Genomic DNA, 72,089 nt, shown 5'->3' on the forward strand with positions numbered 1-72,089 from the left:
TCCATCAATTAATATTACTTAGGTTTGAATTAAATTGGACAGTTGAACAATATGGATGATGATATCCTACTTAGTCTCAACTTCACTAGAAATTTGAACTTTAGCATAGCTGAAACCAACTCACTCAAACCAAATCATGATACTAGAATTTGAACTACCTGCAAGGCCTAGTGAAGTAATACAATGTGTAGAATGTGTAACAAAAACAATACTAAGGGTGGTCAACATGAAATCCTAATGTACCCTCTCTAAAATGATGCTTGTGACAATTTCCAAATGCACATTAATACCTATACAAGAACTACTATTGAGTAATATTGGACCATATTGACCAAATTGGATGATGCAAGTTGGTGCCTCAACTGTACTTGATGTGAATGTGAGGAGAATATGACTAACAGACCATTTAAAAATATATATTACACAAGTTTGTTCACTGATGATGGAGATATATATATATATATATATATATATATATATATATATATATATCTATATATATATATATATATATATATATATATATATATATATATATATATATATATATATATATATATAATACACAAGCCCCAAGGGTTAGCTCAGTTGGTCAAAATTAATGCCTCGCCATTGGGAGGTCACAAGGTCCAATCTCCCCGAAGCCCTTGGGGTCAGGCCTTGCTAGTGGGCCGCGGGGCTAGATTCCCTTCGGGGTCGATCAACCCATATTTTTCCATGGACGTAGCGCCACCCGTTGACGAGGGTGTCTATGAACCACAACAATATATATATATATATATATATATATATATATATATATATATATATATATATATATATATATATATATATATATATATATATATATATATATATATATATATATATATATATATATATATATATATATATATATATATATATATAATACACAATACTTTTTTGAAGACTATAAGAATGCCATCACACATAGCATCCTTTATTGTTGATCACCCAAAGTTGAAGCTAGAGGATATTGTGGCTTATAGAGTCATGGTTATCAACAAAAATCAGAAGAGAGAGTATTTTGTGTGATGGACATATAGGGTTGGAATAAGGCTCGCTGATGGGGATTCCTGAAGTAAGGCCAATGCGACACGGTGACAACAAGCCTTATTTCCACCCCTATAGGATATTTATTACAGCTTAAGAGTATGAGAGACAGTACCCTGACAGTGGGTTTTGGCCTCCTCGATATGGGGACACCCATCTCCCCGGTTTCTTGGCAACAAATAACGCGATTATTTCCGGCCACTGCTCCATGACCATACAATACTGACGAGAATGCGCTTCATGGACATAGCATAAATGATAGTATGTAATCGAGTCTATCGACATTAATACTCATCTACCCATTTGATTTGAATTCAAATTTGAATTTCGAAGCATGTTATTTTATTTATTTCAATGGAGTTAAATGGATTTCAGCGATTCACCAGGTTCCATTGACAAACCTCACCATGTGTTGCCTCTTCATTACTCCTTCAGGCCTGTCGTTCTGGTATGGAAGGCAAGCCAAGGATGACAACCAACTAGCATACTTTGGAGACTACATAAGGCTCGCCCACAGAGCTTGAATCCGTGCCTTTGCTGGTTTGGAATTTGAAATTGAATCGATGATCCTCGACTAAACATGGTTGTGAACTAGTGCACAGTGACTCATTTACTAACGATGAAACCAGAAGCCTATATTTCATAGCTAATCTCCCTTGGGCCTTACCACCATTGGAATATGGAGAAAGACACTGACTCTCCTTATCTGGAGCTTCCACAGGTGAAGAGGTACAAGATAAAGTTCACGACCACATTCTCGCATAACCTGTGCCAAGTTTGTTTCGCTCTCACAATTTCGGTGAGTATTCTCAAAACTTCACTCTAATGATGGTTCGTAGATTTATCCTTCCTTTTACAATCATTAATCCTCACATCCTCCTCTTATATATCAATACACAGCTTAGACTCTAAAACAAAGGTTTCTGTATGGCTTATTACATGCATATCATGCACTATATCATTAGATTCAGATCCCGTTGTGTGTGCTGAAGGGAGTTTTCGACTACATGACAGAGACAAGAGACGCATAAAGCTTTTCATTCAATCATCTGTTGTTAGATATGTGCCAGGAGGTTTCTCCTTTCCCATGTGACATTTTGTGCCTTGTTGTAGCTGAGCATGAGCTTCATATATTGATTTATGAAATGGAAAATGAGCCGTATCCTCTGGGCTGCATCCATACATCCCTTTCTAGAGCCCTGCTGATGTAATCTAGCAATGAAAGCCAACAAAGGTGAATGCGAATACCATCGAATGAGTTTAACGACATCTCGACAAGAATGTTATATGGATCTGGCATTGTCTCTCCATTGTTCGAGGATTGGGGATGTTATTGCAAATATGTAACGACGCCATTCAACAATAGCTTTTTATTTATAAGTGAGCCCCAAATGGTGATTCACTAACAATGACTCTATCTTTCTTTTCCTCTCAAATTTTGTCTCTGTTAATGATTATAAATATGGAATTTTTTCCTTTTCTTCCCTAAGTTAAGGCCTTGGTTGTCCTTTCCAAAAACAATATTTGGTAATTTTTTAAATGTGACAATTAACAATCTTTAGTTAAATAAAACATTTTCTATATTTTAACAATAAATCCGATGGTCTACATTATATATCTATCAAACTTTATCATAATGAAATTTCCACTGAAATTTCAATGGTCTACATTATATATCTATTCGAGGAGTCTTTTCCAATTTATTTTTATTTATATTTTGAAAATCTTCTAATTAGCTTTTTAACTTATATAGTGCTACTTTTTTGAGAAGAAAATTACTTTTTTTTTCTAATATCAAAATTATATATTTTGAAACGAATATTGCATATAAAATATTTCAAAAATTTAAAGTTTGAGTAAAAATGTTTTCAAAACTTTGAAAAACCAAACATTTCTAATAAACATTAGAAATTTAATGGCATTTTATAAATAGCTTACATGTTTTAATTTAACAGTTTAATTGTGGTTTTTTTCATGTTAATAACTTAATCATTAATGAATACTTTTAAAAAATTATTAAAATTTTCTATTTTAAAAGAAAATATTTCAAAAATTCAAAGTGTGGTTAAAAATGTTTTCAAAATTCAAAATTTGGTTTAAAATATTTTTAAAAATTTCATAAAAAATAAACATTTTTGATAATATATTCAACATTTAGTGTTATTTTTATTTATAATATGTATTTGTTAATTTATCATGTTAGTTTTTCTTTTAATGAAAATTTTTATTAGTGTTAATGAATATATAGGTTATTCTTATTTTATATATTTAAATTATAAATATATTAAATAATTAATTTAAATTCTCTGACAAATAAGGAAAGAAAAGAAAAGATTATTCAAACCACCTTTGTATGGCATTCTATTTTTCATGGTCTCAAAGGACTTGTTATTGGACAATCAAATATCATTATTTAATTAAGTTTGAATTTTTTAAATAGTTTATTATTTTACTCAAGGACAAGTAACAAATATTCAATTACAAATTAATCAAGATAATGTGTATATTATTTATACAATAAAATGGAGATATATATAATTTAATGTATATGTACAAATATTGATGGCCCACATGTTATTATAGACATTGAAAAAATGTTTATTACCATTTTGTTTAATGGAAAATAATAAAATATGAGTGAAATATATATATGTGTGTACAAATACATAGTAGTATATGGTTTTTGTCCTTCTAATTATAATTTTACTATGATCAGCAAAAATTACATATATGAGATTTAATATTTATAAAAGAGACTGAATGACACTATCATTTTTTTTTAATTTTTATTTTTTTTTATTTTTTAATTTTGTTTTTTAATGAATACTTAATTCTAGTTTAATAGAACATGAAAAACTACAACCATTATATTCCTTATACAAACATATAGCTAATATATTATCTTATTATCCCAAACAAAAACGCTTATAGCCTTGACATAAACACTATCTAGATGCACATATACGGAAGTTACATATACTAAAGTTACACCTACATGGAGGTTATGCATATATACAGAGGTTGCACATACATGGAGGTTATGCGTATATACAGAAGTTGCTCATATACCTAGAAGATATGTGGAAGTAGAGAAGTTTCGCATATACGAAAGATATGCGCGTATCTTCCATCTATGTACAATTTCCGTATATGTGCAATTCCCATATATGAAAGTTGTGCATATACGGTCGATGCAAGATGTATGTGCATATACGAAAGATATGCACATATAAGAAAGTTGCGCATATCTTCAACTCTCAGACTGGATGGGTTGAATGTGTTAGTCATGCATGCATGTTAGTTGCATGTGTCTCTTACACTTACATACTTGTTGCACTAGATTGATGATGTACTAGGGTTGTAGTATGGTTATCATGGAGAATTTGATGTTGATTTCATGAAGAGTATTTGTCATGAGCATGTGATAGGTTACATATGGTTACATGTCACTTACATGTTGCTTTTATGTCGCCCACTTATATCCTTGTATGTTAGTTTACTTTTGAATATTTTGATTACATGTATCAGTCTTGTAGGTTGATTGCAAGAACTGATCAATTATGTTCAACTACATGCACTTATTCTTATTTGTAGTTGCTTAGGCATTTCTTATGCATACTGTTAGTTGCATGTAGTAATGTGTACAATTGAATAATGGTTATTGTCATGCATGAGGTCATAGCATATTGTTGATATGGCCTTGCATTAAAGTTTCACATACATGGAGGTTATGTGTATATACGGAAGTTGCACATATACCTAGAAGATATGTGCATATAGAAAAGTTTCGCATATATAGAAGATATGCGCATATCTTCCGTATATGCACAATTTCCGTATATGCAAAATTTCCATATGTGGAAGTTGTACATGTACAGTAGATGCACATACATAAAAGACGTACATATATGGGAGATATGTACATATAACAAATTTACCCATATACGGAAGATATACGCATATCTTCCGTATATGCACAATTTTTGTATATGGAAGTTGCGCATATACGGTAGATGCACATATATAAAAGACGTGCATATATGGAAGATATGCACATATAAGAAATTTACGCATATACGGAATATATGCACATATACGGAAGCTGTGTATATACAATAGATGCACATATACAAAATATGGACATATACAAAAAATATGCGCATATATTGCATATATGCACAATTTCCGTATATGCGCAATTTCTGTATATGGAATTTGCGCATATACAAAATTTATTTATAGATGGAAGATATGCACATATCTTCCGTATATGCACAATTTCCGTATATGTGCAATTTTTGTATATGGAATTTACGCATATACGATGAAGATACATAAACGACATGCATATACGGAAGATATGCACATATAGGAAAGTTAGGGATATACCGAAGATATGCGGATATCTTCCGTATATGCACAATTTCCGTATATGGAAATTGCGCATATACGGAAATTGTGCATATACGAAAGATATGTGCCTATCTTCCGTATATACATAATTTTCTTATATGTCCACATTTCCGTATATGCGCAATTTCTGTATATGGAAGTTGCGCATATACTGTAGATTCACATATATAAAAGACATGCATATACGGAAGATATACACATATAGAGAAAATGTGCATATATGGAAGTTGCACATAGAAGGTTGATGCACATATACAAAAGATGCACATATATGGAACTTATATATACTAAAGTTTCACATACATGGAGGTTATGTGTATATACGGAAGTTGCACATATACTTGGAAGATATGTTTATATAGAAACGTTTTGCATATACAGAAGATATGCGCATATCTTCCGTATATGCACAATTTCTGTATATGCAAAATTTCCATATATGGAAGTTGCACATGTACGGTAGATGCACATACATAAAAAACGTACATATATGGAAGATATTCACATATAAGAAAGTTACACATATACGAAAGATATGCCAATATCTTCCATATATGCACAATTTTTGTATATGGAAGTTGCACATATATGGTAGATGCACATATAAAAGACGTGCATATATGGAAGATATGGACATATAAGAAATTTACGCATATATGGAATATATGCGCATAAACGGAAGTTCCGCGTATATGGTAGATGCACATATACAAAAGATGGACATATATGAAAAATATGCGCATATATTGCGTATATGCACAATTTCCGTATATGAAATTTGCGTATATACGGTAGGTGCACATACATAAAATACGTGCATATACGGAAGATATGCACATATAAGAAAGTTATGTATATACGAAAGATATGCACATATAAGAAAGTTATGTATATATGGAAGATATGCACAATTTCCATATATGCACAATTTCTGTATATGGAATTTGCGCATATAGGAAATTTATGTATATACGAAAGATATGCACATATCTTCTGTATATGCACAATTTCTGTATATGTGCAATTTCTGTGTATGGAATTTGTGCATATACTTGGAAGATATGTGCATATAGAAAAATTTCGCATAGACAAAAGATATGCGCATATCTTCTGTATATGCACAATTTCCATATATGAAAAATTTCCACATATGGAAGTTGCACATGTACGATAGATGCACATACATAAAAAATGTGCATATATGGAAGATATGAATATATAATAAAGTTACGCATATACGAAAGATATGCACATATCTTCCATATATGCACAATTTCCATATATGCGCAATTTTTGTGTACGGAAGTTGCGCATATAGGGTAGATGCACATATATAAAAGACGTGCATACACGGAAGATATGCACGTATGATAAATTTACGCATATACGGAAGATATGCGCATATACGGAAGTTGTGCATATACGGTAGATGGACATATATAAAAGATGCACATATACGAAAGATATGCTCATATATTGTGTATATGCATAATTTCCGTATATGCGCAATTTTTGTATATGGGATTTGCGCATATACGAAATTTATGTATATACGAAAGAGATGCACATATCTTCCGTATATGCACAATTTTTTTATATGGAATTTACGCATATACGATGCAAATACATAAATGATGTGCATATACAGAAGATATGCACATATAAGAAAGTTATGGATATACCGATGATATGCGCATATCTTTCGTATATGCACAATTTCCATATATGCACAATTTATGTATATGGAATTTGCGCATATACAATGCAGATACATAAAAGATATGTATATACGGAAGATATGCACATATAAGAAAGTGACAGATATATAGAAGATATGCGCATATCTTCCATATATGCACAATTTCCATATATGCACAAAAAAGGAGTCTCTATATAGGCACAACCTCTGTATATACACATCTTCTATATATACGCAACTTCTGTACCCAAAAGCGTTATCTGCCAAAGAGCATATTATTGTCCACAAATTGCTGGTGTGTCGCCGAGAGTTCAGTTTCAGGGATCTTTTTCCTTTTATGTGACCCTCTCACTTTGCCTCTTGAAGAAAATGGACCAAGTCTTCTATTGTGATAATAAACAAGAATGGGGATAAGGAAGCGCCTTACCTCAAGCCTTGGATGGAGTGGAATTTCCTTGAGGGAGATCTGTTGAGAATAATAGAAAAGAAAGGGGTTATTACCATGGATCTAGTCCATCATATCTAGTCTTAAGAAAATGCAATGGTTGCCAGCATCTGAAAGAGGAATTGCCAATTTAAGTGATCATATGCGTTGGATATGTCCAATTTCATCAACATCCTTGGCCTACGTCGAGATTTCAAAGAGTGAGGTATTTCATGAGACGAGATAATGCCATCAAGGATCTGTTGCCCCACTGTAAAGTTTATTTTTTTCGACCTAATTATGATGGATGGATCTACAAAGCGGTTGTTTCTAGTTGGATCTACAAAGTGAATGTAACAACCCAGGTGAAAATTCCATGTAATAAATGTTAAAAACAATAGCCACGGATGAATGGGACACTTATTCCAAGCTAAATGTTGGGAAAGACATCCTATGGGTGTTCATTTCGTTGTTGATGGCTAGGGAAATTTCCAAAGGAAGTGACATGAGGAAACAATGGTTCATGGCGATTCTCAGATAAGTAAGATATCCCTACACTTAACTCTTTTGTTTACACCTGTAAGTTACATGTCAATGATATGTTTGATGAAATTCCTGTCATGGCTAGTAGGGGTATGGTCAAGGCCTTGATCAACTATTTACTTTTGCATCATTGTTTCCCTGTACTTTACTTAATTATGAGCTTTCATTCCATTTTAGGCAGTGGCCCGGGCTTTGGGACTGAAAAAGTGGCTCAAATCTCAAAGTCACTAGCACATAATTGGTAAGTTTCATCCAAAGTTGCTGGCATGTAGGCCTATGAGAGTGACTTTAGGTCTCTGTTCACTCCCTTACCCATAGCATGAGAGCGACTGGACCTTAAATTGTCAAGAACAACAGTGGGACACCGGAACAAGTTGTCTGAGTGGTTGACTTGTCTCCCGAGGGTTCTGTTGATGTTGTTGAATGGCTATGTGCGATATTATGTCGACTCCACTTCCTTAAGGTGAACTAGGAGATTGAATCTAGTCATAGTAGCCTCTCATCTCATGTTTACCCTGGATGGCACGATAACTTGGGTGGATGTGGGAGGAGGGTTTGTCATGAGCATGTGACAGGTTATTTCTAAGAGGCCTTCAAGAAATTTCTTGTGATGTTTCCATATTCATGGCATATCTTACACTTGAATGGGAATTAGTCATAGTCTACCTCTTAAATACAACTTCAATTGTTAAGACTAGGTTGGATTGTCTTTGATAAAAAAAATTCAAGGTCCACTTCTTCACATAGTCTTACACAAGAAAGCATCCCTTCTTTGAATTCTTCCTTATCAATGCATTTCCTTCAGGTATTTACAATGTTTTTTAAAGTTTCATCATTCAAACAATGAAGAAGGAGATGTAGGAGATTAACCCATATAGGAACAACAAAAGAAATATCATTTTCGAGGCCAAAAATAGGGATTCATTTATTCAAATAGAGCCCTTGGGCCCCTATGAAGTATCACTCCTGAAGATTAAGCCTTTATATCTTCCTTCTCTTCAAAGAGAAATGCAAAAGAAACTCTTCCATAATGATAGAGAGAGTTTACCTTTAATTATAGGTATCCAATTTTTATTAACCTAATTTCCTAATGGATAGGGAGAAGGCTATATAGTAGTAAATTATCCTATGAAGCCTTTCTCTACAAGGCTTAAAGCCATCAATTGAGACTAAACTACATGGAAAGTAACTTTGGTTATCCACTCCAAGTATTTGACAAATATGGATTTGACATTTTTTTTTCCATTTTTATCTAACGTGCAACCAAGGCTGCAAATGATGCAATGTTGAGAGGAGGTGGGGGAGGCAGTGTCGCAGGTGGAGGTAGAATTCCTCTTGAGGAGTGATCTATAGGGACAAGGGAGTGTGGGCTAGGGTTGTAAAAGGGAAGAGAGGAGATAAGTATTCAAAAGGCCATTTTTTGAACTATGTGACTATTATTATAAGTAAAATCAAATTTGATTATGTCCATTCCTAAATAAAAACAAATAATATATACCCAGTTTTTCATTTATATTTAATAAATCTGAATGCTACAAATTAATTTTGTTTAATATATGATGGACAACAAAAATAAATTCTCTTAATTATTTTGAAGATTAAAATAATTTATTGATAACACCTATGTGTTTATTACTAATTGAGAAGATATTTGGTTTCATAACACGAAGGTCAAATAAATTTTAGCAAATGGATTAAACCATATTAAAAAATATACATAAGTTCATTTAAAATCAATAAGAATTTAGTGGTAATTCATTACGAATAGTGCAAAACAATCAACAACTCAGACAACCATCATTAGAGAAATTTTGAAGTCAAAAATGGGCCTCAAAACAAAAATGTACAACAAAAATCAACTTTATAAGAACCAATAGGATTCATGATGATAATGTCAACCATGGAGGATGATTCACCATTTTTGGAGTAAAAAGGTAAAAACAAAAAAAAAAAACAAATTTTTTTTTTTTTCAACTTATCTCCCTATGATTTTACTCAAATTTCGAGTGGGATCACTTGTTGGATGAAAAAATTAATTCCTCATCCATGAAGTACCCATATTGCATAATTTTGATGGACCCTACTATAATAAAAATGAAAAATGTGATTGCAATCACATTTTTCATATATTTTTCATTTTTTGTGTAGCAAGGTCCATCGAAAGTATACAACATGGGTACTCGTTGGATGAAGAATTAAATTATGCATCCAATAAGTGATCCTGCTCAAAATTTGAGTAAAATCATAGGGAGATAAGTTTAAAATACAAGTTGAAAAAGTAGCTTTTTTATTTTTCCCTCTAAAATTTTGATGATGTAATCTAATCTTATTTTATTATTTCCATTATTATTTTATAACATTTCTTAGGAGGTCCATTTTAAACCTCAAAATTTCTCTAATGAACTCATCAAGTAGAACACCTCCATATTCAATAGTTTTATTTCTATGGGGGAACATGTTTAACATATCTCTTCTTCATATATGTTTGATACGAACACGGTTCATTATCACACATATTCAAAATATCTAAAATATGAGAATATCCATCATAGGATAAGTAATATTTATAAATCAATGCTTTGAGTACAAAAGTGATATGGTTGAATAAAATGATGGACCTCATATAAATATTAGATGGAAGTGCCCTTTCATAAAGAGTTTTATCTTTTGAGACATGCCCTTTCATAGTTAAGAATTATTATTATTATTATTATTTATATTATTTATTATTTGAATTATTCCATATTCATGTTCATAACATTTCCTTCCCGTTGAGAAATTCTTTGTCTTCAAACCTTACAGATGGAAAGGTGTGTTATCTTTTTCTTTTTCTTGTAACATATTTGCATATTTACAAATTCTTAGAGATTTCATCTTCGATGATAAAAGATAATATGAAATTCTAATCATGGTACATAATTTTCACACTATGAAATGGTATAACCATCCAAAATCAATCTTTTGTGCAACATTGCACTTATAGGCTTCCAAAGATGGATTGTCATCATAACACTTAATTGTGTTGACATTGCTATTCTTAGAAATGTAACTCAATTGTTTTTGTCTTGAGTGTTATGGATTTGTTGAATGGTTGAGATATTTTCTCTTTTTCTTGGGTGTCAATAAGGATTTCTTGTGTCCTGATTTTATTTTATTGTACTTGTGGAATTTTCCTTACTTTTTTGGCGTATGATCTTCTTTGTATATTTATGTTGTTAGTTTGATTACTAGATCTTCTCTTAGAATTTATGTAGTTTGAACTACAACATCCAAGTATGAATTGACTACAATTGGATTCAAATTTAGTTGAGATATGAAATTAATAACATCTATATTTGTTCCCTTTTCTTCAATTTGAATTTCCACATCTGAATATTTTGATACTTCCTTCTTGATAAATTGTTGTCCTTTGTTTTCCAAAAACTTAATTTTCATAAGTAATGTTTCACTGTGATCCTTGAAGCAAGAAATTTCTTTATTTTTCTCCACGATAATTTTTTCAACCTATTTTTGCACATTTTGCATTGATCTTTCATTTCTCAAAAAATTACTTTCGAGATATTTTATGTGTCTTCTATTGTTACTAAATCTAGCTCTAATGTAATGTCATGTAGTATTGTCCATGGGGGCTTAGATAGACGATGATAGAGTGCATTTTTAAGGCACTCCTAGATGTTAAATCATTGGTTCAATTCCCCGCCCTATTTGGGTGTTATTCTTGGACATGTCTATGATGTAGGCTCACCAATGCCAAACTTACAAAAAAAAATTGTCGTGTAGTGTTATTTTTTTCTTTTTGTAGAAAAATGTCAAAAAAATCTTCTTCATATTTAAGATGAAGGACTTTAGTAATTCCATCCAGGGTGAACAAAGAATAATGTCTCCTTGATCACTTCATAGGGATCTAATAGTGATTTTCAATATAAATTTATATCCCCAATGTTTAATTATAAATAAATTATGTTATATTGTTTTTTTTCCTAGTGATATAATTTTTCAATTCTATTTGACTCTGGAATCACCAATTGTTTAGCGAATATGGGGCTTCTATAATTATTATTTTTAACAAGATCCATAGAAATAATAATATATTTTCTTGCAAGAGTCACCTTAATTCTAAATAGCATTGAAGCATAGCAATATGAAGTTTTCGAAAATCTTCCTTGTAGACTCCAATTCATTTTATGTCAATAATTTACATCAAATGGTGCTCTAGATATGAAGTTTATGTATTCTTTCGTAATGAATGAATGTAAAAAGTGTGAAATACCTTCTTCTCCCATATTCCTTTTAATTTAAACTTAATTTATTCCAATATCACAATATAATGGTCTTATAATTTCACAAAAGGGTCTATTCAATTGGCATCTAATATTTCACAAAAAAATTATAGTGATTTTCTGAAACAATGATTATATTTATTGTGATGTTGGCAGGGCTAAATGCATTTCTTACAGTCTTAAGGGGATATCTCCAATATGAGGTCCCAATTATTCTTCACATCATTTCGGATGAGTCTCCTAAGGTTTCTTGGCCTTCCTGCCATCTTATGCTTTTGTGAATGTTCAAGTTTGGATAGATGAGATATGAAATGGAAACACAAACTAATTTCCTTGATGTAATGTAATAAAAATAAACTTTAATGATTATACTTTAAATGAATTTGTACAAATAATTCTACAACAAATTTATAATAAGTGTGAATTTTGAAGAAAGGGTGATGGAAACCTCTTATTAAGACACATGACAGCTAAAATATACTAAATATTAATTTTGAAACAATTTACAATCAAGAACCATCATAAACAAATACAAAAATCAACAAGAAGTTCTTGGAATATTAAGAGCTTACAACTAACGAAATAGTTCATGAACCAACCACAAATATACAACAATCATATATTATCAAACATAAATGAAGAAAAGTCTTATAGCAATACATAACACATGATAGAAAATAATTGTCCTGCCCCTTCAAGCTTCTAATTATTAGAGATGAACTTTCAATGCCATGTCACAAACTATCTTCAAGAATCCCAATAGTGGGAGTGCATAAAGTTGAAACTAGTCCTCAAGGTTATTACAAGCTTCTCCCTTTAAAGAAAAATTATGCAAAGAGTCTCAAAAACTAAGATCCCCATCTCCTTAATAGAGGTTTATATTTATATAAAATGAGGTGATTGTTCACGTTCCATGACTTCTCACCTTTCCTCCTGTCTAATTTCTAATTTACTTTATGTTCTATTTTTGTTTCATTAAAATTCCAAAATAATATTTTGAATGAAATAAAAACCTAACATGAGATCAACCCCAAAATTAACAAGGCTTATAATCCTTGGGTCATATGAGTGTGCCAAGCCTTATAATATACTGCAATATATAAAAAACAAATCTTGAAATTAAACCTTGATTGATGACTTTGTAGTCACATGTGTTAGGCACCATTGTCTTTAGGTCAGCTTAGATTCTATGTAAGAATGAAGTGAGAATTGTGTGCAGCTTAATGGGCTCCACCAGGTGTTATTCAAATGCCTCTTTGGTCAGCTTTGTATAATTTTCAATTAGTGTTGATCATTCTGTAAGAATCATTTCGTATATTTCTCGTTCTATATCTTGCTCACCTCTCCTTAGGATCTGATGGATACTAACTTGTGATATTTTATTAGCTTTCTCATCATGATGTGATATTGTTGGTAGTATTCATAGTTTTCATCACATCCTTTTCAAGCTTTTCTTGAGCTAGGATGGCAAGTGTGAGTTTAGCTCTTTCCTGACTTAGTTCATCTTTTCTTGACAATGCCTTTAGTGAATTAGGGTTTTTTTTAATCCATGCATGCATTATATAAATGGATAATAAAATTTCCTTGAGTTGCACACATTTTGAATCAAGATGAGTATGACAGCCATATTTTGGAGTTTCCCAAGCTCCTCATATAGTTTCTTCACAATGTCTTCTAATGATTTATTCACCTCCAACATTGTTCTCTTACAGTATTTGTTGTAAGAGATTGAGGTAGATAAATCTTGATTTTCTTTCCATAACTTTTTGATTTCATGATGTTCTTTATTCAAGGTCTTATCTTGTTATTTTACCTCTTCCATTAAATATTAAATATTTCTTTTTGTTGTTGAGGAAAAGGTTGTCCTAGCTAAGACTATGGCCAAGGAATTGTCTAAAGTGTTAGACACTATGTTTCTCTCCATGGTTATTGAGATGGATTTTTTTAGCTCTCGAGCTAAATACTTCTCCTTTCGTAGAAAATCCAATTGGTGTTCATGTCAAAGCATAAAATTACCAAGTTCATAACCTGATTATCATCACTTATAGTGATTTCCATCTCCCTAATCAACAAATGGCCTCCTATTAATGGCGTGTCATTTGAGGTTGTCAAATCAATATTCATTCTAGGTTGTCAAATCAATATTCATTCTAGGTAAACCAACAGTTCTTGTGCTTTGAGCCTATTATTCTTGTTGTTCTTTTAACCTTGCCTCATTTTGGGCTTGTTTTTCTAGTATTTCACTTTCAAAACACTCTTACTGCTTTTGTTTCTTTTCTTCTTCCTCCTTTTGTAATCTTTCTCTTTTTTCCCTTACCTTTTGTTTGCCTCCTCCTCTTTTTTATCTCTTTATTTATTTAACTTTAGATCTTCTTTTAACGTTTTTCCTTTTCTTTCTTAACAAATTCTTTTTTACTACCCTTTTTATGTATCTTTCTTATCCTCCACATCCTTTACTTTAGAAGATTCTCTTGTTGTAGGACTGGGTCCATTTATGTTTCTCAGGGATTCTACAACATTGTAGTAGTTTTTTATTCATTCTTTGTTTTTCTTGGTTTTTGACTAGTAATACCATTCACATTTACATTTGGAACAATGTGTTAATACCATTCCCCTTGGGTCATATCTATGGAAGTCCAGTCTCCAAACTTGAATAAATCTAGGTTAGTAGCTTATGCCTGTGATTCCTTATAGTTTTTATACTGTATATCCCTATGTAAAAGGGATATGTAGGCCATGGTTCCTTTTTCAATCATGTCAGCATACCATTGACACCTATAGCCATTTGACATGCAATTTCTTGTAAAATTATCTTGTCGATCATGAATAATGGGAGATGGTGTGGAGGTTTCGATAACCCAAAAACTCTAATATGCATCGACTCTGGTGGGGTGAACAATTCATAAACTTCATGTAATACTTCCTTAGCATAATCTCACATACATGGTGAATCATAATCAAATAGGATATGGACAGTGAGAATTTCAAGGATGGAAATTTAACTTGAAGTTTAAAAACTTTGGAAAATCTTACTAGTCCTTGATATATAAACTATAAAATGTTTGGAGATATTTTTGTAAAATAATTGAATTTCTAATGATTTTATATAGTCTCTATAAAAAAAATCTATTTTTTATAGTAGATTCCTATTTTATAATATAAGATTTGGGAAAAATAATATTTAAAAAAAATGGACATTGGTGAATCTTTTTTTTTTGAAAAAACATGGAAAATTAGCCCACGTGCCAATATTAGCCCCTAAAATTTTCCTAGATATGTAACAATGGTGAATGAAGCCTGCACCATATTTGTATATGATGTTGTATGCTAGCTATCCCATAACTCCTTGTAGTAAATATGTACAAGTCGAATGTCTGAAGTGAGAGCCCATCCCCACCCTATCACCTCAAACTCACAACTAACACATATGCCATCAAGTAGGTAGGAAGCTACGTGGAATTTTGGTTTCTTCCCTTCTTACTATATTTTGAACATTTATTACATTGGATTAGATGGATTTGGAAATAATCTCATCCTAATTGAAGTTGGCCCCATCATCTAAGCATGTATACACAAGTGGAACCAAGCTCTCCTCGAAGAAATTTGTTGTTGCCACACCATTTAGTCTACAACACATAACCATGATCATCTGATATGCTCTTCTAAGTGACTTTGTTTTACATATCATGTTTTGTCTACTTCTAAACTTGTTGGGGTATTACCACCAAATCCTTCAGATATCTTTGTTGTTTACATTAAACTTGTTGTAACTAGCTACTAAGAATGTGATTGGGTGTTTTGGAAACTTGTAGTATTCATCTATCCAAGGATAAGTAAGTGCAACAAATTCATTTCCATGACAACCTATGATGGTCATCTATTTCATATCAATGCACTTGCCTATGCACTCTATAGTATCACCACATGGAAACGTTGTTGGGTGAGAAGCCACTTTATATAAACATGATTTTTTGACATTTTGAGACACATTGATGTCCTCCTCCCCATTGGGATATTATCTCCTAGTAAACAGTTTATAGAATTCATACCATTCTAGAGAAATGGATTTATCAATATAGCACCTTTGTATCAGCATAAGTGGGCACTGATGTGATGGGACTTTCTTCGAAATCTACCTGAATAGGTTCTTTTATGGGTCTTCTCTTGGGAGTATTCATCTCTTCAGATGCTGATATAATGAAGAACTACAAATCAATTGAACCTAGAAGATCAAAGATATTCATTAGAACAGATGAACTAGAAAGCTCTGTTTTCTACGTTTTCTACAGCTCCGTGCTATGGCCCAAGAGTCCGCCTGCACTTCACCCAATTTCAGACTTGGTGTACAATGTAAAAAAGAAGTACAGTCCGAGGCTAAGAGATGTGTTTTTGCGATAATTAAGATTGCGATGTGATATGACTTAGTAATGCACCATAGTGTCGATGTATGGCAACTGAACTATGAAATACATCACAAAATAATATCACATGCAAAGCGAAACAATTTTGTCATAGAGAAACACTTAAGCCTAGACTAACAAACCAATATGTTATGTGATGCAGGGATGGATTATGGTGTGATTGTGTATCACATTGCAAAATTTCATGGCATGATGAGTAAAGGCTTTTCACTATAGCGCAATATTAAAAATTAGATTGATAAACAAAATTGTGATGCAACATGCAAAGAGGTGTGACACTTCAATATGAAACGTGATGTATGCTACACAAAATGGTAATGCAACAATGTGATGTGAAATCACAATGCGCCAACAAGGGTAAATAAAAAGTGGCTACGTGTTGGAGATTGTAATAATATTGATTTATATATGTATATATGTCGAAGGTGAAGGTTGGACATACGAATGATCACATGAAAATAGCGTAACACTTATGGTTTACTAACAAAACAGAAGCAAGAGAAGCATGTGCAATATCTACTTGCAACATGGCATGGGTGGGTACGATTGTTAAAACTCCAAGTGATGCAACAGAAGATGGAACGGCAAGGATATGCTACCAATCGACATGGTGCAAGAGAGAAAGGAAGGATTAAAATGACATAACATGGTGAAAATGAAATGGAAGGGGGTGATATAAGTTGTTATTCCACTATGGAAAGTGCATGGAAAGGGGTGGTCTACAAAATGAATTGCGACAAAAAATTGTGATGCATGATTGTGATGTGATGGAATGCACGATTGCGATGTGCCATTCAATTTTTCAATTTTTCTATGTTAACACCTTCCCATTTATTATAGCTCAAGGGTATGAAGAATGGTATTAGGGTCTAGGTTACATAAATTTCTCATATTTTTGGATGAGGCGACACTAAATTTTCCTCTTGTAAAAAAAAATATAGCCTGGTTGTTATAGCTACTACAACACCTTCTTGATGAATTTTTGTCCTTTGTTTCCAACAACTTATTTTCATTATTAATTTCCATGAGTAGTTTTTCACTGTGGTCCCTGAAGTAAGAAATATCTTTATTTTTGTCTGCGATAGTTTTTCCAACTTCTTTTTGCATATTTTGCATTAATTTTTTGTTTTCTTGAAGAGTTACTTTTGAGATATTTTTTATGTCCTCTAGTGTTATTGAAACTAGCTCTAATGTAATGTCCATGGGGCCTTCACTATGGGAGAAATACCATACCACATGCATTCATATTGGGGGATATATATTGAGGAAAAAATGACACAATATATTGGGGGATATATAAGGGTAAAGGATTTTTATATTACCAGGTATAAAAAAGGGAGCTCAAAGTTAATGAAAAGTTATAAAGGGGTATAAAAAATGTTAATGAAAAAATGGATACCTACAATATCTAGTGAAAATAGGGGATTTTTAGTTTTTGAAGGTGTATTGGTTTTGTAATGGTAGGGGGTTAAATAATGTGATTTCTAGAGGTATTTTCCAATATGTAGTCAATTTAGGGGTATTGCTTAGTATGCCACAAACGCACATGATATGTCAGAGGCTCATTTAGTGAAGCCCCCATGGTAATGTGTTGTAGTTTTATTTTATTTTTCTTTTTGTAGAAAAATCTAAAAAAACTTCTTCATATTTAAGATGGACTCTAGTGATTCCATTGAGGGTGAACCCAAAATAATGTCTCCCTGATTGTTTATAGGGATCTAATAGAAATTTGTGATAAAAATGTATAATGCCTAATGTTTAATTCAAATCAATTATCTCATATTGTTTTGTGTCCTAGTGATCTATTTTTTCAATTATATTTGACTTGGGAATCACCAATTATTTAGTGAATTCAAGGCTTATATAATTATTATTTTAACTTGGAACCAGAGAAATAATCATAGCTTTTCTGCAAGAATAACCTTAATTCTAAATAGCACAAAGGCATAACAATATGATGTTTTTGGAATTCTTCCTTTCTCCCCAATTATAGACTCCATTTTGTTTTTTGTTAATAATTTAGATCAAAAGATGCTCTAGATATGAATTTGATGTATTCTTTCGTAGTGAGTGAATATACAAAGTGTGAAAGACTCACTTCTTCAATATTCATTTTAATTTAAACTTAATGTATTCCAATATCTAATGTTTGACAAAAAATAATAATGATTTTCTAAAATTTGTTGTGATGTTGACAATGTTGGGTCCCTATAATACTAGTGATTACCCATTACTATTGTAGTTATACCCCTTATTTATATTTTTGTGCCCCTATTACCCCCATATTGTTATTTCTGTGCCCCATAGAATCCCTCTATTTTTATTTTTGTGGCTTTATATTATTATTGTTAGGTCGGCTGGATTATATTGTGACTTCTTAGACTCCTATATATAGAAAGGAGGTTTTGTCATTTGTATCATCCAAGAATTGTTCATTTATGTAATGTAAAGGAGGTTACCCCCTCGAAGAGGCTGAATTCTAAGGCGTTGATCTATCTTTTCTATCTTTTCTTGAGTTGGTTTCATAACATTTGGTATCAGAGCTTTGGATTCTAGGGTTTCGCTGCTCCAAATAGGTCATCGTGGAATTTTTGCTATAACTTTTTTCTGTGACGTTTCAAAAGTCGCAAATAAAACCCATTTGAGAAGATATCGCATTGAACCTTGGGTCCAAATTTCAGAGCTTTTAGCGTGATATTTGCGGAGATATGATCTGAGGAAGTTGGTCTTTTTGCAGACTCCTGAATTACATTCAAAACAGGTGACCTGGGGAAAATTGTCATAACTTTCTCTCTGGGAATCAGATTGAAATTTTGTAAGAAGGTACAGAAAGAGGACGAACTGTAGTTTCTTGTATATCTTTTTTAGAACCAAAGATCGAAAATTGTAGACATGGAACTTCATACAAGTTCGCTCTTCTGGAAAGGTCTATAATTAGGTCATCTTGGGAGATTGTGCATAACTCTTTCTTGGAGAATCCAATTTGGATCAGACTGGTGGCATTGGAAAGAGGACACAGATAGATGATTGGAAAGTACAGAGATACATCAAAGGCAATATCAAGATCCTACAAAGTGAAAAAAGGTGTGTAGATTTTTTTAAATTTTTGCTTAAGCTTGGTTTGAAAATTTATTTTGAAGGAATTCAAAGGGCATAGTAGAGAATTATTATCGGTAACTGATGCCCCGAGGAAAGAAAATGCAAACACCTAGTAAGGAACCTGAAAGCTCTAGCATGACTCATGAAGAAGAGGAAGAAATGCTACATGATATATCAAAATTACAAGAACAAGTGCAACAAATGTCACGCTCACAAAAGTTAACAGAAGCTAAGATAAATGGCATGGAAGCTAAGATGAATGGCATGGAAGCTAATATGGACAATTTGAAGATAGATTTGAACACAAATTTGAAGACAGCCATGGCAGATTTGAAGACAGATTTGACAAATTTTCTACAAGAAATACTTACTAATGGTGAAAAGGTAGTAAAGATAACTCATGATTAGAACAAAAGAAATGTTAATCATGATTCCATAGACGCTAATGTTGGATCGAAGAATCACCATATTCCAAAAATCGATATGAGGAAGTTTGATGGCAAGGATCCCGCCACATGGATATTACAGATGGAGCAATTCTTTGATCTCAATAATGTGCAAAACACACAAAAGGTACGTATGGCAACTGTATATTTGGAACCAAATCAGTTTGTATGGTATCAATGGCTTTGTTCTCGTAAACAATTTATCACTTGGGCAATTTTTACGGAAGAATTGATAGCACATTATGAGGATACAAAAAGCAACACTTTTTTTAGCCAATTGATAAGTCTCAAACAAAAGGGTTCAATAATGGAGCACATTGAGGAGTTCCAAAAATTGAACATAAGGGTAAAAGATATTCCAGAGGAGCATAGGATTGATGTGTTCATAGGGTCTTTAAAGGATAATATCCAACATGATGTTCGCCTTTGGGAACCTGATTCATTAGAGAAGGCATTCAGGTTAGCAAGAAAAATGGAAAGCAAAATTATGGCAACTAGGAAGCATACCATTCACAACTATAAAGACGGAAGTGTTGTTGCCCCTAGTCTTCCACAACCTACAAGGTTGACACCACAACAATTGGAAGAAAAAAGAGCAAAAGGGCTTTGTTACAATTGTGATAGCAAATACACAAAAGGTCATAAGTGTGCTGAGAAGAAATTATTCTACATAGATTGTGAAGAGGAAGAAGAAAAGGAGCAAGAAAGGTCAAAAGAAGAGGATATACTCCAGGAACAAAGCCTAGATGAAGAAAAAATAAATCCGACCATATCTTGTAATGCATTGGCGGGAATTACCACTCCTCAAACCATCAAGATAGAAGGACAAATCAAGAAGAAAAAGGTAATAGTGTTGATTGATTCAGGAAGCACCCACAATTTTATTCATTGTAGGGTAGCAAAAGAATTGAATTGCTTCCTATATCCAGCACCAGAGTGTCAAGTGATGATTGCAAATGGAGGAACAATAAATTGCTCTGGAAAGTGCCATAATATCAAGCTATCCATGGGAGAATATGTATTGACTAGCCCAATGCTTTCCATTCCAATGGGAGGTGCTGATGTTGTACTAGGAGTCCAATGGCTACAATCCTTGGGTACAATAGCTTTTAATTTTCAAGAACTTTTCATCAAATTTTCTACGGAAGGAAAGGAAGTTGAATTAAGGGGTATTGCAGGGAAACCAGGAAAGATAATCAGCTCTAATGGCATGACAAAGCTTCTAAAAAAGGAGCAAAGAGGTGTAATTGCACAATTATGTTCGCTAGATGTTTCCACATTGGAATCATCTATTTCTCTAGATCTCCAAAAAGTCCTGGACAATCAAGGTATTTGAGACTTCCAAAGGTCTCCCACCTATGTGTGATCATGATCATGCTATTCATCTGATTCCAGGAAGTGTTCCTCCAAACATCAGGCCGTACAGATATCCCTATGTCCAAAAAAGTGAAATTGAACGTATGGTTGCAGAAATGCTAGAGGCTGGTATAATTCAACCGAGTCAAAGTTCTTTCTCAGCTCCAGTAGTATTGGTGCACAAGAAGGATGGATCATGGCGCATGTGTCCGGATTATAGGGAGCTCAACAAGCTCACTATTAAAGATAAGTTCCCCATTCCTGTCATTGATGAATTACTGGATGAATTGCATGGATCAATTTACTTCACCAAGTTGGATCTTCGTTCGGGATATCATCAAATCAGAATGAAGATTGAAGACATTCCAAAAACGGCATTTAGAACTCATGAGGGTCATTATGAATTTTTGGTCATGCCTTTTGGCCTTACCAATGCACCTTCAACATTTCAAGGTTTGATGAATTCAATTTTCAAACCATTCCTTAGAAAATTTGTGTTAGTATTTTTTGATGATATACTAATCTACAGCAAGTCTTGGAAGGATCATGTTGAACATGTTGACAGGGTGCTACAACTATTGGAGGAGAAACAATTATATGCAAAAAGATCCAAATGTTTCTTTGGAGTCCAGGAGGTGGAATATTTGGGTCATATTGTATCTCATGAAGGAGTTAAGGTAGACCCTAGCAAAATTAAAGCCATTAAGGAATGGAAAATCCCCACATCCATAAAGCATCTGCGAGGATTTCTTGGGTTGACAGGGTATTATCGCAAGTTTGTTAAGAATTATGGGAGAATAGCAGCACCTCTAACAACATTATTGAAGAAAGATTCATTTTCATGGACTCGGGAAGCAACAAAGGCCTTTGAACATCTTAAAGAGGCAATGTGCCAAGCACCGGTCTTAGCTACACCGGACTTCACAAAAACCTTTATTGTGGAATGTGATGCTTCAGGAAATGGAATTGGTGCTGTTCTAATGCAAGATGAAAGACCCATTGCTTTTGAAAGTCGTCCAATCAAGGGAAAGTTTTTAAGCAAAGCTATTTATGAGAAGGAAATGTTGGCAATACTCCATGCACTTAAGAAATGGCGACCCTACCTAATGGGAAGACACTTCAAGGTAAAAATGGATCATGATAGCCTTAAATACTTTTTAGAACAAAGATTATCCTCTGAAGAGCAACAAAAGTGGGTCACAAAGATGTTGGGTTATGACTTTGAAATCATCTACAAAAAAGGGAAGCAAAATGTGGTGGCAGATGCACTCTCAAGAAAGGATGAGGATGTGGAAGCATTGTTGTGTGCCATTTCTATTATCCAACCAGATTGGATAAACGAAGCAAGGGAGGAATGGAAGAATGACGAAGAAGTGTGGGCACTTATTCGAAAGCTACAACAAGATTCCAGTACTTCTGATACATTTAGCTGGCAAAATGATTCGTTATGGTACAAAGATCGCTTATACCTCTGTAAGAATTCCCAACTAAAACAAAAGATTCTTATGGAATTGCACACTTCTCCCTTAGGAGGGCACTCAGGATTTTTAAAAACTTACCACAGGGTTAAGAAGGAATTTTTTTGGGATGGCCTTAAATCAGATATTCAAAAGTTTGTGGCAGAATGTTTGGTTTGCCAACAAAATAAAGTTGAAACAATTAAGACATCGGGTCTATTACAACCTTTATCCATTCCAAGCCAACGTTGGGAGGAGGTTTCAATGGATTTTATCACAGGTTTACCCAAGTCTGAGGGAAAGAGTGTCATCATGGTGGTAGTTGACAGACTTACCAAGTATGCACACTTTTGTGCATTATCACATCCATTTAAAGCCAGTACAGTTTCTACTGCATTTATGGAAACAGTTCAAAAGCTACATGGAAACCCAAAGATTATTGTAAGTGACAGAGATCCCATTTTCACTGGAAATTTTTGGACAAAATTATTTTCTTGTCTTGGTACTCAGTTAGCTCATAGCTCATCTTATCATCCTCAATCTGATGGGCAAACTGAGATAGTAAACAAATGTTTGGAAGGATATCTTGTTGCTTTGTATCTGATAAACAGACACAATGGGTCAAATGGTTGCCTCTGGCTGAATGGTGGTATAACACTTCCTTCCATACAGCAACAAAAATGACCCCATTTATGGCACTTTATGGGTATCAACCACCATCCATCACATCATATTTAAAAGAAAATTCTAAGGTTCAGGCAGTGGAACATCACATCGAACATCAACAACAAGTCCTCCAACTCTTAAAGGATAACCTCGTGTTGGCACAAAATAGAATGAAACAATAGGCAGATCAACATCGCAGTGAAAGAAGTTTTGATGTAGGTGATTGGGTATTCCTACGTCTACAACCATATAAGCAAATGTCCCTAAAGCAAGCTAAGAAGGATAATAAATTATCACCAAAGTATTATAGTCTATACAAGGTGTTGCAAAAGATTGGTACTATGGCATACAAATTGGAGCTTCCTGCAGCTTCTCGATTGCACCCAGTTTTCCATGTTTCATGCTTAAAGAAGGTTATAGGCGACAAGCTCCCAATTCAAACAATATTGCCAGAACTTGATGAGGAAGGAAAAATTATATTGGAACTGGAAGTAGTCACAGAAACAAAAACTCGACAGCTACGAAATCGATCAATTTCAGAGTATCTTATAGAGTGGAAGAACTTATCCGCTGAAGATTCCACATGGGAGGATGAGAATTTTATGCAGAAGTATCCAGAACTACTCAAGTGTTGAGGACAACACTTTTTTTGAAGGAGAGGGGCATGTTGGGTCCCTATAATACTAGTGATTACCCATTACTATTGTAGTTATACCCCTTTTTATATTGTTGTGCCCCTATTACCCCCATATTGTTATTTTTGTGCCCCATAGAATCCCTCTATTGTTATTTTTGTGGCTTTATATTATTATTATTATGTCGGCTGGATTATATTGTGACTCCTTAGACTCCTATATATAGAAAGGAGGTTTTTTCATTTGTATCATCCAAGAATTGATCATTTATGTAATGTAAAAGAGGTTGCCCCCTCGAAGAGGCTGAATTCTAAGGCATTGATCTATCTTTTCTATCTTTTCTTGAGCTGGTTTCATAATAGACAACTATCGTATTTTATAAGACCCCATATATATATATATATATATATATAGATATATATATATATATATATATATATATATATATATATATATATATATATATATATATAATTTCCTTGAGATTTTAAATATATATCCACTTACACATCTTTAATTCTTTGATAATTTCCTTCACATAAAATGTTAAAATTGATCTTTCACATAAAGAGAGATTTGTATTTCTTTTGCTTTTCTTTACCTTGTTAAGAGAAAAATAGAGGTAAATAATTTTACACTATTATTTTAAAAACAAATCATAATACACATTTTTAGTAATTTTTTATTAAACCTAAGTTTCATACTTACAATCATTAAACTTTCATAGAATTTAAAACATTCCTATGATCATCATATACTCATAAACACTTATCCTTCATAAAATCTAAAACATGCTCGAAAACAAATATTTCAAGTTTAGTTAATATTGAAGTTGAAAATGATGAGTTCTTATCCATTACTCATCTCTCGAAATTACATATAAACTTTGTTAAAGATACTTATTTGCATTTCTTTATCCACATAAAGAAGGGATTAGTTGTAAATCTAGCCTTTGAAATTTTCTATTTGTAAATATAGTCTATGAAATTTGCCAAAAGAGTATTTGTGGTGAGCACCTTGCAAAATGCCTCATATTGAATACCCTAATTTCTCACTAAAAGTGGGTTTGAAAATAAAGAAATAAATAATTGGGTTCTTTTTATTAACCCCTAAAGTAAGAGAATATTGAATCATTTAAGAAATTCCATATAAATTCTCATTATAAATACTAGATACCAATTGATCATTGGATTTCAAATATAATAATAACAATTATCGGATTTCAAATATAATAATAACAATTTAACAATTTATGAGAGTTTCACATGGATGATTTTTTTTTTGGAATACCCTTCATTTTGTCCTACTTATTTTGATTTCAAGAACCATACTTATCGTGAACAAAATACATAATCAAGGTAAAGTATATTGTGTTAGTATACACTAAAATAACAAAACAATTCCATTTTTTAGCACACAATTATTGAGTGCTATTATACAAGATTGTTTCAGGTGAGACATGATTGCATATTTATTTTGTAAAAGAAATTTAATGGAATTAAAGATGATATAGATAGGAATTTGCAATCTAGTTCATAAAGATTTAATTGTTTTGTTTAAAAATGTAATGTAATAAATTAAGTAATGTTTTTCGGTACAAATCACATAAGAGAAATTTTGGCTAACGGGTTTCCAACTAACAAGTGTGGTGGTTCATCATTTAGCAAGTGTGGTTCACCGTTCATCATTGATAAACCACACTTATTAGTTCGAAACGCGCCAAAAATTTCTCTTATGTAATTTCTGCCAAAAAACTCTACTTAATTCATTATGAATCACATAAACTTCAATACAAAAATATAATGTAAATTAAAATATTTTTTAATAGCAAATATTTATTAAAAATATATTTTTTTATTTTTAAATTAAAAAATGGTAAATAGTAATTATTAAAATTATATAATTAAATTATTACTTGCCTAATTTAAATTTAAATTTTATTTATAATTATGAGTGGATTGTGATTTTTTATCATTTAAAATATATTTTTCATTACATAAATAGATTTAATAATTTTTTTTAGAACACATGTATCATAAAAATTATGACTCAAACTTGTAATTAAAAAAATATTTTCTAGATTTCAAATACAATGGCTTAGGAAATATGCCAAAATTTTCCAAAATGTGAAAAATAGTTAGATGATCAGCTATTCGTATAAAAAATTACACTTTGATCGATAATTATACCCCATTTCAGTAATAATTATTCAAAAATCCAAAAAAAAAACCAATTATTTAAATCTAGACAACTTTTTTAAACGAAAATTACTAGATGTTCACACAATTTGGTACCAAGAGCCAATAAGGCATAATCAATTTATCTTTCCAGAAAAAGTATATGAGATCCATCCATTTCTAAATTTCCCAATCCGAACCCTTCACCAAAAAATAGAAGCGGGGCATTGGTAACTCTCAATTAAATTAACCCCAAAAAATACATCGAAAACTGTACTATCTTAAATGCGTCGAGCCTTCAAGTGAGTAGAACCGGCTCCAAAACGCATGCAAAAATCACAGGGCAGATACTAAAACGAGGCCGGTCTGTAAAACCCATTCTGTAGCTCTGCGGAGCATTCCAATATTCTCAAACAATACAATCAAATCCCTGCCTCAGCCGTGCCATAGCAAGATTCCAGGCAATCAAATCCCTACCTCAGTCGTGCCAGAGCAAGATTCCATGCAATCTTCCTGTTTGCTTGAAACCCACAAATCCGTCATTAAAATTATTTACAGTACTAGAATTAATAGCAGTTTCACGGTAGTCTTTGGGTAGTTTAATTGATTATGGCTATAAAAATGATATGATATGTAAGAGGAGATTCAAGATTCAAATTTCTATGGCTAAAAGTTTAAAGTTCAAATCTGATCAAATCTCTATAGCTATAAAAATAACACGTTATGTGCGAGAAGAGTTCAAATCTCATGGCTATAAAAATAATTTGTTATGTGCAAAGAAATTCAAAGCTCAAATCCCATATACATGTGCCTACTAAAAATACAATAACCACCTAAAAAAATACAATGGTAGCGACTGAAAAATATAAAACCAGCCCCAATCAATTCCTCTACATAAAGTCTCACTACTCAAACCTTATTCACCGTTCTTGATCCTGCCCAATAACAGGGAACCAATACTGAAACAGAAAAACAATACAAAAATTACAAAACCCGCTGTAAATTTTATTTTTTTAATCAAATAGAATTTTTTTATTAAAAAATAATTAATTCTATCAACTAAAATTTTGATTTTCTTGTAGGATATCAATATATATACATATATATAGTTGTGTAGTGATAAAATGGTATTTTCACCAGACAACAATCTGAAACAAGAGTGTGATTTTTTTTTGTTTAAAAAACATTTTTGGATGCTTAGACAGATTTAGTACTTGCTTAAAACACATTTTTGAATACATAAAGGGAGAAAGTACTATCAAAACCCCAAGGGCACTAGAATTCTACATATTAGACAAGTTCAACTCAAGTTTTTAAAATTCTCTACCAAATTATGAAAAAATTCATTTTGTTTATAAGTTAGACTACAACTATCCTTATGCTTGGCGACTTCAATGCTAGAACTGCTACCAACCAAGACACTCTACTAAGTAATAACACTAACCCTAATTCCTTGTTATTTATTCAGGATTATGACTTAGCTATAAATTCAAAAGATATAACCAATAACTTATTTGGTATCGAGTTAATCAATCTTTGCAACTCCCAAGACTTGATTATTTGTAACAAGATTAATAAGTGGCCCACATTTGGCCAAATGAATTATATTCATGGGCTTGGAAGCAATGTTATGGACTATGCAATATCTGATACATGGGTTCTCAACTTTGTTGTTAATTTTGACCTCCTAGATGACCATGAGCATGACTCTGACCACAAACCTTTATTCTTGACCCTAAATATTGATATGCACACCAACCACATGCAAAATAAAGGTGAGAGCGAAACGAACACTCATTTTGACAAAAGTAAAAAGGATCTATTCTTAAAATATTTAATAAGGGATTTAGGTCTCTTAACATATAGTGATAATATGATCACATCTACCACAATTTTACTACAACCCTCCCCACTACCATTAACAAATTCTCTATCGAGGTATCATATAAAAGAACGATAAAACTCCCAATCCTTGGTATGCTAAGGATTGTAAGTTTGTCAAGAAAGTGATTAGAGATGCTCCTAACAAGAGTATAGAACTTGAAAAAATAAGAGTGTAGAAAGCTCTTATGAAAAGGAAGAAAATGTGTTATATGAATAAGAGGCATGAGTGTCTTTTTCACCTCTCTAAAGTTGAGCCCATAAAGTTTTGGAGGAATATTCTTGTTCATAAATTGAAAGAAGATAACTCGATCCTCTTGAGGGATCGGAATATCTATATTAAGAATATTTATGACTCCTCGGACACCATGGGAAACATTACAAATACTCCTATAAAGGAAGATATTTTTTCTTTAGAAGATGTCAAGTTCAGGATTAAGAAGCTTGCTAATAGGAAATCTAGGAATATTAAAGGGTATTGATCTAGATGGATCCCTAATGGCACAAAAATAAAGGTTCTAATATTGCAATGAAATTAAGACTAGATTGGAAACTCATCGTAATTTTTCCAATACTACAAAAGCAGCGTCAATTTGGGTTCGTATGTAGAATTTATGTTCAACCAAAATTGCACTCCAACCAACTTAACAGCTAAAGTTGGCATAGTCTCGCTAAATGTGGTGAAGTTATTAGTTAGGGTTAAAGTTAGGAGCACTAGAAAATATCGTGGCACCTCGCTAAATTTAGTGGCATTAATTAGCTCAATAATAAGAAGCCATGTGGCCCAATCAGATGGTCCCACTTAGCACCCCGTTGGTGGCCTATTGGTCCAATCCAACCAAATAAACTTTGTGGCAGTTATGTACTTTGTGGATAGTTTTAAATTAAATGGCAAACAAATCTAACCAATGGCCCACAATTTAAATTAAATGGAAAATGTTATAACAAAACACATATACTTAAACTCGTTCAGTGGTTAGTTGTTTAGTGGTTAGCAATTGGCTTATTGGCTTAATACATATATATATTACAACATGAGTTTGAAATGATATATATATATATATATATATACTGCTTATACAAATGGTTGGCAATTAGATCAACAAAAAGTGACAAAATTTCGGCCAAAAATGGCACGACAATTTGACTAACTTAATATGGAAGTCTATCAATAGTTTTTATATGCGGTCACAATTATAGGAAATGATTACAATGAATGTCAACAACTGGTTTATGGTGTAATGATGATACAATGTAACCAAAAATAAATAGTTCGACGACAACAGAATGAAATTCGTAGTTCCAACCCAACTATAACAGTCAACGATTATATTTTGTTTTAACAAAATTTATTAATATAACACATGATTGTTAGCATTGCAATAGACATATGACATGTTGTAAAGGTCATTACAATAGACAATCCATCTGTATGTTGTTTGTGTTATAAATATGGGGTCGAAAAGGTTGGAAGCCCCGACCTCCCAACCAAACAATGACTTTATTTAACCATGTCAACCAATGTGCTATGTGGGGTGGATGTTAGAATATCCACTGACATAGTGGTATATAAACTTGTAATTTCATTAATCAACGGACCGATGGAGGGGTCACAGAGCGAAGCTATGAGCAGAGGCTAACAGGCAGAATTCAAAGGTAATGGAACCATGACTAGCTCGGTGGAACTTTGCCATGGCCACGCATGTTGAAAAATCATATTATGGTGGAATATTCACAAAAATATTCTTAGAATATTATTTTTAAATGCTATTGAGGAATCTTAAAGATTCTCAGTGGGGCCCGGGTATGACAATGGCAGAACATAGATGAGTTGATACTCATTTTAACTATAATTTCACAAGGATTTCAATGGAATGGTCTATTTTTGCATATGAGCAATGGATATCCAGATTCATGGCAGAAGCTCACTTTTTTTATTAATTCCTAGACATGACGTTCGAGACAATAATGCACCTTTCAAAAGTGGCTTATGTTTATAGTCAAAAGTCTTAAAAGGATGAGACATACTTGCTAGTGTTGTGATTATTATGTTTTTAGCAACGAAACTTCAAGTCAATCACAATATTGGAGGTATAATGATGTATTTTTCCATGTACTCATTTTAATTTTTGTTGAGCTGAATGAAGTGACCTCCCCTTGTATTGAAGTAGGGCTCGGAGATGAAGTCCACATTGGATGAACTCTATTGTCAAATTTATGTGTGTGTTGTCTTTATGGTATCCTTTATATTTCTTTTTATTTAAGTATTTTTGTACATGTCTTTTACATTATCTTGCATGCAATTCTGCTAAAATCAACCAAAGAAAATATCTTGGATCTTGCTGGTATCAGAGGCATACTAGATCAATTTTGGTATCAAAGTGATTTTCTTACTGATGTGAATTACGAGTATGAATAAGGCTAAGCTCAAAAAGGGTGAAGGAAAACTTATGAATAAGGCTAAGCTCAAAAAGGGTGAAGGAAAACTTAAGTCTTTTGACCCAAATATTGGACATGCAAAATGAATAAGGAAAATTGTAGATGATGATGCTTCTAGTGGGAATGAGAAAGATTTTGTAAATTCCTTCTACAACATGGAAAATAAGGTAGATAAGTTGTTTGTAGAATATGAGAAGAGAGTGGAAAAAAAAGGAAAAGAAGAAAGAGAAAGTAGAGGACAATGCTTCAGTAAATCAACGAAATGGAGGAGAACCTCTTGAGCCTCCATCTCCACCTTCAAGTGAATGTTCCACTTCTTCATCTTATTTCCACCACTCTACTAATCAGCATAGTGATTCTTATAAAAATCCTTTTTTATTAAGTTGGATGTAAAATTTGATTTCCCCATGTTTAATGAAGAACATAATGCAGAAAAGATAAACAATTGGATAAGACAGATTGAAGCATATTGCATAATACAATAGATTAAAGAGGATGAGGCAAAGATCCATTTTGTATCTCTTTGACTGGGAGGCACAACTCTTGTACTATCAGATTCCCCTCTATAAAGAAACATAACCAGTTTTTTTTCCAATTCATAACTTAATTTATTCGCATTAACATTCTAGACTAAATGAATTTATCTATATTAATAACTCCTTTATTGTCACAAATACACCCATCCTCTTCCAGAATTACTACAACTATATCAAGTTTGACCTATATGCCTTATGGAAGTAAGATCGACTCCAATTTATGTGTTTTTATAATTGGTTCCCAATTATCCTAATGTTGCTACCGCAATCTGACACCTACCATGATTACTCCTAGGTTCACACACCTCTTTGCTAAGGTTAGGTTTCAGCGTGGATATAATTCGATGGTTTCACATATTGCAATGTTTTTTTATGATATACACGTTATATTTTTTGGCTAACCCCTCAAACAATATATGGTCGTACTTAGGACCTCATTAATTAGCGCTAATGTTTATGTTTCTTAAAATATATGCCTACGCACCCCCTCCATTGACATTTCGCTTACTTGAGATACCTGGCACTCTTGGTTTACTTGTGGAGCCCTTTGTCCCACCTATAGATTATCAACCGAGCTATTAGGGATTTTTCGTGACACTCTCTTCATGTGATGAGGCAGGGCACCCATGTGATGCATCAGGGTTTTCTTGGTAATTGTTCAATGGTGGTGATGTGCTCCAATAACAATCAATGGTGTAGCTAAACTTGCAGACCTAATTCATTTTGTTACTGTAACCCTGCCTCACATTCCATCATTCTGCCATCACGTTTAGGGTGAGGAATTGCATAGCTACTCTACATAGTTTATGGAAAAACCCCAAACTGATACCCTTGTTTCGTTTGCCCTAGGCTACTAGATGGATGCCATTGTATCTCTCTCTATCATACTCAACCACTTATAGTAAATTTCCCTCCCTTTTCACTGGATATCTGATTACATGTACACACAATTTTCTTAGTAGGTTCCACAATGGCATAAAGTTGGGAACGACAAATATTATAGTTATTTCATTTTCCTTTGGTTTCTACCTTCTTTGCATTAAGCCCTTTAGATTTTTATAATGACAATTCTCTTTTCTGTTACATTCTTTGGGTTCTGGTTTCCATGGATGTGATTTACACAGTGTCTATAAATTGTAAGGGAATGCAACTACTAGCCCATGCTCATGTGGCTTCATCGCTGGTGCTTGCAAATGGGTCAAGAATTTCTTTACTCCAGGCACCCAGGCACCAATTTTTATTCTTTGGCTCCATAGTTTTCATATATGAATAGTTTCCTAGTGCATGGTTTTCATAATAACCCTTTCTTTTCTTATTTTTTGAATGTCCAAAGATGACTCCAAGTGTTATCTCCTCTTCTTGTATTTTCCAACAGGTAACGTGGCTACAAATTCTTATTTTAGTTACATTAATGATTTATTTGATTACTAGACCTTACCCCTTCTTCATTCGGGGACTTTACTCTTATTGTGTTTTTTTTGTATGCTCTCTGACACAAGTACCCATAACTCAATAGCCTATAATTTAAATTCACTATTAATAGGGCTCATTCCCCAGTTACGTATGTGTCATCCTGAATTCTTCTCCAGGTCGGTGGAACCTTCTTCATCTTGCTAGAATACTGGGACCACAAATTTCTATAAAAAGCTTTTTGTTTAACATTTATGTTGACAACCCTCATGGCTAGATGTGGCCACTTCCTATGCTGCTACCGAAAGTTTCCCAGTTTACACTTTTCTATTATATTCGCATGTCGGTTCATGACCAACCTTTTCTTGTAATTTGCAAATATGCTTCCATGACTAGTTCCACTCTATTTTTGGTAATTGAGTTTAGCTGATTGGTCAATTTTGTGAGGATTGAATGTAAGCCCTTTGGCGTATGTTAACTCAACAGAACTTTTTCATATGATGTTGTTAATGGGACTGCATTAACATCGACATAATATATTTCCTTCATGCTCTGCCCATATTTCTATGATGATATATTATTTATGTGATGATATATTATGTCTGTGGTGTCCTAATTATTCCAAAATAATTCAATTTATATTACATACTCATTCACTATTAGTTTCCCCCTCTTCCAGTTTTGCACATGGACAACTATTTTCTTCTTTTTCCTGAGTTAAAAAAAGTAAGGAAAATAAACAAATTATTTTCGTTCTTTTTATCATGATATAATGTTGGGGTTAACAACGTCCCTTAGATGTTAAATTACCACATCTATATTTTAAAACAATTTAAAATTCACGTCCTCAAGCATAAGTTATCTCTTGTATTCCTGTATTTTTTGCAAATTCCATTTGTCGATTGTTTTGAGAGGAGCATGACTCCTCAACCACCGGATCTAGTTGTTGTTTTTTCTCCTCTTCTCCAAAGTGGTTCGATTGATTGACTATGGCAGGTGCCTCAATCCCTCCTTTAGGCAACCAATGGACCTGTAATAATTTTATTATATTTTCCTCTATTACTACAGTCAATGCTCAGAAAAAGGGCATTTATACTAGTTTTCTAACCTCAATAGGGAACCTCAATTGAAATTATTGTCCCTTTTGATACGTTTCCATAACATGGTAAGGTCCATACCTCAAACCCTGTTAGGTCCCTATACTTATAGTGTAGACCCTTATTGTTATTAGTGCAACCCCCTTATTGTATTGTTGCTCCCATGTAGTCCCAATATTGTTATTATTGTGCCCCATAGAAGCCCACTATTGTTATTATTGTGCCCTTACAATATTATTGTTATGTCTACTCCGATTATATTGTGACCCCTTAGAATCCTATATATAGAAAGGAGGTATTCTCATTTGTATCATTGAATTATTATTCATTTGTGTAATGTAAAGGAGGTCTCACCCTCGAAGAGGCTTATTTTGAAGTCATTGATCTATGTTTTCTTCTATTTTGTGAGTTGGTTGCATAACATTTGGTATCAGAGCTTTGGATTCTAGGGTTTTGCTACTTCAAACAGGTCATCGTGGAATATTCGCTATCACATTCTTTCTACGAGGCATAATAATTTGAAATTAAAACCCATTTGAGATGAAATCATGATGAACCTCGTGACCGAATTTCATATCGTTTTGCACTATATTTTTGGGGATGTGAATTGAGGAAGTTAGGATTTTTGCAGGCTCTCAAATTCCATATCAAAGAGGTTACTGTGGAAGCATCAGGGTAGATTTCTCTCTGAGCATTAGATTCAAATTTTGTAAAAATTAACAAAAATAGAATGGACTATAGTTTGTTGGATATCATTTTTAGGGTCGAAGGTCAAAATAGTGACACGTGGTATGTCGTACAAGTTCGCTCTACTAAACTAGTCTATAATCAAGTCATTGTGGGAGATTGGGCATAAGTATTTCTTGGACAATCCAATCTTGATCAAACTTGAGGGGTTGGAAAGAAGACTCAGAGAGATATCAGAGGTAGAAATGTTAGAAATTGGAGATCTGAAATTATAGAGTTACTGTCGTTTAAATATCGAGCTCCTAAAAGAAAGAAAAAGAATGAACACATATTTCATTAAAATTGTTTTTTTTTTATTACAAGGATGTGACTAGAATTGAGTATTTATGTTATTTTGAAATTCTAGATCCACTATTTATTTCCAAATTAAATGAAATTTGTGTTAATGGCTCGAATCAAGAAAATAGAAACACCTAGTAAGCAAAATTGGATGAATGATTTGAAGAATGTAATCGAAGCTAAGATAAATAGTTTTATCTATGCCATGGAAGCTAATATCGATGATATGGAAGCATGTTTGAAGAAAGGCATGGAAGATTTGAAGAAAGACATGGAAGGTTTCAAGAAAGGTGGGACAAAGATGCTACAAGAAAGGCCTCCTAATGGCGAATAGGTAGTAGAGGAAACTCATGATCAGAAAAAAATAAATGTTAATCACAATTTAAGAGAATTTAACATTGGATTTAAGACCCACCATATTCCAAAGATCAATACGAGGATGTTTGATGGCAAGGATCCCGTAACATGGATACTACAGATGGAGAAATATTTGATCTCCAAAATGTGCAAAACACATAGAAGGTACATATTGCAAATTTATATGTAGAACCCAGTCAATGTTCATGGTATCGATTTCTTTTCTCTCATAAACAAATGGTCACTTGGTCCATTTTTATGGAGGAAATGGTAGCACATTATGTTATGAAACCAACTCAAGAAAAGATAGAAAAGATAGATCAATGCCTTATAATTCACCCTCTTTGAGGGGGAAACCTCCTTTACATTACATAAATGAACAATTCTTGGATGATTCAAATGACAAAACCTCCTTTCTATATATAGGAGTCTAAGGAGTCACAATATAACCTAGCCGACCTAACAATAATAATATAAAGCCACAAAATTAACAATAGAGGGATTCTATGGGGAACAATAATAACAATATGGGGATAACATGGGCACAACAATATTAATAAGGGATGCAACTACAATAGTAATGGGGTAATCACTAGTATTATAGGGACCCAACATGCCCCTCTTCTTCAAAGAAATTTTTTCCTCAACGCTTGAGTAGTTCTGGATGCTTCCGTATAAAATTCTCATCCTCCCATGTGGAATCTTCAGCGGATAAGTTCTTCCACTTGATAAGATACTCTGAAATTGATCAATTTCGTAGCTGTCGAGTTCTTGTTTCTATGACTGCTTCAAGTTCCAATATAATTTTTCCTTCCTCGTCAAGTTCTGGCAATATTGTTTGAACTGGGAACTTTTCGCCTATAACCTTCTTTAAACATGAAACATGGAAAACTGGGTGCAATCGAGAAGCTGCAGGAAGCTCCAATTTTTATGCCATAGTACCAATCTTTTGCAATACCTTGTACGGACCATAATACTTTGGTGATAATTTATTATCCTTCTTAGCTTGCTTGAGGGAAATTTTCTTATATGGTTGTAGCCGTAGGAATACCCAATCACCTACATCAAAACTTCTTTCGCTGCGATGTTGATCTACCTATCTTGATGGTTTGAGGAGTGGTAATTCAGGCCAATGCATTACAAGATATGGTCGGATTCATTTCTTCTTTATCTAGGTTTTGTTCCTGGAGTATATCCTCTTCTTTTTACCTTTCTTGCTCCTTTTCTTCTTCCTCTTCGCAATCTATGTAGAAAAATTTCTTCTCAGCGCATTTATGACCTTTAGTGTATTTGCTATCACAACTGTAACAAATCCCTTTTGCTCTTTTTTCTTCCAATTGTTGTGGTGTCAACCTTATAGGTTGTGGAAGACTAGGGGCAACAACACTTCCATCTTTATAGTTGTGAGTGGTATGCTTCCTGGTAGCCATAATTTTGCTTTCCATTTTTCTTGCTAACCTGAATGCGTTCTCTAATGAATCAGGTTCCCAAAGGCAAACATCAAGTTGGATATTATCCTTTAAAGTCCCTATGAAAACATCAATCCTATGCTCCTCTTGAATATTTTTTACCCTTATGTTCAATTTTTGGAACTCCTCAATGTGATCCATTATTGAGCCCTTTTGTTTGAGACTTATCAATTGGCTAAAAAGAGTGTTTCTTTTTGTGTCCTGATAATGTGCTGTCAATTCTTCCGTAAAAATTTCCCAAGTAATAATTTTTTTACGAGAGAAAAGCCATTAATACCATACAAGCTGATTTGGTTCCAAATATAAAGTTGCAATACGTACCTTTTGTGTGTTTTGCACATTATTGAGATCGAAAAATTTCTCCATCTGTAATATCCATGTTGCAGGATCCTTGCCATCAAACTTCCTCATATATATTTTTGGAATATGGTGGGTCTTCGATCCCACATTAAAGTCTATGAAATCATGATTAACATTTCTTTTGTTCACATCATTAGTTTCCTTTACTACCTTTTCACCATTAGTAAGTATTTCTTGTAGAAAATTTGTCAAATCTGTCTTCAAATCTACCATGTCTGTCTTCAAATATGTCTTCAAATCTGCCATGTCTCTCTTCAAATCTATCTTAAAATCATCCATCGTAGCTTCCACACCCTTTATCTTAGATTCCACACCATTTATCTTAGCTTCTGTTAGCTTTTGTGAGAGTGACATTTGTTGCGCTTGTTCTTGTAATTTTGATATATCATGTAGCATTTCTTCCTCTTCTTCATGAATCATGCTAAAGCTTTTAGGTTGCTTACTAGGTGTTTGCATTTTCTTTCCTCGGGGCATTAGTTACCAATAATAATGCTCTACTATGGCCTTTGAATTCCTTCAAAATAAATTTTCAAACCAATCTTAAGCAAAAATTTAAAAGAATCTACACACCTTTTTTCACTTTGTAGGAGCTTGATATTGCCTCTGATGTATCTCTGTACTTTCGAATCATCTAGTTCTAAAATTGCGACCTGCAGTAGCCCTCTGTATCATCTTTCCAATGCCACCATTTTAATCCAAATTTGATTCTCCAAGGAAGAGTTATGAGAAATCTCTGATAGTGACCTGATTATAGACTAGTTCAGTAGAGCGAACTTGTACGACATGCCACGAGTCACTGTTTCAACCTTTGGCTCTGAAAAATATATACAAGAAACTACAGTCCGTCCTCTTTCTATAACTTCTTACGAAATTTCAATCCAATGCTAAGAGAGAAAGTTATGATGATTTTCCCCGGGTCACCTGTTTGGAATGTAATTCAGGAGTCTGCAAAAAGACCAACTTCCTCAGATCATATCTCCACAAATATAGCGCGAAAAGTTCTGAAATTTAGACCCGAGGTTCAACATGATTTATTCTCAATTAGGTTTTTTTTTTAGCTTCTGAAACGTTGCAGAAAAAACGTTATAGAGAAAATGCCATGATGACCTATTTAGAGCAGCGAAACCCTAGAATCCAAAGCTCTAATACCAAATATTATGAAACCAGCTCAAGAAAAGATAGAAAAGATAGATCAATGCCTTAGAATTCAGCCTCTTCGAGGGGGAAACCTCCTTTACATTACATAAATGAATAATTCTTGGATGATTCAAATGACAAAACCTCCTTTCTATATATAGGAGTCTAAGGAGTCACAATATAACCCAGTCGACCTAACAATAATAATATAAAGCCAAAAATAATAATAGAGGGATTCTATGGAGTACAGTAATAACAATATGGGGATAATAGGGGCACAACAATATTAATAAGGGATGCAACTACAATAGTAATGGGCTAATCACTAGTATTATAGGGACCCAACACATTATGAGGATACAAAGAGCAACACCTTCTTTAGCCAATTGAAAAATCTCAAACAAAATGGTTCAATGGAAGAGAACATTGGGGACTTCCAAAACTTGAATATTAGGGTAACCGATATTCCATAGGAGCATATGGTTGATGTCTCATAGGGACTTTAGAAGATAACATCCAACGTGAGGTTCACCTTTGGGAACCTAATTCATTGGAGAAGGAATGAAAGGTGGCAAGAAAAGTCGAAAGAAAAATTATGGCAACAAGGAAGTCTACCACTCATCACTATAAATATGGAAGTATTGTTGATCCTAGTCTTCCAAAACCTACAAGGTTGACACCAAAAAAATTGGAAGAAAAAATAGCAAAAGGGCTTCGTTACAGTTATAATAGAAAATACACTAATGGCCATAAGTGTGCTGAGAAGAAATTAATTTACATAAATTGTTAAGAGGAGGAAGAAAAGGATCAATAAACATCAAATGAAGAGGATATACACCACGAACCAACCTCTGAGAAAGAAGAAATTATTCTGACCATATCTTGTAGTGCATTGGAAAGAATTACCACTCCTCAAACTCTCAAGATTGATGGACAAATAGAGATAGTGAACAAATGTTTGGAAGGATATCTTCATTGATTTGTATCTGATAAACAAACATAATGGGTCAAGTGGTTACCTCTGGTTGAATGGTTGTATAACGCTTCAAAAAAAATGACCCAATTTATGGCACTTTATGCATATCATACACCATCCATCACATCATCTTTAAGAGAAAATTCTAAGGTTTAAGCAATGGAAGATCACATTAAGAATCAACAAGTTCTCCAAGTCTTAAAGGATAACCTCATTTTCGCACATAATCAAATGAAACAACAGTTAGATCAACATCGCAGCGAAATAAGTTTTGATGTAGGTGACTAAGTATTTTTACGACTACAACCATACAAAAAAATTCCCCTCAAGCAAGCTAAGAAGGATAATAAATTTTCACCAAAGTAATATGGTCCTCAAAAGGTGTTGCAAAAGATTAGTACTATGGTATACAAATTGGAGCTTCCTACATCTTCCCGAGTGCACCCAGTTTTCCATGTTTCATGCTTAAAGAAGGTTATAGGTGACAAGATCCTAGTTCAAACAATATTGTTGGAACTTAATGAGGAAGGAAAAATCATATTGGAACCGGAAGAAGTCATGGAAATAAGAACCTAACGACTACAAAATCGATCAATTTCAGGGTATCTCATCAAGTGGAAGAACTTAACTGTTGAAAATTCTGCATGGGAGGATGATAATTTTATACAAAAGCATCCAGAACTACCCAAGCATTGAGGACAACACTTTTTGAAGGAGAGGGGTATGTTAGGTCCCTATAATGCTAGTGTAACCCGTTATTTTTATTAGTGCAACCCCCTTATTGTATTGTTGTACCCATGTAGTCCCCATATTGTTATTATTATGCCCCATATAAGCCCACTATTGTTATTATTGTGCCCTTAAAATATTATTTTTATGCTAGCTCTGATTATATTGCGACCCCTTAGACTCCTATATATAGAAAGGAGGTCTTGTCATTTGTATCATCCAAGAATTTTACATTTGTGTAATATAAAGGAGGTTTCCCCCTTGAAGAGGTTTATTTTGAAGGCATTGATCCATCTCTTCTTCTATTTTGTGAGTTGGTTGCATAATAGACCCAAAACCACTATGCGAAAAATGCCATTGTTACAGATACCTATGATTGTCATTCGAGTGTTATATTTCCTTTAAAAATTCTATTCTTAGTTAAATCTTCATTATAAAAGAGTGATATACTCCTATTTATTGTAATCCTGAAAAAACTGACCTCTTTCTTATATGCCAATCTTTTCTTTTCAGCTCTATGGTAAACTCATCATTATTTATTACTTTCAATTCCTAGTGTATCAGTCATTCTGTAATATATACCTTTGAGTTACTCTTTCCATTCTCATATTATATAATAATATTTATCCTAAGATCACGATTAATGAACATAGGGAAAAGGAGAATATTTGGAGGGATACAACAATATTCTGTTCCAGCATTCGAAAGTACCAACCATATAAAAATATTCACTCAATGAAATTTCAAACGTATTTTGTCTAGAGCTGTAAAATAATAATAATAATAATCCTTTTTGTTCTATTTCATAAATACTAACATAATAGAATACAAATTCTCAAATAAAATACAAATTCTTCTCACATCGTAATATCTTGCATGCCATGCTAAAATAACCATTGCACAAAAAATGAAATAACCTTTACCAATCTTGCAACCTTTAAGCAAGGCATTAACAATCTAACCAATAATATGCAGATAGGGAACAGTTGAAACTATAACATTGTTTTCCTCCCAACCGTAGAACTTCTCTTCTCAGCTCACTGCTGAGCAGAGATTCATTTGCCAAGTTATCAACAACCTTGTTGATCCTTGCAATAGGCATTTTATGCCTTCCTTCCATGTGGGATTTTTCCTCAAGCGACGATCTCCTTTTTTGGTTTTCTTTTCAACCAAAAGCTTGTTTTCACCCCCCAGTGGTGCTTTATGCCAAGCCCATCTTAGCATTTATCTCTAGCTAAGAACTTAATGGATTTTTCACTCCCATCCATTAAGTTATCCAAAATTCTTTCTAGAATTCTTATCATGGAAAGGTTACCATATATTGAATCTCATATGCAAGTGTTCAATTTTCAAGTGTTTCCAATTTATTACTCATCTATCAATAAAACATTTATATACATAATTATGTTATCATTTTTCGTGACTTTTATGTCATCATAGTTCAATTTTAGTAATAATAAAAATACTAATATTTCCAGTAAAGGACAATCATTACATGTATGGTGGGAGAGAAAACTTCAGAAAGGTACCAAGCATATGGGTAAAATCCTTTGTTCTTCATCCAAATTTGTTTCTACATTAAAATGATAATTTTATCCATTGGGATATCAATAAAAAGTCATGATAGAATGGAAACATTTGAAACAAGGCAAAGGTCAGAATATTCAAAGTTTCACAAAGGAATTTAGCAAGCAAGATTTGGCATTGGACATTCCTTTAGATTCACCCAAGACGTTGATGAAATATATTGGTCTTTACATAATTATCTTCAACATTCATTGTTTCTGTTTGAACTGACTATTCTTGATGTGGTTAGTGTGAAATTCATGCACCTTGAAAAGAGAGGAAAGTATAAAAAATACAACCAAGTAAAGAAGGAAGCAACAACAAGGAAAAAGGAACAAAATCCCTCTTGTACTCGTTGGAAGAAATAAGGGAAAGATGAGGAGAATTACTGGAAACTACATCTAAAATTAAAGCCAAAGAAATATGGCGGAAAAGGGAAGTAGAAAATAGTTGCTACAATGCAACAAGACCTTGGACATGATTCAAACGATGAGATAAAGATTACAACTATTGGGATTTCATGTGTTGTACCAATTGACCTAGGTTTTGCTTCAAGTGATGAGATGATGATCACAACTATTGGGATTGTAGGTGATGGACCAACTAACCTTGGTTTTGATTCAGGAGATGAGACAAATATTGCAGCTAGTGTTGCACCAAAGAAGAGAATAGAACCAAAGAATGCATGCCTCCAATAAATTGAGGAGATTGACCAAAGAATTCAAGTAAAGAATGTTGAATTTATAATATTTGTATAAGAAACATAAGAGGAGAAGTAAGGATTTCAAGTTCAGATACAAGCTACAGAAGAGGCCTTGAAAAGGTTCAAGTGTGGCAAAGGCTCAGTGAAGCCATAATCACGCACTTTAGAATCAACAACTAAGGTAAACAATGTCTATGGTTCTACAGTTTCATGTTTTCATTATGATGATGATTTTGGTGCATTTTAAAAGCACATTATAGGGATTAATTCAAATATAATGAAGAAGATGGGATATGAAGGAAAGGGCCTATGAGTTAATGTCCAGCTCATTGTGAATCCCATCCAAGTGGTGGAACTACCTTGTATGTCAGATTGGGCTATGTCAGAGTAGAAGGACACTCCAAACCCGTAGAGACAGGAGAGTCTTCAAGCGACAATTCTGATTTAGTGAAGGATGCTCAGAGAACATCAAAACATTCCAGTAATAGTGAGCATTTGAAAAGAAGAGCTAAGTCAAGCTATCTTCGTTAGTGTTACACCAAGGACAATCATTTAAGGAAGGATGTCACCCAGGAAAGAGACAAAAAACAAGGTCAAGAAAGTCTCAAAGAAATAAAACCATTACAAGCATTGCAATAAGATTGGACATCAAAGAACCACATGTTGGAAGCTCCATCTAGAGTTACATCTGAAGAAGGACCAAAAGCGTATGAAATCGCTTGTGATAGAACCGACCAATCAAGCAGTTCAAAAATGAAACCAACTATGGAAGAAATCACATTAGCATGGATACGTAAGAGATGGGTATCATTTTTAAGTAGTTGATTATGGTCACCATTGTAAATCACATGTTGCGAAAATATTTGTAAAAGTGATTAATTAATAACATCACTTGTATATGCAACACAATGATATTTTTGCATTTAGTTGGATTGTAAGGGATATGAGTTATATTGTGAAACTTGACCATGAGTGTGTTATTAACCCTTAACAAGTATGGTCTTGTTTGGAATTTTTCAAGTTGGACATGTATTGGTAGCTATATATTTTCACATAGATATAGGCATCGACTTCATCATTCCTTCTTATCTTTACTTTCCCTAAAAATATACAAAATTCACGATTCTGCCACCTTGTTCCCATCGAATTTTGACATGACCATCGAATATATTACAGAAAAAAAAGTATAAGTGGGACCAATGACAAGACCTTCATACTGATTGTTCTCTCTAATTTGTCTTCACCCCTTAATCACAACTCTTTCTCACCCCCAAATTCTACTGCAAGCATCACAACAGCAACATTTATTTATTTTTATTTATTTTCCACATTATCTCTCACTTTTTTTTCAAATGAAAAAATAGAAAAAAAAAATTGAATCCATTTCTTATCTCAATACCTTTTCATTTATAATTAATTACTAAATTATCTTAACAAAATATATTTGTACAAAATTTTTCCACTCTCCAATTTACATAATCAAGTAAACAAATTCAAAACAATCATAGAATTATGGTTATATATATATCTATATATATATATATATATATATATATATATATATATATATATATATATATATATATAATCAATTTATGTATTAAATAATACAAAAAACGTTTTAACTCTGAAATATCATTATATTACATTATAATATAGTGTAATATGTATATATGAATTATACAATCAAATTTACTTCATAATTTTAAATATATATATATATAGATATGGGGTTATCATTATTAGAGTTTCTATAGAGAAAAATATTAAAGTGATTGAAATAAAAAGGGTGTTGCTTATGATTTTGATAAAATAACAAATTAATTTATAATAAAATAATATGTTTTCAATTTAGAAGACAACAATAATGATAATTTTATTTCCGTTATCCATAGATTTATGATCTATATTGAATTTTTAAAATTATTGTCAATATTATTTTAAATATAGCATACTAATTTTATCTTAAAAGTTAAATAAACTATAATTTTTCTCCTTTATTAAAAATAATTAAATTTTTTATTTTTGTGGGAGACACTCACATATTCAATATATAAAAGAGAAATATTAATTAGTTTTAGTTTTTATATATGGATTATGGTGTAGTCTACTTTATATATGAAATGTTCTTTTCATTGGATGTTAGTCTCGGATAATATTGTAATTTTTTGTTGTTTAAAATACATTTTTGAATGCATAAATAGATTTAGTACCTTAAAAAACCTTTGAGCATTAGAATTTTATAGATCAAACAATTTCAACTCAAATTCCTAAAAATATCTACATTATTCTAAAAAACATCATTTCATCTGAGAGTTACACTATATATATATATATATATATATATATATATATATATATAAAAGGTGAATATAAGTTGTTTTTTATTATTATGTTACTTAATATAAACATTAAAATATCGTATTTATGATTTTGAGAGTGAAAGTGAATGAAGGAGGGCTGATACTATGAGTGAGATTATGGATGTTTTATAATATTTCTAATTAAAACTAATCAAATGTTTGTATTCATTTTTGTTTCTAAATGTATATATCTAGGTCATATATTAATTTTTTATAAGTAATGTAATAATAATTGCATGAAGAGACGCTTTATAGCTCAGTATAAGGGAGATGTTGTCATTGGGCCAAGATATGTTGTCATGTAATATTATATTTAAAATATAATAAAATAATACTTACATTAACAAATTAAAAAATAGTAATGAAAAAACAATGTCCACTAAAATACTTCAATTTTTGCTTTCATTTTTACATGAACCTTTTATAGAGAGATACAATAATTGATAGTAAAATAAATTATTTTAACTTTTAGTATGTAAGTGATATGTAATTTCTTCACTATTACATAGTATGAAGTTTGTATATGGCATAGAAAAATAATATTACCGATATTACATAGCGTGTAAATTGTTTAATGTGGATTGTAAGTCCAATATTTCAAAATGCATGTTAAAATATTTTAAGAGAGGAAGAGTAAAGAGTCTTTATTCCATCAACAAGTAATTAAACTTTTAATATAGAGTTCATATGTAATATTTAAAAAAATATTATAAACAAACAAACAACTCATATTTCAGAAAATATAATAACAAAAATAGTTCTCTAATATCCTATGAAGATATGTTTTCTTTTTTCAAATATGAGGGCACGTATTAAAATTTTATTGTGTAAAATTTATTTTAATTTTGGATCTACTAAGAATTGATAAGAATCAAATCTCTCCAAGTGCAAATCTTTTGTCAAGTTTCCAATCAATATTCTTATATTTGAAATATAATCGAGAATGAATATCAATAACCATTTTTGCTTCCATCAATATTCTTATATTTGAAATATAATCGAAAATGAATATCAATAACCATTTTTTATAGTTTTTATTTATTTGTATAAAATTTTCATTCTTCGAATCACATTCCAATTTAGAAATGTAATAGAAAGTGAATATAAATAACTAGTTATTTTTAATCATTTTTATTCATTTCCATATACAAGCTTTTAATTTTTCCCACTCATAAGCCTAGATGGAGATGCAATAGAAAGTGAACATAAATAATTGATTATTCCTATTCATTTGCATATATTGTTCATTTTTTCCATTCATGTTACCTATTGAAATGTAATGAAAAATAAATATAAGCAATCAATTATTTTTGTCATTTTTATTAATCTTTACAGAACTTTTTATTGAAATGTAATGTAATATTATCATATTAGAATGTAATAGAAAGTTATTAAATAACCAATTTTTTTATTATTATTCATATTTATTTGTACAAGTTTTTCATTTCTTTCTCTCATATTTTAATATTTAAATGTAATATAAAGTGAATATAAATAATCAATTATTTTATATCACTTCAATTTATCTTAAGAAGTTTTTCATTTTTCTAGTGATATTCCCACATTGAAATATTATATTTTCCATTCCTATGTATATTGAAATGTAATGGGAAGTAAAAAATCAAACAATTATTTTTATCATTTTTATCCATCTCCTTTTTCCCACTCATTCTCTGTTGAAATGTAATGAACAAGTTAACAATTATTTTATTTCTCATATCTTAATATTAAATATTGAATTATAGTAAATTTATATGTTAAATGTTATACAAAATGAGTATAGAAAATCATTTTTTTTATTGTTTTTATTCATTTTCAAATTTATTTTTTATAATGTAATTAAGTTAGTATTCAAATGCATGTGTTTAATATAATTTTATAGTTTTTTTAGTTTAAATTTAATCCAAATAAAGAAAGTGAAAATACTTTGTGATGTATGCTTCCCATTCCATTGATATTGAGAATACCTACTAAATTAATCATAATCATTACTTCCACCTTGCCATCACATTTCTTTGAGTCATTAGCTGCGTTGGAATTTGATGAGAAATATGCCTCTCATACAACATTTTCCCTATTAAATAAATTTAAAAATTTTGTCTTACCATTTCTCATGATGTGTCGTGACATTTATAAAATATAATTTATTTTTTTTGAAAACATTATTAATACGCTATAGCCATATTCCATCTTAGAATGGGGCCTATGAGTCACTATGTATTCCCATACATAGCCATTTATTTTTTAGAATTTATGGTATTTTCCCCACTTAAGTTCAAGCTCAAGATCTAACTCTGACATGCTGCACTACTCTGCCTTTCCCATACTCCACCTCATAGTTATCCAATGTAGTTGATGACATCAACCAATATGCATTCAATTCCACCACCTCCTAGTTGAGGAGTTCAAATTTAACAGTCACGCTTGCAAATTTTTGAAATGAAATGAAAACCATGGAGCACCTGCTAATCACTATTTCGATGGAAACAACAAAATAGAAGGGGGACATCTGCTTAGCTCAAGGGATTCAATTCAATCCAGATAGGGAGATGCATCATCTAATTGACTATAGATATCTTGAAAAATGATGTGTGCCCATGTTCTACCAAGCCAAAAGAGTCCATCAACATGAAGATTTTTCTTTTTCTTACAATCCAAAATAGATGTATCATGAATAAGTTAGCTCCATAGGACTTGATCAGGGAATGTTGTTCTGGACTTCTACTCACCCTAATGTAGATTAGCTCATTTACCATGGAATTTGGCAGAACTTGCAAGGTGGTCATCATGCCCCTATTATTTCAATGCTTATTATTTTTGTTGCAGCCTCTTGACTATTTAAATTAACTTCTAGTGGTAGGATATCGAATTCCACACTTGTGACTTTTGGACTATTACATATAACTTATTCAATCTCATTTGGGATCATTACCATACTCTTCACCTAAACTTAAACTTGGGACCAAAGCGATGAAACTTACTAACTTGTGATTATGATTCATGAACACATATCAGAGGAAAACTAAAGGTATGGCACTAGACATTTACTTCATAATAAATGTTATCACTCAAAATGTTTATTGTTGATTCAACTACTGGGAGTCTAACTAACTTATTTAGAGAGAAACCCCAATCCACTCATCAGCCTAAACATTCTTGGATTCCAATCTCATATTGGTGAAGAGAGTGCAAGACACTCAAATCACAAGGATCAACATCTTGATGATTCAATTGCATTGGTACCTTACACATCCAAGAAAAAAGTGGGTCATGGTACTCCAACTAAATCCAATCATAAATATTCCATAGCCCTTGCACCATGTTCTAAAATATCTCCACGTACGAGCTATTATAACGCAACACACTATTTTCATTATTTTGTAATCAACATAATTTTTAGCAATATCAGATCTCGTGACATGATTTGGATAAGAACCTCTATGTATTTTATAAGAAAATAAACATGTAGGTTTTCATCATTACTAGTCATAAATATGTTATTGATGCAATTCATATGATGATTGTGTGGAATTTTAAAAGCTTCCTGAGTGAACATTCTATCCATTAAATATAATATAATATAATTTTTCCTTCAAAATTGAAATTACATTGTTTAATTTTAATGAACCAACTATTAAGATCCCAATTCCAAAGGAAGAACCAATTTTTTTGATGCTTCATTACCTTTGTGGCCTAAGTGATTTAGGATCTTAATATTTCCAAACGCTTCACTAGAAATGGTCGAATTGGGGCAACCTCTCAATGATAAATATTCAAGTCCAATAAGATTCCCAAAAGAACTTGGAAGAATATGCAAGGTGAAACATTTTTCAAATCTATTTCTTGGAGGTTTGTTAGATTTCGATTGAATTGAGAAGCGAGATCATTTCTGAATTGTTTCTTAACACTAAGTATTTCAAGGAGTGTATATATTATAGTTCTTTAGGAAAAATTTTGAATAGCGCATTGCTTATGTCAATATGTAGTAAGTGCCTCATTTTCATTATGGACATGGGAAGCTTGAAAGGGGATCACAGGTACTCAAATCTCACAACTTACGAGTGAGTTACAATGAGAAAAAGTCTATGATGATTTTTGGTGAGAAAATGAAGAGTCACTAGAGAAATTTTGAGTTCTAAAATCAGTCTCCTAAAGAATATTATTCATTGAATAATAATGGAAATAATAAAATAATATTAGATTACGTCATCACATTTTAGAGCGAAAAAAGAAAAAAAAAATCAACTCTTATTTACAAGTTATCTCCCTATAGTTTTACTCAAATTTCGAGCTGGAGCACTTGCTATATGCATAATGTAGTTCGTCATCCAAAGAGTACCCTTGTTTCATACTTTTGATGGACCTTGCTACACAAAAAATTATAAATACATGAAAAAAATGATTGCAATCAGGTTTTACATGTATTTCTCAAATTTTTTGTAGCAGGGTCCATCAAAAGTATAAAATATGGGCACTCCTTAGATGAGAAATTAAATTTTGTATCCAATGAGTGCTCCCACTTGAATTTGAGTAAAACAGTAGGGAGAAAAGTTGAAAATATGAGTTGAAAAAGTAGTTGTTTTTTTTTCTTTTTTACATTTTTACTCCAAAAATGGTAAATCATACCCCATGGTTGACATCATCATGATGAATCATATTGGTTCTTATAAAGCTGATTTTGGTTGTACACTTTTGTTTTGAGACCTATTTTTGACCTCAAAATTTCTCTAATTAACAACGAACGAAAGGAAATAAGTATACTTGATATTCACGTTCCTACGGTATTCTTAATTCATTTCCTTCCACCTCTGAAACTTTTAAATTCTTCTTGAGAATCCAAGAGGGCGGGGACGAATGTGTTCACTTATAACAATCTAGAGATATGGTGCTTGCACCCTTAAATAATTATCTCCAACTACAAAAAGTTGAAAATTCAAAATTCCACAAAAATGGAAACTATCTAATAAACATTTGAGATAGCTCCCAAATAGGAAGAAAATAATAAGTAGATTACTAAAGAAGGCAGATATATTAAATTGAAGTAGGAAGATATATCAAATCACGGAGCTCAAAAGGTTTGAGATTTTTTGGAAATATCAGAAGGCGTAAGTAGATGATTGAAGTGAATGCAGGTGGATTAAAACGCTGAGACCCTTTGTAAATTTTGTGGAATTTATACTCCATTTTAAATTGAAATATTTACCAACCCTCTATCCATCATCATGAAGTGACTAGGCCAATAGTTTTAACACTCCTCAAATTGAAGAGTGATTTTTTAATCTAATCTTTATTTGTGAAGGGTGGATTTATTATGTAAACATCATTTTGGAACAGAAAAAATTTAAACAAAACGTTCCTTGATGGGAAGTATAAAGGCTCAAAGTGTTAAAAGAATTTGATTGACGAGTAAAGAGAAATCCAAATTCTGTCCCTATTCGTTGGTAAATTAATCCATGCTCAATGTCACCCAACAAATACATTCTTGGTCCTTCCTATTGTCACTTTCCATAAGCGATGTTTCAGCACAATTACGGTCATGATTTTGCCACCCAATCTACATCCAATTTTCACATCACCTATAATTATATATATTTTTATTAAGAGAAAAGAAGAATAAGTGTGACCATTGACCAGACCTTTGCAATGATTGATCTGCTTGTTTTGTAGTCCTCCCTCAATCACAACATTTCTTCACCTTCCTGATTTTCATTTCAAACATCATCATGATGAAGACATCATTTCACTTTATTTTTGTTTCCCCTTTCTTTTCACTTTAGCATTGTCGAGAGAGAAAAGTATGGTTTATCTATATATATATATATATATATATATATATATATATATATATATATATATATATATATATATATATATATATAGATATATATATTTATATATGGGATAGATATGATATATTTATATATATCATAAACCAATTTACACATTAAATAATATATATGGGAAAAAGTGTAATATATTACATTATAATTTACTCTAATATTTACCAACTTATATTTGTTTTAAACCTGGCTCTATCAAGTGCTAAGAGGGATCAAATATTTCCAGGTACAAACCATTCCTCAATTTTTGCACTAAAAAATAGATTTGCGCTTATACATATTTAATACTATAGAGGCTTGACAAATCTAGGTTTAAGATGGATGTAGACTAGTTTAAATTATCTAAAATATTGTAACTTTCTGTTACATTTAAATTATATTTTGTTTTGTTTCTTCTTTCCTTATAATGGGCTACAACTTGTATATTTAAATAATTTGAAGTCAAGCAAATTATACATCCATATTATGCACTCATATTTCTAATAATCATTTAAATCAAGAAATCATTACGTAGGAATTAAATTTTAAAATATCATCAATGCTCATTATTTTTTACCTTGATATAATTTACCTCACACCCAGATTTTAACTATGATATATATTTGTGTAATTTATTGAAGCATTATTTTCCATTTAAAATATTATTATCATTAAACATGTTCTTTTTACCTAGAGAAAAACATTTCAAATCTATATATGTATGCATATTTATTTATTTTCCCTTTGCTAAAATTTACCTCAAAAAAAAGCATGTCATATATACATATAGTTTTTTCTTTATATATTTGAAATACTTATTCAAATTTATCTAGACAAAGTTTACCTCACATGAAATCATTTTAGCTCATATCAATTTACTTACACACAAACACATTTTAACTATAATGTCAATTTTCATAACTTTTACAGGAAACATTTTTGTTTTTTAAGTATTCTAATTTCATGCAACATTTCACATAATAAAAATTGATGCTTTATTCAATTTCACATTTTACCCAATAATCTTATATGATTTTTTACCTTAAAAAAAAAATTATTCCAATATTTTTTTTGCAATACCCTCAAAGCTAAGTGGGATGAGGAATGTGGTGTTGGTAAGTTTTGTAGTTGGGTTAGGTTGTTGTTCCAATGTGAAGCAAAACAAAAGTTACAAACAAACAAATTTATTTCATTACTATAGGTTACAAATTATATAGTTCAAGAATTTTTTAAGAACAAGCATACATTAATTGAAGATTTTGACTTCTTCGCTAAACGAGCTTTACAGTTTTTTGGTTTTCTTGAATTTAGTCCATGCTTTATTAGTCTTTGCAAGACTCTAGCAATCAATCTTCTTATTAATTCTTGGGTGAGCGCATGGAGTTGGGTTACACCTTTTCGCAAAGTGAGGGCATTTTTTGGTGAAAAAAGGATGCTTGATTGAGCAATTTTAAGTGCTCGATCAAGAAAATTTTAAGTTTTTGATAAAGAAATTTTTAAGAACTTAATCTAGTTGTTTAGGTGCTTAAAAATAACTTAATCGAGCATTTAAAAAGACCTTCGATCAAGCCATTTTTTAGCCTGAGTTAGAGGCTCGATCTAGAGTTATGGCTAGATCGAGCTATATGGTTCGATTGAGCCCTATGGCTTGACCGAGTGTTATTTCTTATTAAAAACCCCAACCACAACCTACGTAAGTCATTTTTCTCAGAGCATGAGATAAAAAGGAGTTCGACGGAATATTTCTAAGCTCAACCGAGATGGAGGAACTCAATCCAGTTGTCCATTAACTCCACCAATGACCTAGTGGCTGAAGCCAAGATAGGCTTCTTGTCATTCTTTCCTCATTTTTTGTTTTCGCAAAATAAAATAAATTGATTTGAAAAAATCCTACTATTCAAAAACTACAAAAACAAAATCACAAAACCTAGCAAGAAAACCCTTCAAAACGACATAAAGAACCTATAAAACCACCAAGAAAACCCTTGAAGACCAAAATTGATCCAGGTGGATGTTTGTGGCCACCCACCTATCCCACTTGGACCCCCACAACTGTCTCTTTCAGTTTTTCAGTTTCCTTAATTGTAGCACAGTTTACTATTTTTAGTAGTTTTTCGGGTCCTGAACTTCCGGAGTCGTTTTGAGGTCCTAAACAACATTTTTTGGGAAATCTGGGAGTAACATGGTCCATGGACCAATGTTCCTCTCCACAAAGTTTTGGTCGGACAGATCTTTCTAACGAGCTATTACGAATGTCAAACAGAGATCGTATCATGCCAAAGTTACGACCTCGGGAAGTTGATGTACCAATTTACCCGAAACGGGGCCTACACTTTGGTGTTTCATCTCTTAGGGTTAGGTTTTTCGATGTTTAGGGTTTTCCATTGTTTCAAAACAATAAATAGGCCTTCAAGCCTCATTGTAACACAAGTCAGAGTCATGTAGCTGCTGCATCTCTTCTCAGAGATAAGCTACCATCACCCTAGCTGGTTTATTTCCATTTCTATTTGTAAGCATATTTCAGTATTTTACATTAATGAAACGAAGTATTATTTCTACTGCATCTCTGTATTTATGGTTATATCTGCCATTTATTGCGTTCTTGTTTAAATCCGGATCAGTGGTATCAAAGCGGTTTGTTTTTTTCTATGTTCTTCTTTGCATGTCCCCAACGAGGCAGGGATATAAGGAGTTATGGCTTGAACTGGTCGAACCTGTGCAAGACCAGCCTCGTAAATTCCAATGGTCTCCCATGGCAGATGAAATGAAAGATGAGGGGGTAGGAGATCCTATCAAAATTTTTCTCGAAGAAGCCCTCAAGCAATAAAGGAACATGATGATGGAAAAATTTTCCCAGATCCTTCAACAACTACCCAGGGGTGACACATCGGCTTCCAACAGCTACTTTGGAAACACCACACCCTTTAAGGTACAAGTTAACATTGAAATCCCCATATTCAAGGGTCAGATAGATGTAGATGTTGTAGATAAATGGTTAAATCTTCTAGAAGGTTATTTTTCTATTCATGATTTTTCTAGTTGGGAAAAGATTATTTTCACTCTTCTCAAAGCACCCCCTCATGTCAAGGATTGGTGAGAAACCTACTGCGAGCAGAAGGATGAAAGTACAAACTCGTTGTTTTCAGCTGCACCCACCTGGAATTCATTCTGGGATGCCATAAAGGAGCAGTACTACCCTGTCAAAAGCTATGAGAACAAATACATAAAGTGGACCACGCTGCGGCAGGGAAGGGACCAAGATGTACGAGAGTTCACAAACATTTTTCATACCCTTTGCACACAGTTGGGTATCAAGGATTTTGAGCTACATTTGGTACTCAAATACTGCAACTGTGATCCAAAATGGATCTTGAGTAAAACCTCTAATTCTAAAAAATCATCAAATGATATCGCATCAGAAGAAAGCAAGCATTGTGTTCGGACTGTAGCCTTAAGAGAAAGGTGATAGCGATTCCAAGCGAAACAACATGAACCATTTATCGAGCGTGCAAATCAACGGTCCAGATTAACTGCCAAAATTGCATCGCAATAAACTAATGGGAGGACTTAACATAGGCATGAAGGCTTTCAGCAAGCCCAAGGTATTTATGAATTAAAAAGCGAAGGATTTTAGTTCTATGGTAAACAGTAATTTGGGCAGGCTACAGGCGATAAGTGGTATGGCAAGGGCTTCACCTGAATCCATACACTGGCCAACACGTAGCATGGTGTAGGAAAGAGAAAACCACCTTTTTCGGGTGGGTAATGCTCATACAAATGGGCCACCAGAAATGGCCGAGAGCTGTCGGATTAACGAGCGTAGATCAACGGTGGAGCTTTAGATTTCAATATCGCATTGATGTAATACAAAGGATGGACTTACCAAGAGCTCGAGGACTTCTGATATGCAATAGCCAACCACGATATTGCATCACAATATCGCATCACTGTAATACAAAGGATGCACTTACTCAAGGCTCGAGGACTTGTGATATGGGATCGCTGATCGCGATATCACATCGCAATATTGCATCACAGCAGCACATCGCGACAATACAAAGGAGTGGCACTATGCGACATGTGAAATGCGATAAAGAAGACCCAAAAGGATTATAAGCATAGTCTCATATTATATTTGAGTTCCAATAAAAATTTTCTGTCAGGATTTCTATGATTTCTGTGCATTTCTTTGTATTCCGATAATATCATATGTGGACCAAATATGTGTTGTATCAGGGATTTATGCCGGAGGAAGGCTGAATGGGTGGTTTCCCTGCGCCCGCTGATCCTTTCGTTTATAAAAGGAGTTCTTTGTGCCTTAAGCCTTTTGTTTTAACAAAATGTGTCCAACGCCGAAAAGGGAGGTGAACGGACAAAGGCCAGAAGATAGAGAGCTCGAAGAGGGGAGGTGGATAGACAGGGCCGAGAGGCTTAAAAACCACTCAATGGCAGAACAAGAGGACACACAGAGAGCAAAAAGGAAACAAAAGACAGAGGTAAAATAGGAGAGGCTATGTACTCAACTAGACTCAAGGATTTCAAGTGAATCCCTGTTGTTTTTGTCACTATTGTGTGTAGACTTTGTTTCAGCTTACACTTGTAATATTCTACTCTTAAAGACATAATATAGAGGTTGACACTAAAATCTTGGACCAGGAGACATAGCCAGGGGGTCTGGTGAACTCCTTCATTATTTTAATTGTGTTGATGTATGCTTATTATGTTTTATAACTATTCATTCTCTATATTATTCACAATCTTTTCAATCCATTGCACTAAGTAATATAGGCATTTTCTTGCACATGAGCTTGCAAGTCCTTTTTCTTGATTGAAGATATCATTACAAATCAAGTGGTATCAGAGAATTTGGTTTTGGTTTTGTTAAGGTTAGAGAAGCTTGTGTTGTATTTTGAATGCTAACTAGATTAAAGCTCAGACTAGGAGAAGGAGAACTTGTTGAGGCTAATGCAGAGATTGGAAGATTCTATTCTTAGAGGAGAATGGAAAAATAATGTCCATTGGGATTAGAATCTCAATTTATAGAAAGTTTTATGACAATCTGAGTTATGGTGGAAGAGATGTATCTGGAGTTTAAGAAGGGTCGAGGTGAAAGCACTGCAACACCCAAACTAGACAAAGGAGCAGAGGAACCTTTTCTAGTTGCCCCTCTAGAGGCAAAGGAAAAGGAGGAATGCCTCCTCCACCATCTCCTCCATCATCACCTTCATCATCCTCATCATCTTCTTCGCATAATACTAGCTCTTTAATCAAATTAGGTGTCAAGTTTGATTTGCCAATTTATGATGTAGAACTCAATGTAGCAAAGATAGATAAATGGATAAGACAAATTGATGTATATTTCAGGGTACAGAACGTTGATTTGGAAAGGAAGAAGATTCAATTGGCTAGCCTTCAACTTGGAAGAACTGCACTAGTATGGTGGGAAGGCAAGAGACAACCTGATCTACAAAAACATGGTAAAATCATTTCTACCTGGAATGAATTTGTTTCTACTATCAAAAAGCAATTATATCCTTTAGCTTAAATGTAGTAGGTAATGATGAGTTGTCAAACTCTTCATCAGTTGAAGGGTCAAATTGTACAAAGCTATACTCAGGAATTCAGAAAGAGAGCTTTAACTCTAGGTATATCATTAGACTCACCTGAGACTTTATTAAAGTATATAGGTGGTCTTCATAGCTATTTAAAGCATACTATTCTCATGTTTAATCCCACTAGCTTAGATTATGTGTCAGTACAAGCCACACATCTAGAAGCTACAGGTAAGAATGTAAACCCAGAGGTTGGGGGATCATCTAAATATTTTGTAAGCAAGAGCAAGGAATAGAAGAAACTGAAATGGAAAGAGAGGAAAGCAAACACTGTAAAGAAGGATAAACCTTCATGCACTCATTGCAAGAAAGAAGGACATGATGAGGCACACTGTTGGTCTTTGCATCCAGAATGGAAACGTAAGAAGTTCGCTGGTAAGGAGAGAAAGAATGTTGCTACTATTGAGCAAGACGTGGGATCAAATTCCGGTGATGAAACAACAATTACAGCCATAGGTATTAAAGGTAAATATTCAGAAGCATCCATAAGTAATTCTTCACAATCTGTTGATAATGAAAATAATGAGAGGGAAAGAAATGAGTTTTCTCGTATTAGAATAATTTCCAAGAACAATAAGATTGATACTTTATTTGATAGTGGATCACAAGTAAATTTGATTTCTAAAACAATTGTAAACAAGTTGGGATTACAAACAAAACCTCAAGAGAAGCCAGATCCATTAGGTTGGGTGTGTGATAGAAAAATCCTACAAGTAACGAGACAATGTAAACGTAGGTTCGCTATTGGTTCAACATTTGTAGATGAGGTTTAGTTAGATATAGTTCCATTGGATATATCTGATATTGTTTTGGGAAGTCCATACTTGTATGATAGGAGATCTATTTTCTATAGAGCTGAAAATAAGTATCAACTCACTAAAGATGGAATAGAATATATTGTAAGAGCTGAAAATAAGTATCAACTCACTAAAGATGGAATAGAATATATTGTAAGAGCTCATAAACTCAGGATAGATGAAAAAAATTGTGAATTCAAGTAAGCAATTTTTACTAATGGTTGTAAAAGCAAAGGATCCTGAAAAATCCAATGCATTTGAAGGTTGTCATTTTAAATAGAAAGCTGATTTAGTTAAAGTTGTTTTAGAGTATGATGTTTTATTTCAAGAACCTAAAGGTCTGCTACCCAAGCGAAATATAGAACATGATATTTATTTGCAGCAAGATGTTCCATTACCTAACATTGGAATGTATAGGTTGTTAGCTTTAGAGAATGCAGGGATAAAGAAGCAGGTACAGGAGTTACTCGAAAAAAGGTTTATACGACCAAGCACATCACCATGTGGATCTCCAATCGTGTTGGTGAGAAAGAAATATGGTTCATGGAGATTCAATGTGCATTTATTATAGAGCACTAAATAAAATAACGATCAATAATCGTTATCCTCTTCCTCGTATTGATGATTTGTTAGATCAATTAAAAGAAGCAGTTTACTTTTCTAAGTTAGATCTACGAAGTGGCTGTCATCAGGCCAGAGTTGCAGAAGAGGATTCATCGAAGGCTGCTTTCAAGATGAAGCAAGGACTTTACGAATGGTTGGTTATGCCTTTTGGCTTAACTAATGCTTCTGCTACATTTATGAGAGTCATGAATGATGTACTCAGACCTTTTATTGATGATTTTGTAATTGTTTATCTAGATGAAATTCTTGTTTATAGTAAGACATGGGAAGGCCATGTAAAGCATGTAAAGCAAACTTTAGATGTTTTATAAAGAAAAAATATCTATGTAAAACTATCAAAATGTGAATTTGGTAGAACATCTTTAAATTATTTGGGTTATGTTGTAGGGGGTAGTGAATTGAAGATAGATCCCTCTAAGGTTGAAGTCATTGTGAACTGACCTAAACCCAAATCTGCTACATAGGTTAGGAGTTTCCTAGGAGCAACACAATACTGGAGAAATTTTGTCGGTAACTTTTCTTTGATTCCAACTCCATGATATGATTTAATAGGATTGAAACAGGTGTTCAAGTGGGGAGGAAAATAGCAGAAAACCTTTGAAACCTTAAAAGAGAAAATCAGTACAACACCAGTAGTAGCACCTATCTTCCCTATATGAGTAACTTTCTTATATGTGTATATCTTCTGTATATGCATGTCTTTTATATATTTGAATCTACAGTATATGCGTAACTTCCATATACAAAAATTGCACGTATACAAAAATGTGCACATATAAGAAAGTTATGTATATATGGAAGATATGCATATATCTTCCATATATGCACGTCGTTTATGTATCTTCATCGTATATGCGCAAATTCCATATACATAAATTGCACATATACGGAAATTGTGCATATACGGAAGATATGTGTAGATTCACATATATAAAAGACATGCATATACGGAAGATATACACATATAAGAAAGTTATGCATATACAGAAGATATGTGTATATACAGAAGATATGTGTAAGTGGTTGAGTATGATAGAGAGAGATATAATGGCATCCATACAGTAGCCTAGGGCAAACGAAACAAGGGTATCAGTTTGGGGTTTTTCCATAAACTATGCAGAGTAGCTCTGCAATTCCTCATCCTAAACGTGGTGGCAGAATGGTGGAATGTGAGGCAGGGCTATGGTAACAAAATGAATCAAGGTTGCAAGTTTAGCTACACCATTGATTACTATTGGAGCACATCGCCACCATTGAACAATTACAAAGAAAACCCTAATGCAACACATGGGTGCCTTGCCTCATCACATGAAGAGGGTGTCATGGAAAACCCCTACTAGCTCGGTTTATAATCTATATGTGGTACAAAGGGGTCCGCAAGTAAACCAAGAGTGCCAGGTATCTCGAGTAAGCCAAATGTCCATGGAGGGGGTGCGTAGACATATATTTTAAGAAACATAAACAATAGTGCTAATTAATGAGGTCCTAAGTACGACCATATATCGTTTGAGTGGTTAACCAAAAATTATAACGTGTATATCATAAAAAAGAATTGCAATATGTGAAACCATCGAATTATATCCACACTGAAATCTAACCTTAGAAAACAGGTGTGTGAACCTAGGAGTAATCATGGTAGGTGTCAGATCGTGGTAGCAACATTAGGATAATTGCGAACCAATTATACAAACACATAAAGTGGAGTTGATCTTACTTCCATAAGGCATATAGGTCAAACCTGAGATAGTTGTAGTAATTCTAGAAGAGGATGGGTGTATTTATGGCAATAAAGGACTTAATGTTATAGATAATTTCATTTAGTCTAGAATGTTAATGCGAATAAATTAAGTTATGAATTGGAAAAAAAATTCGTTATGTTTCTTTATAGAGGGGAAATCTGATAGTACAAGACTTGTGCCTCCCAATCAAATAGATACAAAATGGATCTTTGCCTCATCCTCTTCAATATATTGTATTCTACAATATACTTCAATCTATCTTATCCAATTGTTTATCTTTTCTATATTAAGTTCTTCGTTAAACATGGGGAAATCAAATTTTACATCCAACTTAAAAAAAAAAAATATTTTTAGAAGAATCGCTATGCTGATTAGTAGAATGGTGGAAATAAGATGAAGAAGTGGAAAATTCACTTGAAGGTGGAGATGGAGGCTCAAGAGGTTCTCCTCCATTTCGTTGATTTACTAAAGCATTTTCCTCTACTTTCTCTTTCTTCTATTCGTTTTTTTTCCACTCTCTTCTCATATTCTACAAACAACTTATCTACCTTGTTTTCCATGTTGTAGAAGGAATTTACAAAATCTTTCTCATTCCCACAAGAAGCATCATCATCTACCATTTTCCTTATTCATTTTGCATGTCCAATATCTGGATCAAAAGACTTAAGTTTTCCTTCACCCTTTTTGAGCTTAGCCTTATTCATACTCGTAATTCACATCAGGAAGAAAATCACTTTGATACCAAACTTGATCTAGTATGCCTCTGATACCAGCAAGATCCAAGATCTTTTCTTTGGTTAATTTTAGCAAAATTGCATGCAAGATAATCTAAAAGACATGTACGAAAATACTTAAATAAAAAGAAATATAAAGGATACCATAAAGACAACACACACATAAATTTCACAATAGAGTTCATCCAATGCGGACTTCATCTCCGAGCCCTACTTCAATACAAGGGGAGGTCACTTCATTCATCTTAACAAAAATTAAAATGAGTACATGTAAAAATACATCATTATACCTCCAATCTTGGGATTGACTTGAAGTTTCGTTCCTCAAAACATAATAATCACAACACTAGCAGGTATGTCTCATCCTTTTAAGACTTTTGACTATAAACATAAGCCACTTTTCAAAGGTGCATTCTTGTCTCGAACGTCATGTCCAGGAATTAATAAAAAATGTGAGCTTCTTCCATGAGTCTGGATATCCACTGGTCATATGCAAAAATAAACCATTCCATTGAAATCCTTGTGAAATTATAGTTAAAATGAGTATCAACTCATCTATATTTTGCCATTGTCATACCTGGACCCCACTGAGCATCTTTAAGATTCCTCAATAGCATTTAAAAATAATATTCTAAGAATATTTTTGGGAATATTCCACCATAATATGATTTTTCAACATGCATGGCCATGGCAAAGTTCCACCCACCTGGTCATCGTTCCATTACCTTTGAATTCTGCTTATTAGCCTCTGGTCACAGCTTCGCTTTGTGACCCCTCCATCGGTCCGTTGATTAATGAAATTACAAGTTTATATACCATTATGTCGGTGGATTTTCTAACATCCACCCCACTTAGCACATTGGTTGACGTGGTTAAATAAAGTCATTGGTTGGTTGGGAGGTCAGGGCTTCCAACCTTTCCGACCCCATATTTATAACACAAACAACATACAATTGGACTGTCTATTTTAACAACCTTTACAACGTGTCATATGTCTATTGCAATGCTAACAATCATGTGTTATATTAATAAATTTTGTTGAAACAAAATATAATCGTTGACTGTTATAGTTGGGTTGGAAATACGCATTTCGTCGTGTTGTCATAGAACTATTTATTTTTGGTTATATTATATCATCCTAACACCATAAACTAGTTGTCGACATTCATTGTAATCATTTCCTATAATTGTGACCGCATATAAAAACTATTGATAGACTTCCATATTAAATCAGTCAAATTGTCGTGCCATTTTTGCCCGAAATTTTGTCACTTTTTGTTGATCTAATTGCCAACCATTTGTATAACCGTTATATATATATATATATATATATATATATATATATATATATATATATATATATATATATATATATATATATATATATATATATATATATATATATATCATTTAAAACTCATGTTCTAATATATATATGTATTAAGCCAATAAGCCAATTGCTAACCACTGAACGAGTTTAAGTATATGTGTTTTGTTATAGCATTTTCCATTTAATCTAAATTGTGGGCCATTGGTTAGATTTGTTTGCCATTTAATTTAAAACTGTCCACCAAGTACATAACTACCACAAAGTTTATTTGGTTGGATTGGACTAATAGGCCACCAACAGGGTGCTAAGTGGGACCATCTGATTGGGCCACATGGCTTCTTATTATTGAGCTACTTAATGCCACTAAATTTAGCGAGGTGCCACCATATTTTCTAGTCCTCCTAACTTTAACCCTAACTAATACCTTCACCACATTTAGCGAGACTATCCCAACTTTAGCTGTTAAGTTGGGTAGAGTGCAATTTTGGTTGAACATAAATTCTACATACAAACCCAAATTGATGCTTCTTTTGTTGTATTGGAAAAATTACGACGAGTTCTCCAATCTAGTCTTAATTTCATTGCAATATGACAACCTTTATTTTTGTGCCATTAGGGATCGACCTAGATCAGTACCCTTTAATATTCCTATATTTCCTATTAGCGAGCTTCTTAATCCTGAACTTGACATCTTGTAAAGAAAAAATATCTTCCTTTATAGGAGTATTTGTAATGTTTCCCATGGTGTCCGAGGAGTCATAAAGATTCTTAATATAGATATTCTGATCCTTCAAGAGGATTGAGTTATATTGTTTCATTTTACGAACAAGAATATTCCTCCAAAACTTTATGGGCTCAACTTTAGAGAGGTGAAGAAGACACTCATGCCTCTTATTCATATAACAAATTTTCTTCCTTTTCATAAGAGCTTTATACAATATTATTTTTTCAAGTTCTATACTCTCGTTAGGAGCATCTCTAATCACTTTCTTGACAAACTTACAATCCTTATCATACCAAGGGTTAGAAGTTTCATCGTTCTTTTATATGATACCTCAGTAGAGAATTTGTTAATGGTAGTGGAGAGGGTTGTAGTAAAATTGTGGTAGATGTGATCATATTATCATTATATGTTAAGAGACCTAAATCCATTATTAAATATTTTAAGAATAGGTCCATTTTACTTTTGTCAAAATGAGTGTTCGTTTGGCTCTCACCTTTATTTTGCATGCGGTTGGTGTGCATATCAATATTTAGGGTCAAGAATAAAGGTTTGTGGTCAGAATCATGCTCATGGTCATCTAGGAGGTCAAAATTAACAATACAGTTGAGAACGCATGTATCAGATATTACATAGTCCATAACATTTCTTCCAAGCCCATGAATATAATTCATTTGGCCAAATGTGGGCCACTTATTAATCTTGTTACAAATAATCAAGTCTTGGGAGTTGCAAAGCTTGATTAACTCGATACCAAATAAGTTATTGGTTATATCTTTTGAATTTACTAGCTAAGTAATAATCCTCAATAAATCACAAGGAATTAGGGTTAGTGTTATTACTTAGTAGAGCATCTTGGTTGGTAGCAGTTCTAGCATTGAAGTCCCCAAGCATAATGCTAGTTGTAGTCTAACTTATAGACAAAATGAATTTTTTCATAATTTGGTAGAGATTTTTAAAAACTTGAGTTGAACTTGTCTAATCTGTAGAATTCTAGTGGCCTTGGGGTTTTTGATAGTACTTTCTCCCTTTATGTATTCAAAAATGTGTTTTAGCCAAGATACTAAACAGTCTCCTAGGAAGAATGCATTTCCACTAGTACTCTTCCGATCATCTATACTTCCAGCCCAATCAGCATCGGTGTATGCAGTTACCGTCAGTGTTGAGTCCCTTGGGTACCAAAGACCAAAATCAGAAGTTCCCTTCAAATATCTGAGAATTATTTTTACAGCTAATAAATGAGATTGTTTGGGAGCAGATTGAAATCTTCCCACCATTCCTACTGCTTGCATTATGTCTGGTCATGTAGTTGTTAAGTATAGAAGGGATCCAATCATTGACCTGTAATGAGTTGCATCTACTAGAGGGGAGTCATCATCTTTGCTCAATTTGGAGTTTGTGGTCATAGGTGTACTCACGGGTGCACAGTCCTCCATTCCTTGAGCATGTCTTTTAGATATTTGGCTTGAGATATACACAATCCTGCTCTGGTTTGAGATACTTGAAGTCTAAGGAAGTGGGACAGCTCTCCTATCATTGACATCTCAAACTCTTTTGCCATGCTTTGAGAAAATTCATGGCTCATTTCATCATTATTACTAGCAAAAATTAGATCATCGACAAAAATAAGAGCAACTAGTAACTTACCTTCATCTGTCTTTATGTATAGATTGCTTCCAGCCACTCTCTTTTTGAAGCCGTGTTGTTGGAGATAGTTATCCAGTTTTGCATACCAAGCTCTAGGAGCTTGTTTCAACCCATACAAAGCCTTTTTCAACTTACAGACTAGGTCCTTTCCTGCTGTCAGATCAAAACCTTCTGGCTGCTCCATGTAGACTTCCTCTTTGAGTTCCCCATTTAGGAATGCTGATTTCACGTCCATTTGATAGATTTTGAATCCTTTTGAGCAAGCAAATGCTAAGAACATCCTGATAGCTTCCATACGGGCCACAGGTGCAAATGTCTCTTCAAAGTCAACTCCTTCAATTTGTGTATAGCCTTTGTAGACAAGTCTTGCCTTGTTTCTGATAACCTGTCCTTCCTCATTCATTTTATTTTTGAACACCCATTTGGTTCCTATTATGTTTTTTTCCTTTGGACGAGGTACCAGTTCCCATGTCTTGTTCTTCTCAATTTGGGACATTTCTTCTTCCATTGCTTTTACCCAATGAGGATCCTTACTTGCTTCTGCAAATGTTTCTGGCTCTATCATAGATAGGAGGGCAATGACTTTTCTCTTGGGTGTGATTGATATGCTTCTTTGGGTCTGCACACCTTCATCTTTATCGCCAATGATCTGCTCTTCTGGATGATATCTTTCAATGTACTTCATATTTGAAGGGGTATGAGGTGGTTCTCTTTTCTCTTCTTCTTCTTCATCATCTATCTTTTCTTCTTTAGGTTCTTCTTCTTCAAGGAGAAAGTCATCTTCATGTTCTTCAATTTCCTTTCCTCGGAGATCTTCATCAACCTTTACATCAATGCTTTCCACTATTTTCTTCAATTGATAATTGTAGCACTTGTAAGCCTTGCTCCGTGGAGAGTATCCAAGAAATATCCCTTCATCAACCGGAGAATCAAACTTTCCAGGTGAGCCATCATTTATTTTTATGAAGCACTTGCTTCCAAATATATTGAAGTACTTCACCGAAGCAGGTCTTCCTTTCCATAGCTCATAAGGAGTTTTGTCACAATTTGGTCTTAATTGAGTCCGATTCAGTGTATAGACAGTTGTCCCTACTACTTCTCTCCAGAATTTAGGTTGTAGTTCTGCTGCTAATAGCATGGTTCTTGCCATCTCTTGAACTGTTTGGTTTCGTCTTTCAACTACCCCATTTTGCTGAGGTGTTCTAGCAGCCGAGAATTCCCTTTTAATTCCATGAATATTACAGAACTCACTAAACTCGTTTGATGTGAATTCTCCTCCTCTGTCTGTTCTGAGGCACTTAATTTTTGAATCTTTTTCATTTTCTACAAGGGCTTTTAGATTCTTAAAACACTCAAAGGTTTCAGATTTATACTTTATGAAATATATCCACATCATTCTAGTATAATCATCAACAAATAACACAAAGTACCTTTCTCCTTAGAGTTCTTGATTTCTAGTTGGCCCACACACATCAGCATGGATGATCTCCAAGGGCTTTGATGTATAGTGTTCCTTTGTCTTGTGGCTGGTTCTAGTTTGCTTTCCATGTTGACATGGACCACATACTGCTTGATTGGTTTGAACAGCCTTGGGATGTCTTGTACAGCTTTGATCTTGCTAATATTGATAACATTTTCGAAGCTGGTATGTCCAAGTCACTTGTGCCACAGCCAACTCTCATCTGTCTTACTTAAGTAGCATTTATTTTCCTGAATCTTGTTCAGAACGTAAATATTGTCTGGTGTTCTCATCCCTTTTGCCACAAGTTTCCTTGAGGCAGAGTTCCTTATTTCACAGTCTTTGGTGCTGAAAACAACCTTATGTCCTTGATCACAGATTTGGCTGACACTCAGAAGGTTGTGTTTGAGTCCGTCAACCAGCAGTCCATCTTGAGCTTTTCCTTTTCCATTGATTAGAGTAACTGTTCCTCTTCCTACAATTTTGCCAGTTCCGCTTCCAAAGGACACATTCCCTTCCTTTTTGCTCAGTGAGATAAATTTCCTTCCTTCTGTCTCCTGTCATGTGTCTGGAGCACCCACTATCCACAAACCACTGGTTTCCATTATTTTGCGCAAATAGAGCCAGGCTGCATTTGTCCATGTCAGAGTTCTTGCTACTCATCTTTCTTCCTTTGAGTGGGCAGTCTTGTTCATAGTGTCCATTATTGTAGCAAAAAGAGCAAGTCAAATCAAATTTAGTCAAGGGATCAAATGAATTGAAGGTTTTAATTTGTCCCTGTCTTTTGGTGGCATATGAGTTGATTACTCAGTCCTTTTGTGTTGTCTTTTCACTTCTGCGAGCCATACAGTGTCTAGCTTGGTGACCAAAGTTTTTACAGTGAAAACAGTGTCCAAGAAAGATGGTTTTGAAGTAACCACAGTTTGAGTCTATTTCCTTCCTGGGAATTACTCCTCCCTCGTCCTTTGGATTTTTGATGGGCCCTTGGTGGAGTACAGGTTTGTATTTTCTGTAGTGTCCATGATTCGACTCCACATTCTTCTTTGGAGTAATTCTTTCTTCATTCCTGGAGTCTGGGATGCACTTTTGATAACATACTTTTTCATCTTTTGGGTTGCAGGAAAGTGCATCGACATAGCTTTTCACACTATTCTTAGTGCTTGAGGATTCTCCTTTGAAACCTATTCCAAACTTATCATGTTGATTGATTTTTCAGAATAGTCTTAAGTATTTGAGAGCTTTTACAACCCTTTTTAATTTGCTCCAACTCCTCTTTCAGAGATACTACTTCGGCCTCACGTTCTTCACAAGTCTCTTCTTTTTCTTTAAGCTTTGCTTCTAAGAGATCTTCTCTCCTTCTCATTTCCTCATTTTCCACTTTGAGAGAAATGATTTTGTTCCGTAGTTTCTTGTTTTCTTAAATGGCGCTTATTAACAGTTCATCTACATTCCCTTCTAGGCCCGAGTCATCATCATCTGTGAGTGCCATGAATAATGCTTGTTGGCTTTCATCATGAACACTTTCCTCATCTGATTTCCTTTTGATGACCATAAACTCATCCTCATCAGACTCATCTTGCTTGGAGAAGAAGTTTTTCTTATTGAACCCTTTCTTTTTATGTGCCATTCTTTTAGAATTTCCTTCATCATCACTGTCATGTTTATGAGGACATTTTGCTGCATAATGACCTATTTTACCACATTTCAAACATATAAGAGGATACTTGCCTTTAAGCTTAGATCCTCTCTTCAGCTTTCGTACATATTGAGCCAATTCAGATTCCACATCTGACTCATCACTACAGTCATTCCTTTCTTTCCCTTCCTTTGACTTTGAGGCCTTGAATGCTGCATCTTTGGAGCTAGGACCACCTTTCCTCATTTCATAGGCAGTGAGAATTCCACGGAGTTCATCCATTTTGAGGGTGTCAAGATCCTTTGATTCTTCTATAGCACTTATTTTGGAGTCAAATCTGTCTAGAAGAGACCTTAATACCTTTTGAACAATGGTACTTTCTTCAACTTTTTCGTCCAATCCTTTCAGGGAATTTACCACTTCAGCTACTCGAAGGAGGTATGCTGCAATGTCTTCTTCATCTTCCATCTTCAAACTTTCAAATTGTCTTCTATGAGTTTGAAGCTTTGCCTTTTTGACTTTTGAGTCTCCATCATACAAGCCAACTAGCTTCTCCCACATTTCTTTGGCAGAGTTATAGTGCATGATTTTTGTAAACTCGGAATCAGTGATTCCACTAGTGATAGAGTTCATGGCCTTTGCATTTGCAATGTAGGCTTTCCTCTCGTCTTGGTCTGTTGGAAGAGTGGAAGTCGCTTGGTATTCAGTTTGACAAAAATGCCAGACTTCAGGTCCAAGGGACATTAAATAGTAAGTCATTCTTTTCTTCCAAAACCCAAAGTTAGTGCCATCGAACAGAGGAGGTTTTCCTGATGCTTCATGATTTCTCATCATGGCTGCTGATCCTTCTTCAAGCTGTTAGGCTAGTATGAAGAAACCTGCTTTGATACCAATCGTTGGAAACACTGAGGGGGGGTGAATCAGTATTTCTTATTTTTTGTTCTAATGATTGTCAAAAGCATATATAGATATGTATATGTATACACAGAACACAAAAATCGATAGCTGGAATAAATGCTTTTATTAAGACTCAATACAGTGCAATGAAATAAATACAATATAAGTATATCTGACTATGAATGGTTGCCAAGCTCCAACTTGGACTTCAGTGAGGCTCCAAGCTCTAGAGCACCAACTCTGTTTTGCCAAGACACCAATCTTGGATTTTAGGAGCACCAACTCCCAAGGACTTCAATCCTGTTCAGTTCTGAGGCTCCAACCTCTTGGGCTCCAACCCAACCTTGGTATAAATTGGTTCTGCTGCTTCTGCCTCTACAGTCTCTGCTGCTTCTGTTGCCTCTGTAGTCTCTGCTACTTCTGTTGCCTCTGTACCCTCCCCTGGTTCAGCTGCATATGCACCCTCCGCTGGTTCTGTTTCCTCTTCTCTGGTTTTTTCACCACAACAACAACAACAACAACACAGTCCTCTGAGTTTTCTGTTTTAATACATTCCATGCCTCTGTCCATTTGTTTCCTCTTACACGTTGGCTCTTTGGCTTCTTCCTCACTGGCTATCATTTCCTCTGACTCGCTTGGTCTTCTATGCTTGCTTGACACTTTAGCTTCCCAATCCATGGCTTCCTCTGTCTATCCGAGCGTTTCAATATTCACAAGACACGTTCCCATGAGTTAGTCTCCTGAGCTATCGGGAGCCTTATCGAATGCATTTTTGCCTCAGAGGCGCGCGCAGGCCAAATATCAAATTACACAGGAAATATATGAAAAAACAATCGACAGTGCTAAAGGGCGGACTTCAAGGGTCATAGCACCCATATCTATAATATATCGGGTCCGTAGCATTCATCGTAATTGGCGATCGCAAAGGGCCGATGGCCGATGGGCCGATCCTCTTTATGGACGCGATATTGCATTGAACCATATTTTATGTGCCCGTCGGGTCCGCTCCCTTATCGCGATCGGCAGTCGCCAATGGCCGATACACCACTGCTCCGATGAACCGGATGCGATATGATATTAAGCCATAATTTATATGCCCATCGGGTCCACATATATTGTCACAATTGGAGGTAGGGCCTTTACCACTCCCGATACCCGCTCCGAAATGCCAGATGCGATATATTATAGACTGGTTTTAATTCCTTCGTTGGGTCCACAACCGTATATCGCAATCGGGGGTTTCAGAAGTGACAGCCCTTTAAGACCAGTGACATAGGCGGATGCGATATTACATTGGACCATGTTTTACATGCCCGTCAGGTCCACATGCTTACCGCAATCGGAGGTTTCAGTGGTGGCACATAGCTGAACCGCGGATTAGTGATGTTGCCGATATCCATATATATGCCTTTATATATATAAACTTCTCCGCCGATAGTGTGTTTGTAATATGTGCCCGCTGATAGTGTTAAGGCATATGTATAGGGGTTTTCTCCTCCGATAGTTGTGAATGCATATATATAGCCAAGTCTTAGCCTCCGTTTGCCCTCCAATAGTGTTAAACACATATATGCATAGTTTTGCTCCCGATAGTTGTGAATGCATATATATATGGTTTTTAACCGCTGATAATGTTAAAGCATGCATACATGGGTTTTACAAGCCTGATGACATATCTATATGAGTTCTGCTCCCGATGGCTCCCGACAGGCTCCTGATAGTTGTGTATGCTCCCGATATCTGTTATCTATGGCATATATGGCTCTGTTTGCTGCATTTGCTCCTCCGATGGCTCCTCTTGCTCCGATATGCTCCGATAGCTCCTCTTCTTTGGTATATACATGGCATATAGTGTTGCTCCTCTGGTTTGGTCTGCTCCTCTTGGCTCCGTTTGCTCCTCTTGGCTTTGTCTCCTCCTCCTGAATATTGCAGAAGAATATTGCCATATTGACATCAATGACAATTGATGTCCAACACCTACAAGAAATTCAAAATTTTAGTTAATAGAATTAATTATTTTTTAATAAAAAAATTCTATTTTATTTAATTTTTAAATAGAATTAATACATTCAATTTTAAAAAATATATAATAATAAAAAAAATAATATAAATTATAAATTTATAGATAATCATATTGTAGGAAGTAAAAATATTATTATTATTTTCTTTTAAGTTGAAAACATGCTATAAAATTTTTGTCAACTAAAAAAATAAAATACTTTATTGTTACCTATCAAAATCATAAGTAAAAAACCTTTTTATTTTAATATTTTTTATATTAATATAAAATGCCTTTAATAACCATAACCATTTCTATACATAATGGTTATCTTACATTTTATTCTAAAATAATAAATAAATTTGATTGTATAATTCATATATACATATTGTAATGTAATATATTATTTCAATATATATATATATATATATATAACTTTATTGTTGCCTATCATATATATATATATTTCTTTATATTAATATAAAAAACTTTAATAACCATAATCATTTCTATATATAATAGTTATCTTATTTAATGGATTCTATAATATACATGAAGGTCTGGTCATTGGTCCCATTTATTTTTATTTTCTCTAATTTGATGGGGAACAGGTGGCATGGAAAGAACGTAAAGTAAAAAGATGAGAAGGACAGAAGACGAATGGGGGTGGTTGACACTGAGAATCGAGTAATTGACCCACGACTTAAAGCAACACAGTCTCTTCGCATGTGGAAAGTAAAGATGGGAAGGACGCATGGAGTGGGTGAGGATGATGGATAGATTGAGAGGCTGTGTGACACTGACCGGCGACACAGTCTCTTCGCCTCTAAAATTTAAATTTGAAAGGGGATCAAGTGGCATGGAAAGGATGTAAAGTAAAGATGGGAAGGACAGAAGACGAATGGGGGCGGTTGACACTGAGCATCGAGTAATTGACCTATGACTTAAAGCAACACAATCTCTTCGCATGTGGAAAGTAAAGATGGGAAGGACGTAGGACACATGGAGTGGGTGAGGAAAAGCAACGTAGTCTCTCGCAAGCAACTAATTGATGGACGACTTTAAGATAAAACATATGGAAAGAACACTGAGCATCAACTAATTGACCCACGACTTAGAAATGGAAAGGACATAAAGTAATGATGGGAGGGACAGAAGACAAATAGGGTAGTTGACAGTGAGCATCGAGTAATTGACCCACGACTTAAAGCAACAGAGTCTCTTCGCATGTGGAAAGTAAAGAAGGGAAGGACCCATTGAGTGGGTGAGGATGATGGACAGATTGAGCGGTTGTGTGACATTGACCCGCAACACAGTCTCTTCGCCTCTGAAGGTAAAGTTGGGAAGCACGTAAGAAGGTTGGTCTGAAATTTAAAAACATATTCTTATTTCTTTTACTCATAGTGGTGAAGTCACGTAGACATTTCATTATAATGGAAATTTGATGATTTTCACGCCAAGGTCTCGTCGATGTTCCCACATATTCTTATTTCTTTTACTCATAGCGGTAAAGTCACGTAGGCATTTCATTATAATGGAAATTTGATGAATCATGAAAACTTTTGTAGTATTTGCAAGGATAGTGAAGACGGCAAGCCCTATTTCCACCCTCTCTAGACCCATTAATACACCCTCTAAGGACATCGGTACATGGGAAGACTCTGACATCTATATACCAGTCAATCCGTATACGTAATTTTCAGGCGAACACTTTCTGGTTAATAGTTGGAGTTGTTCATGATACGATCATCCATCTGACTGTTTGTATTGGTGGTAATTGAAACGCGGAGGCATACATAACATAGGCCCATCCATTTTTCTGATATTGGTGGCCATGAAATGTCTTCATACGAAACACAAGACACGAGCTCAATTGATGATAAATACTGTATACGAAATGATGTGTCAGGTGGGTTCAGTATTGGACGCATTAATACCATTTATTTATATTCAAATTCAAATTCAAAATTTGAACTTTGAACATGTAAACCCGCCCCGCCCAAATTCGAAATTTGAACTTGTAAACTGCCCGGCCAATGTTTCAGGGCAATTAGAAGCCTAAACCCAAGCCAACGCAGATTAAAATAGCAGTCTACCAGTAGATTGGTGGGGTTTTCCTACAAGCAGCCAAAAGATTCAGTGGATTCTTTTCATTTTGAACCAGAAATGAATGGGATTAGCCTAGCGTGCAGAAGCGGAAAAGGCAGCCTCCCCCTCTCACGTTGTTCTATGCTCTAGCGTAGATGGCGGTGGCTTTGGACATTATTACCCTATCTGAAATTTTCGGATAATTGTTTTAGTGAAGAAGTAATTGATAACATTTTGTTATATCATTC

Source organism: Pinus tabuliformis, chromosome 9 (genome assembly GCF_031772625.1).
Source record: "Pinus tabuliformis cultivar Carrire ecotype Pingquan chromosome 9, CPIR1, whole genome shotgun sequence".
NCBI lineage: Eukaryota > Viridiplantae > Streptophyta > Pinopsida > Pinales > Pinaceae > Pinus > Pinus tabuliformis.